Source organism: Apodemus sylvaticus, chromosome 1 (assembly GCF_947179515.1).
Source record: "Apodemus sylvaticus chromosome 1, mApoSyl1.1, whole genome shotgun sequence".
In the NCBI taxonomy this organism is placed as follows: Eukaryota; Metazoa; Chordata; class Mammalia; order Rodentia; family Muridae; genus Apodemus; species Apodemus sylvaticus.
In genome coordinates, this window is record NC_067472.1 from 199798501 (window position 1) to 199867481 (window position 68981).

The 68981-nt window shown below is 49.7% G+C and overlaps 5 protein-coding genes and 3 pseudogenes across 7 annotated transcripts in view; 7 read left to right on the forward strand and 1 right to left on the reverse strand.

The window, feature by feature from the left end:
• The first annotated feature begins 2492 nt into the window (after window positions 1-2492).
• Window positions 2493-3442, forward strand: LOC127683707 (vomeronasal type-1 receptor 2-like; annotated as a pseudogene).
• Window positions 3443-12488: 9046 nt separating this feature from the next.
• Window positions 12489-14922, forward strand: LOC127683717 (four-jointed box protein 1-like; annotated as a pseudogene).
• Window positions 14923-23795: 8873 nt separating this feature from the next.
• On the forward strand, window positions 23796-37268 carry Mzf1 (myeloid zinc finger 1). 2 transcript variants are annotated; one of them, XM_052170984.1, is made up of 6 exons: window positions 23796-23963; window positions 25293-25731; window positions 26102-26285; window positions 26678-26748; window positions 26865-26985; window positions 35747-37268. In XM_052170984.1, exons 2-6 carry the CDS (start codon window positions 25333-25335, stop codon window positions 37171-37173), a joined length of 2202 nt encoding a protein of 733 aa, XP_052026944.1. In that variant the 5' UTR covers window positions 23796-23963; window positions 25293-25332; the 3' UTR covers window positions 37174-37268. The 2 variants fall into 2 exon arrangements, with proteins under 2 accessions (XP_052026944.1, XP_052026936.1); XM_052170976.1 differs by lacking the exon at window positions 23796-23963 and adding an exon at window positions 24032-24520.
• Window positions 37269-42402: 5134 nt separating this feature from the next.
• Window positions 42403-45234, forward strand: Ube2m (ubiquitin conjugating enzyme E2 M). Its single transcript, XM_052171166.1, has 6 exons — window positions 42403-42722; window positions 43680-43774; window positions 43863-43901; window positions 43995-44098; window positions 44572-44635; window positions 44721-45234. Exons 1-6 carry the CDS (start codon window positions 42614-42616, stop codon window positions 44859-44861), a joined length of 552 nt encoding a protein of 183 aa, XP_052027126.1. The 5' UTR covers window positions 42403-42613; the 3' UTR covers window positions 44862-45234.
• A 443-nt stretch (window positions 45235-45677) lies between these two features.
• Window positions 45678-48540, forward strand: Chmp2a (charged multivesicular body protein 2A). 2 transcript variants are annotated; one of them, XM_052171130.1, is made up of 6 exons: window positions 45678-45833; window positions 46427-46636; window positions 47726-47905; window positions 47982-48112; window positions 48197-48258; window positions 48333-48540. In XM_052171130.1, exons 2-6 carry the CDS (start codon window positions 46469-46471, stop codon window positions 48458-48460), a joined length of 669 nt encoding a protein of 222 aa, XP_052027090.1. In that variant the 5' UTR covers window positions 45678-45833; window positions 46427-46468; the 3' UTR covers window positions 48461-48540. The 2 variants fall into 2 exon arrangements, with proteins under 2 accessions (XP_052027090.1, XP_052027100.1); XM_052171140.1 differs by lacking the exon at window positions 45678-45833 and adding an exon at window positions 45848-45969.
• A 581-nt stretch (window positions 48541-49121) lies between these two features.
• Trim28 (tripartite motif containing 28) lies at window positions 49122-55757 on the reverse strand. The gene is made up of 17 exons (XM_052170882.1): window positions 55321-55757; window positions 54946-55058; window positions 54569-54701; window positions 52329-52464; window positions 52131-52247; window positions 51942-52056; window positions 51664-51810; window positions 51446-51560; window positions 51233-51339; window positions 51108-51144; window positions 50981-51026; window positions 50639-50891; window positions 50219-50538; window positions 50007-50130; window positions 49833-49919; window positions 49607-49744; window positions 49122-49520 (listed from the first exon to the last, which is right to left on the reverse strand). Exons 1-17 carry the CDS (start codon window positions 55664-55666, stop codon window positions 49347-49349), a joined length of 2508 nt encoding a protein of 835 aa, XP_052026842.1. The 5' UTR covers window positions 55667-55757; the 3' UTR covers window positions 49122-49346.
• Window positions 55758-60400: 4643 nt separating this feature from the next.
• LOC127676620 (uncharacterized) lies at window positions 60401-60498 on the forward strand (annotated as a pseudogene).
• A 7541-nt stretch (window positions 60499-68039) lies between these two features.
• The window catches only part of Zbtb45 (zinc finger and BTB domain containing 45), a 4249-nt gene continuing 3307 nt past the window's right edge, over window positions 68040-68981 (forward strand). The window contains exon 1 of the mRNA XM_052171061.1: window positions 68040-68315. The gene's annotated coding sequence lies outside the window, so the exon portion shown is untranslated. The remainder of the gene's footprint in view (window positions 68316-68981) is intronic.

Sequence of the window (68981 nt, forward strand, 5' to 3'; positions counted from 1 at the left end):
CTGTATTTCTTTAAGGGAGTTATTCGTGTCTTTCTTAAAGTCCTCTATCATTCTCATTAGAAGGGATGTTAGCTCTGAATCTTGCTCTTCAAATGTGATGGTATATCCAGGACTTGCTGTAGTGGAAGAATGGTTCTGATGATGCCAAGTAACCTTGCTTTCTGTTGCTTGTGTTCTTATGCTTGCCTCCCACCATCTGGTTCTCTCTAGTGCTACCTGCCCTTGCTATATCTGACTGAAGCCTGTCCCTCCTGTTATGCTGGCTGTGTCAAAACTCCTCAGAGTCAAGCTGTCTCTGTGGTCCTGTGATTCTGGGATCCTGTGATCCTGAGATCTTGGGTGTGTCCAAGCTCCTGGGAGTCAAGCTGCCTTTGGGACCCTGAGATCCCGGTGTGACCAAGCTCCTGGAATCTTGTGATCTTGTGAGCCTGGGCATATAAAAGCTCCTGGGAGTTGAGATTCCTCTGGATGTTGGGGGATTGGCTGAAGAGTTTGTGCCCAAAGTCTGCTCAGGGCACCAGCCCAGACAGACCGGATTGAACCCATGCCACTGGTCTGGCTGAGTTCCTGCTTGCCTGGGTCCAGCTCTTCCCAACTACTCCCAGTGTGGGACAGATGATGCATCCTCCTCACCTCTGGTCCTATGATTCTGCTAAATTTACTCTTAAAAAACACTTTATAGACATAATCTTACTTTAGTGAAAATCTCTAAATTTTGATACAAAACTGAATTATGTGTTTTTACATTTATGCAATACTTATATATTGATACAAGTTTAAACCTTGCATTGGTGTAAATCTTTGTATATTGATACAAAATTTACAATTAATTTTATTACTCTTAGGTAGGCATTGTGCCAACACAGCTCATTCTTTAAGTAACTCAGATGTTGGTCCCCTGCATTAAAACATCTTGCATTACTAGGGAATGGTGCTGAAGCAGAGATTCATTGTGTGAAATGAGAATTTCAGACCGGCACACTGGAAAAAGTCTAATAGACCCTGTCACGATAAAAAAAAAAAAAAAAAGACTGTTGAGGAATCCATAGATGTCCTACAAAGAATAAAGGTTTGTATTTCAGGTCACAAAAACAATTATATAAGTAGAGGAATGAATCTAAAGTTAGTATACAGCAACTTCACACACATACACCCAAATCCACAGAACATGGGTTGGGTTTGTATAACAATGCTGTGAGGTTCAAAGTCAAAGTTCATGAATCTTGTGTCATTGTTATTCTCTGTGTAACAGTGGCCCTGAGAACTCTGCCTCTATAACACAAATACCCAAAAGCACCTTCAAGTGGAAATAGCATCCAGATGTTGCAAGAACAAAATATACAAATCTTTGTTAGAGTGGGTTTATCAATCAAAACCAGCCTGATTGATCTGGTCACCAAATACCACAGAAAACACATGTTTGTGAAGATGTGCTCAATACTGTGGGATGTGTAGTCTCACCCTGGCCTTGGTGTTCTGCCTATTGGCTGCTCAGCTCTACGTGGTGAGCAAAATAAATAGGTAAAATTAAATGAAATGCCTCAGAACATTGCTGGTCGGCCTGCAGAGTAGAATGAGAGGCAAAGAGTCCCACATGGAAAGTCTAAGAATTTAGTCATCACTGAGCTAACAGAAATGTGTGTGCAGGCCAAACACTAAAGTCAAGTACACACATTACTACATATGTGATAGAAGCAAATGTTGTGGTAAACATGAAACCATTGATACTTAGGTTAAAGAAATAGTATTGACTGGTGAATAGAAATGCATTGGAGCTGGGGATGTCTCAACAGTTAAAGACCATTAGCTGCTCTTCCAGAGATCCAAGACCTGATTCAGAGGCATGTATATAATGCACAGACATGCAGGCAAAACAGTCATACACATAGAATAAATACTTTTTAAACCCCTTATAACATGCAAATTTGGCTTCCCCATAGGTCGACACATCCTTCTGCCTGACATAACAGAATTCAGGATGTTTGCCTTGATTCAACCCTTTCCTACTCTAAACACTTACTTCTATCCTCTAAGATGCTCAAGAATCCCAGGAATGCAGCTGCTAAAGTGTCATGGACCTAACATTGAAAGGAGTCATACATTTCTCCAGTCAGGGGTGGTGCACACCTTTGACCCCAGCACTTGGGAGGTAGAGGTAGGTGAATCTCTGTGAGTTCGAGGCCAGCCTGGTCTACAGAGCAAGATTCAGACAGGGCTACAAAGAGAATCCCTGATTTGTAAAACCAAAAGAAGAAGCAAAGAAGAGGAGCAGGAAGAGGGGAGGAAGAGAAGGACGAGGAGGTGGAGGAAGAGGAATAGGGGGCAAAGGAGGAAGAGGAAGAGGAAGAGAAGGAGGAAGAAAGGAAATAGTTGAACATTTCTCTCAGCTCCTGAGCTGCTATTCAGTATACTTTTTATAAACACAATTTTTAAAACTGTTCTAAAACACATTCCATTTATTTGTATTTATTTGTTACTCTGTATCTAACACCATGCTTACACATGACACCGTCTTCCAGATCTTTCTCATATTCCAGTTTTGTCTTGGTGTCATAGGGAATTCATTACTGTTAATATTATATATATACAGTTTCTTCTTCAGACCTCATTTCAAAAAGTTGATAGATTCAGTTTTCATGCACCTGACTATAGTTAATATGTCAACGATCATATTCACATTGATTAAAGATATCATGTTATCCTTTGGAGTACCCAATTTTCTGGACGATGTTGGTTGTAAGGCAGTTTTGTTTTCATTCAGAGTCAGCCGGGGTCTGTCCATCTGCACCACCTCTGTTCTAAGCACATTCCAAGTCATCACCATCACTCCCAGCAGTTCTAAGTGGGCCTCCTGGCTGAAGCCTAGACTCTCCACATGGATTTTTTCTTCCTTACTTTGCTCCTGGCTTATTAACCTACTTATCTACGGGTATATGGTTGATGTGGTAATAGCCCAAACCAATAAAACTCATTTTGGCCATGGATATTTGGATGGTTACTGTCAAAGCAAAAACTTTGGGAACCACAACTCAGGGTCATTTTTTAGCATTATCATCATTCACGATCTCTTCTTTGTGGCCATCATGATGTGGGCCAGTCTCTACATGGTGATTTTCCTCTATAGACACCGCAAGAGAGCCCAGCATCTCCACAGCCCAAGCCTTTCCTCCCAGCCATCTCCTGAGCGCAATGCCACTCACAGCATCCTGTCTCTGGTGAGCTGCTTTGTGTTAACTTATTGGTTGAACAACTTCGTCAACCTTTATGGCTTTTACACAAATGAAAAAATTCCAAGATTGGAGTCGATTAATGTGATTTTTACAGCATGCTACCCAACCATCTGCCCTTTTTTACTTATGAAGAATAATAAAGTTATTTTGCAATTTACTTCTTCATTTTCTGTACTGAGAATGACCTGTTTCAAAGTTCACTCCATGGCTGAACTGAAACCCACACTTTCTCAGCATTAAAAGTGTCTTAATGACTTTCATGAAATAAAAAATTTGAATGTGGAGGTTCTTGATCCACTTGGACTTGAACGTTGTACAAGAAGATAAGAATGGATCGATTTCCATTCTTCTACATGCTCACCTCAAGTTTAACCAGCACCATTTATTGAAAATGCTGGGGTTTTTTTCCACTGGATGATTTTAGCTCCTTTGGTCAAAGATCAAGTGACCATAGGTGTGTCGGTTCATTTCCAGTTCTTCAACTCTGTTCCATTGACCTACATACCTGTCTCTGTACCAATACCATAGAGTTTTTATCACTATTGCTCTGTAGTACTGCTTGAGGACAGGGATGGTGATTCCTCCAGAAGTTCTTTTATTATTGAGAATAGTTTTCACCATTTGGTTTTTCATTATTCCAAATGAATTTGGGAATTGCTTTCTCTAACTCTATGAGGAATTGAGTTGGAATTTTGATGGAGATTGCATTGAATCTGTAGATTGCTTTTGACAAGATGGCCATTTTTACTACATTAATCCTGCCAATCCATGAACATGGGAGATCTTTCCATCTTTTGAGATTTTCTTTGATTTCTTTCTTCAGAGTCTTGAACCCCTTGCTTGGTTAGAGTCACACCAAGAAATTTTATATCACTTGTTACTATTATGAAGGGTGTCATTTCCCTAATTTCTTTCTCAGCTTGGTTTTCCTTTGAGTGTAAGAAGGCTACTGGTTTGTTTGGGTTAATTTTATATCTAGCTACTTTGCTGAAGTTATTTATCAGGGTTAGGAGTTCTCTGGTGGAATTTTTGGGGTTGCTTAAGTAGACTATCATATCTGCAAAGAGTGATAATTTGATTTCTTCCTTTCCAATTTGTATCCCTTGGACCTCCTTTTGTTGTCTAATTGCTCTAGCTAGAACTTCAAGTACTATATTGAATAGGTAGGGAGAGAGTGGGCAGCTTTGTCTGGTCCCTGATTTTAGTGGGATTGCTTCAACTTTCTATCCATTTAGTTTGATATTGGCTACCGGTTCGTTGTATATTGCACTTACTATGTTTAGGTATGGGCCTTTAATTCCTGATCTTTCCAAGACTTTTATCATGAAAGGGTGTTGATTTCTTTTCTTCCCCCCCCCCCCCCGAGACAGGGTTTCTCTGTATAGCCCTGGCTGTCCTGGAACTCACTCTGTAGACCAGGCTGACCTTGAACTCAGAGATCCGCCTGCCTCTGCCTCCCAAGTGCTGGGATTTTTTTTTTTTTTTTTTTGGAATTTTTTTCAAATACTTTCTCAGCATCTAATGAAATGATCATGTGTTTTTTTTATTTGAGTTTGTTTATATATTGGGTTACATTGATGGATTTCCATATATTGAACCATCCCTGCATCCCTGGGATGAAGCCTACTTGATCGTGATGGATTATTGTTTTGATGTGGTCTAAGACTCTGTTTGTGAGAATTTTATTATTTTTGCATCAATATTCACAAGGGAAATTGGTCTGGCAATCTTTCTTCATTGGGTCTTTTTTGTAGTTCAGGTATGAACAAAATTGTGGCATCATAGAATGAATTGGGTAGTGTTCTTTCTGTTTCTATTTTGTGGAATAGTTTGATGAGTATTGGTATTAGGTCTTTTTTGAAGGTCTGATAGAATTCTGCACTAAATCCATCTGGTCCTGAGCTTTTTTTTTTCTATTGGGAGACTTTTAATGACTATTTCTGTTTCTTCAGGGGTTACAGGAAGGTTTAGGTGGTTTTTCTGATCCTAATTTAACTTTAGTGCCTGGTATCCAGTTTTGTTCAGTATAGGCTTTTGTAGTAGGATCTGATGATTTTTTGGATTTTCTCATTTTCTGTTATGTCTCCCCTTTCATTTCTAATTTTATTAATTTGGCTAGTGTCTCTGGGCCCTCTAGTTAGTCTGGCTAAGGGTTTATCTATCTTGTTGATTTTCTCAAAGCACCAGCTCCTGGTTTTGTTGATTCTTTGTATGGTTCACTTTGTTTCTACTTGGTTGGTTTCAGCCCTGAGTTTGATGATTTTATTTCCTACCATCTATTCCTCTTGGGTGAATTTGCTTCTGTTTATTCTAAAGTTTTCAGTTGTGATATCAAGCTGCTACTCTATGCTTTCTCCAGTTTCTTTTTGGAGGCACTGAGAGCTATGAGTTTGCCTCTTAGCACTGTTTTCATTGTGTCCCACAAATTTGGGTATGTTGTGCCTTCATTTTCATTGAAGACTCTAAAAAGTCTTTAATTTCTTTGTTTATTTCTTCCTTGACCAGGTTATCATTGAGTAGAGCATTCATTGTTCAGCTTCCATGCGAATTTCGGCTTTCTGTTGTTTTTGTTGTTATTAAAGACCAGTTCAAGTCCAAGGGGATCAAGAACCTCCACATAAAACCAGATACACTGAAACTAATAAAAGAAAAAGTGGGAAAGAGCCTTGAACACTTGGGCACAGGGAAATTTTTCCTGAACAGAACATCAATGGCTTATGCTCTAAGATCAACAATCAACAAATGAAACTTCATAAAATTGCAAAGCTTCTGTAAGGCAAAGAACAGTTTCAATAGGACAAAACGGCAACCAACTGAATGGGAAAAAATCTTTACCAACCCTACATCCAATAGAGAGCTAATATATAATATTTACAAAGAACTCAAGAAGTTAGACTCCAGAGAGTCAAATAACCCTATTTAAAAAATGGGGAACAGAGCTAAGCAAAGAATTTTCAACTGAGGAATACGGATGGCTGAGAAGCACCTAAAAAATGTTCAGGCCTAGAGAGATGGCTCAGAGTTTATAAGCACAGGCTGCTCTTCCAGAGGTCCTGAGTTCAATTCCCAGCAAGCACATGATGTGGCTCACAAACACCTATAATCAGATCTGGTGCCCTCTTCTGTCCTGCTGTATACATAATAAATGAATTTTTTAAGAAAGAAAGGAAGGAGAGAGGAAAGGAGGGAAGAAAGGAAGGAAGGAAGGAAGGAAGGAAGGAAGGAAGAAAGAAAGAAAAAAAGAAAGAAAGAAAGAAAGAAAGAAAGAAAGAAAGAAAGAAAGAAAGAAAGAAAGAAAGAAAGAAAGAAAGAAAGGAAGGAAGGAAGGAAGGAAGGAAGGAAGGAAGGAAGGAAGGAAGGAAGAAAGAAAGAAAGAAAGAAAGAAAGAAAGAAAGAAAGAAAGAAAGAAAGAAAGAAAGAAAGGAAGGAAGGAAGGAAGGAAGGAAGGAAGGAAGGAAGGAAGGAAGGAAGGAAGGAAGGAAGGTTCAACATCGTTAGTCATCAAGGAAATGTAAATCAAAACAACCCTGAGATTCTACTTCACCCCAGACAGAATGGGTAAGATCAAAAACTCAAGTGACAGCAGATACTGGAGAAGATGTGGAGAAAGAGAAACACTCCTCCATTGCTGGTGGGATTGCAAGCTGGTAAAACCACTCTGGAAATCAGTTTGGCAGTTCCTCAGAAAATTGGACATAGCACTACCTGAGGACCCAGCTATACCACTCCTGGGCATATACTCAGAAGATGACCCAACATATAAATAGGACACATGCTCCACTATGCTCATAGCAGCCTTATTTATAATAGCCAGTAGCTGGAAAGAACTCAGATGTCCCTCAATAGGGGAAAGGATACAGAAAATGTGGTACATTTACACAATGGAGTACTACTCAGCTATTAAAAACAGTGAAATCATGAAATTCTTAGGCTAGAAAATATCATCCTGGGTGAAATAACCCAATCACAGAAGAACACACATGCTATTCACTCACTGATAAGTGGTTATTAGCCCAAAAACTCAGAATAAACACCATACAATTCACAGACCACATGAAGCTCAAGAAGAAGGAAAACCAAAGTGCAGATACTTTGGTCCTTCTTTGAAGGGGTACACGTACAAAAACAAAACAAAGTGTGGAGCAAAGGCTGAAGGAAAGACCAGGCAGAAACTGCCCCACCTGAGGATCCATCCTTTATACAGTTACCAAACCCAGACCAACAAGTGCTTGCTGACAGAAGCCTGATACAGCTGTCTCCTGAGAGGCCCTGCCAGTGTCTGACAAATAGAGGCAGATGCTTGCAGCCAACCAATGGACTGAACACAGGGTCTCCAATGGAAGAGTTAGAGAAAGGACTAAAGGAGCTGAAGGAGTTTGCAACCCAGAGGGAGAACAACAATATCAACCAACCAGACCCCCAGAGCTCCCAGGAACTAAACCACCAACCAAAGTGTACACATGGAGGACCCATGGCTCCAGTCACATATATAGCAGAGGACGGTCTTGTCGGACATCAGTGGGATAGAGGCCCTTGTTCCTGGGAAAACTGGATGCCCCAGTGCTAGGGAATGCCACACTGGAGAGGCGGGAGTGGGGGGAAGCAGCCTCCTAGAAGCAGAGGGAGGGAGGATAGGATAGGGGGGTTCTGGAGGGGAATCTGAGAAAGGAGATAACATTTGAAGTGCAACTAAATAAAATATCCAATTTAAAAATGTGTTTGTCATCCATGTGCTGGGGAGAAGGCTCAGTGATTAAAAGCATTCCCAGAAACCACATGGTAGCTTATGACCATCTACAAAGAGAACTGAGGCCCCCTCCTGGCTTGCAGGTATACCTGCAGACAACTCACTCATAATTTAAAAAAGAGATGTTCACCAGCCTTTGTGATCAGAGAAACGCCAATTAAAATTATTCCCAGCCGTTAAAAACCAATGACCTCATTAAATTTGCAGGCAAATGATTGGAACTAGAAAAGATCCTTGGGAGTGAGGTAAACTAGACCTATAAAGACAAAGATGGTGTGCACTTGTAAGCAGATAGGAGACATAAAGCACAGGGTAATCATGCTACAATCCACAGATCCAAAGGTGCTAAGTAGCAGGGAGGGCTCGAGTGGGGGGAGAATATATGGACCTTCCCCGGAAAGGGAAACAGAGTAGGCATCGTGGGTGGATGGGGAAGGAGACAGGGAGTAGAGACAGAGGGGGAATAGGAGCAGGAGGGACAGCTGAGCGGTGTGGCGCACGCCTTTAATCCCAGCACTTGGGAGGCAGAGGCAGGCAGATTTCTGAGTTCAAGGGCAGCCTGGTCTACAGAGTGAGTTCCAGGACAGCCAGGGCTACACAGAGAAACCCTATCTTGGGAAAAAAAAGAAAGAAAGAAAAGAAAAGAGAAGAAAGAAAAAAATAATTCTGAAACCCCAAACATCTAAAAACATAAAAGCCCCTAAATAGTCAAAAAATCCAGATTGAAAAAATAATAATGCTGGAAGTATGACTGTACCTGACTTCAAATCATACTATAGGACCATAGGACAAAAGCATGGTACTGGCACAGAGGCATCCGGGTCAAGAGAACAGATATCCCGAATATAAACCCACAGAGAAACAATCGTCTGACTCACAAAAATACCCAAACTACACATTGGACAAAGAACGGCCCCTTTGGCAAATGGTTAGGTGAAGACTAAAGACCCATCCGTGAGTAGAAAAATAAGGCTGGATCCTTATCTCTCACTCTGAATAAAAATCATCTCCAATTACATTTTAACTCTTGATAGAAACCATTCTGAAACCATTAGTGGAAAAATAAAACAAAGCACTTCAAATGTAGATGCAGGAAAGACTTTCTGAATAGGATTCTCAAGGAGCAGCGTCAGCAGTTGACAAACAAGATTTCATATAATTAAAACGCTTCTTTGCGGCAAAGGAAAATAACTCAAGTGAAGAGGTAGCCCACAGAATGAGACAAAATATTTTCTAGCTATACAACTAATAAATGATATATAGAGATTATAGAAAGTAAAAGGAACTCTCAGAAATAAACAAGAAATCAAGCAAGCCAGCCAATGAATAGGCTACTGAAATGAACAGACAGATCTCAAAATACAAAATGTAAAAGGCCAACAACCATACGTAACAATAATAACTAGAAAAGATGAGGTCATGGATTTGAGCGGGAACTGGGAAAGGGACATAGGAGGTGTTGGAGGGGGAGCTGGAGACGTAGGAATTATGGAAATACAGTACTTGACTTATTAGGCTTTTCTTGCTATGAAGAGACACCATGACCAAGGCAAATTTTATAAAGAAAACACTTCATTGTGGCTGGCTTATAGCTTCAGGGGTTCAGTCCGTTATCACCATGGTGGGAAGCGTGACAGCATCCAGGCAGACGTGGTGCTGGAGAAGGAGCTGAGGGTTCTACAGATTGACCCAGAAGGAAGCCAAGGATGAGACTCTCACTCCACACTAGGCAGAGCCTGAGCTTGGAGCCCGCAAAGCCCACCCCACCATGACACACTTCCTCCAGTCAGGCCACACCTCCTAGTAGTGCCACTTCCCGTAGGCCAAGGATTCTCAAACCACCACATTCCTCGTGTATAAAATTGTGAGCAAAGAGGTGGAGAGGACCTAAGAGGAGTTGAGGGTTGGGGTGGGGGATAGATGATCAAAATATTATATGAAAAAATCTTAAATTAAAATGTCTGGCCGTGCAGTGGTGGACTGCACTTGGGAGGCAGAGGTAGGCAGATTTCTGAGTTCGAGGCCAGCCTGGCCTACAGAGTGAGTTTCAGGACAACCAGGGCTATACAAAGAAACCCTGTCTCAAAAAACAAAAAAAATAAAATTCAGCCTTCATTTATTAAAAAAAGAAAAAGAAAAATGGGGGGAAAAATCTGTACATTGTTGTGAATAGCCCTGGGCTTGTATTTTGATGCTAATTCCACTCCTTAGAGAGGCTGCAGATGAGGAGTTGCCTTGTGAACTTTCTCCCCACCTTAACTTTTCAAATAAAGGCTCAAGCCAAAGATTGGAGGAAGTGGGAGGAGCTGAGAGTCTAGGGGAGGAGTCACGGGCGATCAGAAGTAGAAGAGGAGCTGGGGTGTGGGGGCATCAACAGGGAGGCTGCAGAGAGAGAAGCTCGTGGCCTGGAGAAACCACAAGTTATATGAGATAATATAGATGAGAATAAAGTAGTGTAGTGGGAGATCCACCTAATCTAGGCTTGTAGCTTGTATTGTTACCTGATGGAGTTGAGATTTCTTTTACCTGGGAATTGGGTTGGAACAAAGTAGCAATAGTAAATTGTGTACTTTAGTGCTACTGTGTGTATATCTAGATACACTAGCCATCAAATAAATGCAAATCAGGCTGGAGAGATGGCTCAATGGTTAAGAGCACTCACTCTCCTTCCAGAGGACATATGCAGCTCACAACTATTTATAACTACAGCTCCAGGAATCTGACACCATCACACAGACACCCAGGCAAGTAAGATATCAATGCACATGAAATAAAGATATATCTGATAAATAAATAAATGCAAATCTAGACTACAGTGGCATTCCATCCTACCTCGGTCAGAATGACATCACTCCCCCCCCCACACTTTCTTCCTTCCAGCCACTCCCAGCTGCTCTTCCTGAAACCCCTCCCATGATACCCACTCTCAAGCTGATAGCCTCTTTTTCTCTGATTATTATAATTACATACATACATACATGTGTGAGTACACAAATATGTATTGTATTGTATGCCATCAGAACATTATGTACATATATGTGTATGGGTATATATAACATGCTAAGAGCCCATCCCTAGACAGAAAACTACAGGAAAAAAAAAAATTTTTTTTTTCGAGACAGAGTTTCTCTGTGTAGCCCTGGCTGTCCTGGAACTCACTCTGTAGACCAGGCTGGCCTCAAACTCAGAAATCTGCCTGCCTCTGCCTCCCAAGTGCTGGGATTAAAGGCGTGCGCCACCACTGCCCAGCAGAACTACAGGAAATTAATGACTGCTTGGAGAAGGAGACAGAGCCTTTCCCAGTTTTGAACCCCCAACCCCCATTATGGGTTGTCTGATGCAGAATGGTCAGCCGTGAAACCATATACATACAAATAATAAACAATCCTTTAAATAAATAAATATAAACATGTAAATAGACCAATAAAAGCCCTACTTTGCGACCAGCTCTAGCACTCTTTGTCACGCACTCAAAGGCCTCCGTGAGAACATGGATGATAAAGTGTTCCTGCACCCGCAGGAGAGCCTGAATGTGAGCCCAGCACCCGGGTAAGACCAAGCCACAGGAGCTTGTGTTTGTAGCTGCAGCTATAGGAACGTGACAGCAGGATTTCTGGTTTTACCAGGACAGTCAGCATAGACTAACTGATGACACTCAGGACCCACGGGAGATCTTGTCTCGGGAGGGAACAAGGAAGAGGGCTCATAAAGGATGTAAGGCTGGAAAACAAGGGAGAGCTCTGTGAGCATGAACTACTGGACAGGACATCGCTGTGCAAGCAGAAACTCACGGTACCTATAGTGACCTTCACAAGATCAAGCCACTTAAAAATCCCAGCTTGGCATCCTACGGCTGACGGAAACAGATGCAGAGACCCACAGGCAAACATTAGACTGACTTTAAGAGTCTTGTCAACTGGAGCCCACGGGGCTCACAGGGGCTCACAGGGACTGAACCACCGACCGAAGAGCAGCAAGGGCTGGTCCTAGACCTGTGTCACCTGCGTAGCAGATACAGCCTCAGCAGGAGAGGATGTGCGACTTGATGCTCCAAGGTGCATTGGCATCCATGGAGGATTCTTCTTCTCTGAGAAGGGGAGAGGTAGCTGGGGGAGGCGTCAGTAAGGGTGGGACTGAGAATCTTATATTTAAAAACCCAAGAAGGGATGAGAGAGAGGCTCCTGAAGTCCCAATTTTACACTGGCAGTTGATGGCTACTATGAGAGGAGAGTCATTTTCTTTAGAGGTCTGGCCCCCAGCAGGCTGATGTTAAGAAAGAGATGTGTTGAATCGCACCCGGCGGAGGGTCTCACAGCGAAATACAAAAGCAGCTGGGAAGCCGCGGCGAGCCGAGTTCTCAGCGCCAGGGCAAAGCGCTAGTGCGGCCGCGATGGCGCTCCGACACCCGAAGCCGCAGAGCCAGCTAGCAGCCGGGCCGCCTCGCCGCCCACACCCGGGCGCCCCGGCTTGGCTTGAAGCGGCGGTGGTGACACCGGCGCGCCAGCAGGAGCATGGGGCGGAAGATTCGGGGAACCGCCTCCGCCGCGGGGCTTTGGCTGCTGGCTGTGGGGTCGCTGCGGACGCTGTGGGAGAGCTCCTGCCACCATGGACCGAGCTGCCAGCCTCTCGGCCGCCCGGAGATCAACTCCCTCGGCATCCGATCCTAAGTGGCGGCCGGAACCGCGATTCCCTCTGCCCCGCCCCTAGTGTGGGACGCCCGCGGCGGCTTCCTGAAAACTTTCCCGGCGCTGCTCACCCTGGCGGCCGGCGCCGCTAACCCGCCTGGGAGGCACCCAGACGACCGCGGGCGGCACTTGCCCGCAGGCTGTCCCGGCCCGCAGAGCGCAGGGCGGTGCACTGGGGCGTCTTCTGGAGCCGCGGCCTGGAGAAGCAGGTGCCCCGAGGCTTTTCCGAAGGCCAAGCAGCAGCTTCGCTGGAGGTGGCACAGGGTGCTCGGGGGGGGGGGGGGGGGGGGGCTCTGGATCGCGGGAGCTGCGGACGCAGTTGCAACCGCCTAGCCCGCTTTGCCGACGGCACCCGTGCCTGTGTACGCTGCGGCATCAACCCAGAGCAGATACAGGGCGAGCCCTGTCCTACGACCTTGCGCGCCTGCCGGGCCTCCGGCGCCACGTGCCGCCGCTGGCACTGGCTCGGGTGGAGGCTCGGGGCGCGCAGTGGGTGCAGGGGCAGGAGGAGCTGCGCACCGCGCACTGGACCGAGGGCAGCGTGGTGAGCCTGACGCGCTGGCTGCCTAACCTCACCAACGTGGTGGTGCCCGAGCCCTGGCGATCAGAGGACGGCCGTCTGCGGCCTCTTCGCAACGCCGGGGGCGAGCTGACCAACCTCAGCCAGGCGGAGCTGGTGGACCTGGTACAGCGGACCGATCTGATCCTCTTCCTTTACCTGACAGCCGACTTCGACCGACTTGTGTGCAACCTCTTCAGCTTACAGTGGGACCCACGCGTTATGCACCGCGCTACCAGCAACCTGCACCGAGGACCAGGAGGGGCGTTGGTCTTTCTGGGACAATGAGGCGGCTTGGTGCAAGGTGTGAGTATTCCGAGAGCGGACTGCTAGGCGCGTCTTGGAGCTGCACCGGGGTCAGGACGCCGCGGCCCGGCTGCTGCGCCTCTACGGTCGCGAAACGCGTTTCCCAGAGCTGGCAGAGCTCTAGACCCCCACGCCCAGCTGCTACAGCGCCGCCTTGACTTCCTCGCCAAACACATTTTGCACTGCAAAGCCAAGAGCCCGGGGACTTAATGACACTCCGAGGAAGAGAGGAACTGGGCTATGAATAATGGGAGTTAGGGGTGTCTTCTCTGCCACAGGTTATGACCAATCGGCCAACGCCCACCCAATGGTCTGATCGCCAAGCTGTCTAAAAACTTGTGTGTTACCCACTTGCCCCTTTGTTTTCATGCCAGACTGTTATCCTTTCCAAGTTCTGGTCTTTTGGATTTGGTTTTTTCCAGACGGGGTTTCTCTGTATAGCCCTGGCTGTCCTGGAACTCACTCCTAGACCAGGCTGGCCTCGAACTCAGAAATCCGCCTGCCTCTGCCTCCCAGAGTGCTGGAATTACAGGCGTGAGCCACCACCGCCCGACCCTTTCCAAATTTTGGAAGGGCAAACTCACCGAGGCGAGAAGTGTAACATTCCCTCCACCTAGCTTATAAAAAGAATTCTGTGCTTGTGTGGAGAATGGATCCAAAGAAACTGGCTGCTGGGGTTTGGGCCCGGAATGGCAGTCTCTTTGGGAGATGCAGTCCATTTTTGTCGCTCCCGCCCCCCATCCCCGACCCCTTCCCCAAAAGGAAAACTTCCGGTTGAGCTGATTCTTCTAATTCCTACTGAACACAGCGCTGGTGGCCCCAGAGCAGGCTATGACAGGGCTGGTGGAGCCCCTTCCTGTGTTTGCCCTTTGTTCCAGGGCACGATGGCGAGGTAACTGTTTCAAGATGAGTGGCAGCTCTGGATAGGACAAAGAGCAAGATATCCCCGTCCCTGGGAGCCCTGCAACCCCGACAGTTCGTCTGACCCATTCCTGAACTCCTGTCATTTTGGCCTGAAGGCTATGAATTCGGGACTAGTTGTAAGCAAAGTCAATAATGAGTTTTCTTCCTGCGTCTCCCAACTGACCAAAAATGACAATGATGATGTTCACCGGAAGGAAAAAGAAATCAGTTTCATGCACTTTACTTTTTTTAATTTTAATTTTTTAGTAAGAAAACTTTATTTGACAGAATTTACCTTCTATGTATATATGTGCATAAATTGTGGTGTAAATAGACTAAACAAACTTATAGTTCAATAAAAGGGGGTTTAAAATTTAAAAAAAAGAGAGAGAGATGTGTTAGAAGATGCTGACAGAAGTCGGGCAGAGAGTTGGAATGGGAAGTGGACATGATCAAAACACTGTATGCTGTTTTCCAAAAATAAATAAAAGAGTTTTGACGGGTTGGGTTGGGTTGGTTGGGTTGGGTTGGGTTGGTTGAGTTGGTTGGGTTGGTGGGTTGGGTTGGGTTGGTTAGGTTGGTTGGGTTGGGTTGGGTTGGGTTGATTGGGTTGGGTTGGGTGGGTTGGGTTGGGTTGGGTCGGGTTGGGTTGGTTGGAGTTTTTGTGGTGGTGCTGGTGGTTTGGTTTGTTTGGTTTTGTTTTTATTTTTGGTTGTTTTCATTTGCAAGGTTTGAGACAGGGTTTCACTATGTAGCTTTGGCTGTCCTGGAACTCAGTGTAGACCAGGCTGATCCCAAATTCACAGAAATCCACCTGCCTCTGTGATCTATGTGCTGAGATTAAAGGTGTGGGCTACCACAACCACCATTATAAATGTTATTTTTAAAAATCAATAAATATGAATAATTGAGTGGGACTTTTCATATTAATCACAGGCAAGAGGCTGGAACTAGAAAATGTCATCCTGAGTAAGAACACACATAGTATTACACACTGAGAAGTGGATATTAGCCCAAAAACTAGGAATACCCACGATATCATTCACAGACCATACAAAGCTCAAAAAGAAGGAAGACCAAAGTGTGGATGCTTCAGTCCTTCTTAGAAGGGGAAACAAAATACTCACAGGAGGTAGAGGGTGGGGGGGACTTGAGAAAGAGAGGAGGGGGAGGGGGAGAAGGGGAGGCAGGATTAGGTATGGGAGGAGACAGAGATGATATACAGAGGGTCAGGAATTTGAGCAGAGGTGTGCACAGATGGAGGAACTGGGGTAGCCACCAGCAAGCCCCAGGTGCCAGGAAAGCAAGAGGCCCCCAGAACCAAATATGGATGAGATTAGCTGAAATGCCCAACCAAGGGGAGGGAGAACCTGTGGAGACCATATCCAGAGGTTAGGCACGAGCCCCAGTTAATGGATGGGGCCACCCAATCATCTCCCAGCATTACTCCTGTCTAAAGGAAACGCATGGACAGAGAGTGGATCAGAGACTGAAGGAAAGGCCATCCAGAGACTGCCCCACCTGGGGATCCTTCCCATATACAGACACCAAACACAGACACTATTGCAGATGACAAGTGCTTGCTGGCAGGAGCCTGATAGAGCTGTCTCCTGAGAGGCTCTGTCAGAGCCTGACAAATACAGAGGTGGATGCTTGCAGCCAACCACTGAACTGAGCACGGGGTCCCTAGTGGAAGAGCTGGAGATAGGACCCAAGGAGCTGAATGGGTTTGCGGCCATAGGAACAGCAATATCAACCAACCAGACTCCCCCAGAGCTCCCAGGAACTAAACCACCAACTAAAGAGTACACATGAAGGGACCCATGGCTCCAGCTGCATATATAGCAGAGGATGGCCTTTTTGGGCATCAATGGGAGGAGAGACTTGATCTTGTAAAGGCTCGATGCTTCAGTGTAGGGGAATGCCAGGGCGGGGAGGTGGGAGTGGTAGGGGGGTTTCTGGAGGAGAAACCTGGAAAGGGGTTAACATTTGAAATATAAATAAAATGTCCAATAAAAAAGCAATAATATTAACTTTTTAAAAAATGGGATTATGGCTGGGCAGTGGTGGCGCATACCTGTAATCCCAGCACTTGGGAGGCAGAGGCAGGTGGATTTCTGAGTTCGAGGCCAGCCTGGTCTATAAGGTGAGTTCCAGGACAGCCAGGGCTACACAGAGAAACCCTGTCTCGAATAACAAAAACAAAAAGAAAAGAAAAGAAAAAAACAGGATTATGAGGAAAGATGCCAAAATTGACCTCTGGCTCCCCCATGCCCATGCACGAATGTGCACATGAACACACAGACCCAAAACCAACTCCACTGGTGCTGGCCATGGACATTCTCATGTTTATTGTGAAACCAACAAGCCAGAGTCTCTTTTTTTTAGACTGGTATTCCAGTTTTACCTCTACCACTTGTGTGCTGTGCCTGTAGAGGCCAGAAGAGGGCGCCAGGTCCCCTGCAACTGGAATTACAGATAATTGTGAACCACCTACGTATTGAACCAGGTCCAATGCACAGGCGACAAGTGCTCTTAACCGCTGAGCCACTTGTCCCACCATGAGGATTATCTCTTAAAATACTGATGAGAATGCCGGGCAGTAGTGGCGCACACCTGTAATCCCAGCACTCTGAGAGGCAGAGGCAGGCGGATTTCTGAGTTCGAGGCTAGCCTGGTCTACAGAGTGAGTTCCAGGACAGCCAGGGCTACACAGAGAAACCCTGTCTCAAAAAAAATAAAAAAATAAATACTGATGAGAAGACTCTTTGACCACCATGATGTGGACACAAGAGCCCAACATCTCCACACCTTAAGCCTCGCCTCCAGCCGGCTCCTGGGCATAAGCCACGCCCAGCAGGCTGTGGCTAGGTTCTTTCAACTAACGCTTGAACGACTTTGTCACAAGTTATTGGTTTTGTACATCTGAGAAAGATCCAAGATTGCGGGGTATCGGTTAATGCCATTTTACAATACACTCTATTCACAAAAGCTATGAAATAGAATCTAATTAGTTCTCCACACACGGACGGGTGAATTTTTTTTAAAGATGCAGGTAAATGGATGAACACGAACATTCTCTTTGGAAGGAATTGCAAAGAGTGCTAATGTCACCGGGAACAAGGTGGAGTTGCTGGTGGTGAAGGCTCTCCCAGTGGCCTGGGGAGAGACAGGATAGATGAGGTAGAGACGTGGGTTCATATGACCTTCACGTGCAGCTTTAAGGGCTGCATTTGCAACAGATCGAGTGTTGCTAGTTAAGGTTGCAGCTATCCTGTCCAGATAGCTCCCCTGAGCTCAGCACAAAGCGGAGGACTCCCTTTCCCTGCAGGGCTTCCTCTTCTCTACCTTACAGGGAATCCCAACCCCCACACTCTACCTAAGGAATGTCATATAATCCTTGGCAAAATTACAAGTTCAACCTCCTGGAAAGCCTCTCCATGAAAATGAGGAATCCACAGAACCCTCAACCTCAGCCAATGAAACTCCACCCTAAAAAGGACCCCTTCCCACTTTCCAAGGATTATAAAGTCCTTGTTCACCCACAATAAAGAGCACAAGCTGTTTTGCTGACTATGGTCTAAGAGAGCTGTTTTCTGAAAGCTGTAACATGGACATCCCCAACCCCACACACACAGCCTCCACCTTCCATCCCCCAACCTGACCCCAGCATTTATTCCAGACTTTCACCCTTTCCTTCCTGATGTGTAAAAAAGACTCGGACCCCAGAACTCAGCTCCTCTCCATCTTTCCCCACTTGGTGTGCAGCAGCGAGCACCCGGAAATCCAAGGGGAAGAGGTAAAAATGGAACCACAGTCAAAGGAGTGGAGGATTGTATGGAGCTGTGGTGCACCAGGTTCAAGACATCCTCACCTAGTCCCCAGTGTCCTATACCCACTCCCTAACCCAGAAAAGCATTTCTGTGATCCCTGAACGTCAGCAGAGATCTGTATAAACCGGGATAGAGGTTGGGATCCTGCTGAGAATCAAAGCTGTCCTTGCCATAAAAGCAAAAGACCGTCCTCGATGGGGTGTGGTTACTTGGAGAAGGCACCTAGGTGATCAGTCAAGGGAAAGTGCAGAAGGAAGCACAGAAACAATGATGATATACATGAAGGAAAGAGAAAAGTTAAAAATCCCAGCCGGGCAGTGCTGGCTCACAGCTTTTATCCCAGCACTCAGGAGGCAGAGGCAGGCGGATCTCCGAAACCAGCCTGGTCTGCAGGGTGAGCTCCAGGACTGCCAGGGCTACACAGAGAAACAGACAAAACAAACAAACAACCACAACCCCCAACTCACAAAAGCTTACACGCTTCAGGTGCATCACCCAGACCTCAGCCAACAGCCAACAGCCAACACCCAAAACCCAACACCCAACACCCAACAGCCCTGCCTCTGGGGGAGCCTAACATTTATACACTCTCTCAAAAGCCCCCAGAATTCCAAATGTCACACAAGCTAGAACCAGAGGCAAATCATAGTCAGCTACTGCAGACAATATGAAGCAGCTTCATATGCCAGACCTAGGATTAAAGGGGGGAAAAGCATATTTGGGGGGGGGGTGGAGTTTGGTTTGGTTTGGTTTTTAGAGACAGGGTTTCTCTGTCTCTTACTATATGTAAGTACACTGTAGCTGTCTTCAGACACTCCAGAAGAGGGCATCAGATCTCATTACATATGGTTGTGAGCCACTGTGTGGTTGCTGGGATTTGAACTCAGGACCTCTGGAAAAGCAGTCAGTGCTCTTAACCACTGAGCCATCTCTCCAGCCCCATGAACATAGTTTTTAAAAATGCCTTTTAGACACAAAAAATAGTTTAATCAGGAACCCCACTAAAACCCAGGGCTGCACCCTGATAGCCAGAACCCAGTGACATCACTTACTTAAGATAGCCAGACACAGGCCTAGTGCCTCATGATGCCCACTGGACAATATATAAGCAAAAAACAAAAGCAATGCACTGCTCTGCACATCTGGAGGGAGAGAGATGCTGCCTTCCTTTGCCCTGCAGCTGGGGAGTCTCCCCCAGGGTCCTGACCCTTGAATCATAAACTTCTCTTAGAAACTGGACCTGATTTTTTTAGCTAAGCTATGCCACACAGGTGAACAGCCTTCAGAGTGTGAATTTTGTATGACGACTCTTAGGATAATAAAATGTAACTTTTGTTATATTAACGATGTGCACCTACCTTCTTGCTCGTGACGCAAGGGATTCCATGCCTTCTTAAAAGGATTGGTATCAGTTCAGGGCAAAGGGCTGCCTCTGGATGGAGAGCAGACATGTCCTCAGGCAAATGGCGGTTTATAAAGATATTAAGATGAGGTGCTTAATTCTTTTTAAAGATCTATTCATTTGATGCATATGAGTACACTATAGCTGTCTTCAGACATAGCAGAAGAGATCATCGGATCCCATTAGATATGGCTGTGAGCTACCATGTGGTTATTGGGAATTGAACTCAGGACCTCTGGAAAAGCAGTCAGTGCTCTTAACCTCTGAGCCATCTTTCCAGCCGCCAACGTGCCTAATTTTAATTAGTCATGTTAATTAGGAAAGACAAAGGAGGCTTTTCCTTGGTGGATTTCAATACTTTGATTGCTGGATTTGATAAACACCCTCAGGAGGAGGAAGCAGACAACTAAGAAACAGACCCGACGGCCTGCTTTAGAGTGTAAGTTAACAGTTTTCAGTCTAGGCAGAAGGAAGTGGGGAGAGGGGCAAGGCTCACCAGTGCCAGATTTGCCATTTTGGGGCTAACTAGACTCTCTTCTCTTCTGACCTGTGTGGGAACTGTCACATATGTGGTCCTTATAAACATAACAGGCAGGCTAGACTCGCAGCCAGATTTCCGCAGCTAGCTTGGGAGCCCAGGCCATGTATAGTAGGGTCAGAGTCCCTTCATGCAGCCCTTGAGAGAATTACAGGCTTTTTAATACAAAAAATGGGACCCTGGGGCTGAACAGATGGCTCAGAGGTTAAGCACACTTAATGCTCTCATATGCTCTCGTAGAGGACTGCTATCTGTAACCTCAGTTCCAGGGGATCAATTTCTTTAAAGATTTCTTTATTTTATATATACAAATACACTGTTGCTGTTTTCAGATATGCCAAAACAGGGCATCAGATTCCATTACAGATGGCTGTGAGCCACCATGTGTTTGCTGGGAATTGAACTCAGGACCTTTGGAAGAGCAGCCAGTGCTCTTAACCACTGAGCCATCTCTCCAGCCTTTTTTTTTTTAATTAAGATTTATTTATTTTATATATGTGAATACACTTCTGACTTTTGATGTCCTCTTCTGACCTCTAAAGGACCCAGGCACTCAAGGTTGTATATGTATACTTTCAGGCAAAACTCTCATACACATTAAATAAAATAAATGCATCTAAAAGCAAAAAACAAAACAAAACAAACAAAAACAATTGGGACCATAAATATTGTTATAAAGAAAAGAAGCCAGAACTCAAGGCTTCCTTTAATAGGACTAGTTTGTTGCACTGGCCACCCTTTGTATCCGAAGGCTAGAATCCCAAATGCTACAGGGGCTCATTTTTTTCTCATATATGTCTACATATATTTTGATTGAATGTTTTAAACTACTAGGCAGTAATGGCTAGAAGGAGGAGAGAGGGGGGAGAGGGTCTACAGGAGAGATGCAGTCAGTTTGCATGTCCACAGGAGGGTGTCATTATGCTGCCTCGAAGAAAAGAGACACACTGCAGGATGAATTCCTGCAGCAAGGGAGGGGTGGGGGTGGGGAGCAGCCTCTCTCCAGGACTGGACACTGCTGCACTGCCGGGCCGGCTTCCTAAAAGCTTTTTATTGTCACATTAAAGGCACTTTTAGCAAGTCAATTTCCACATATCAAAACCTCTTCTCTGGAGTAGCGCTTGTCTTGAAAGACCCATCCATCACCTAAGCAACACTCACCCATAAGAGACGTCCTGGTTTGCCGGGCCTGTCTCCAGACGAAGATATGCGAAGGCTCTGAGTACGCTTCAAAGGAACAAGCCCATAAAAATCTCAGATATCAATCGCTGTCAAAAAGCTACTTCAAAGCTTAGGCCCGTCACTTCAGAATTCAGGCCAGATCCAACAGCCCTACTCAGCTTCTGGCGCAGGAGGGCGCTGACCAACCACACCCACCAACACTGGCCAGGCCACAAGGCTGGCTGGGATTTTTCTTCCGCTTAGTCCTTGGGAGGAGACACCTGCTCCTTTCCCACCCGGAAGAGGGCAGTGTGCGATGCCCTAAGGGTGCCGACCCCCAAGATGTTGGAGATGGCAGCACATGATGTGTCTGCTGAGAAAAGACACCGACAAGTGGAGCCAGCAGGAGAATGGAGTCACCTGAGCTGCACACAGTCGGCCCAGGGGCTGCCCGGGATTCACGAAAGCCCAATCAAATCACTGCAGCTTGTGGTGATGCTGCAGATTTGTTGCTTTATGGTGGGGCTCCAGCCTCAGGCTGGTTCACAGCTCCGGTGCTTTCTCTTATCCCTCCCTTTTAGGGTATTGATTTCCACCGCCCAGCAACTGTGGGGTGAAAGCAAGAGGATCAGGTGTTCAAGATCGTCAGCTACACAGGGAGCTAGAGGCTAACCTAGGCTACTCAGGACACTACAGAACACAAAAGACTGGGCACAGTAGCCGTGGCACAAGCCCTCAGGAGGAAGAGCAGGGTGTTCTTTAGGTATGAGGTTACTCTGTATACATGGAGTTCTAGGTCAACATAGTGAAATCTTGTCTAAAATAAATTATTTTTAGAATAGAACCACAACTCTCAAGGATGTGTCAAACATTTATGCATTGCAGGATGTTTGATCACACTGTGAACCCCGAGATTGTGTTATTTGCTGGGGGGGGGGGAATGTTTTTAGTTGTGGTGTGACTCAGCCTTAGCACACACCTTTAATCCAAGCACTTCCTGCTTGAATATTGTAAACAGGATTAAATAAAGTCAACCATAGGTCAAGAAGAGGAACAAGAAGCCAGTGAACAGAAACTGAACATAGATATATTATGGAAAAAAAAAAAACACAAGTGGGGCAGTGGTAGCACACGCCTGTAATCCCAGCACGCTGGGAGGCAGAGGCAGCCGGATTTCTGAGTTCGAGGCCAGCCTGGTCTACAGAGTGAGTTCCAGGACAGCCAGGGCTACACAGAGAAACCCTGTCTCGAAAAAAACAAACAAACAACAACAAAAGCCACAGACAGCAAGAGGGAGTCCAGTGCAGGACAAATATACATTCAGAAAGTAGAAGGGAGGGACATTTAGTTTGAAGGTTTCTTGGGACAGTGAGAGGAGATTTGTGGTGGGACTTCAGCTGAGAAAGAAGGTCCCCGGGTGCTTTTCCTATCTCTCTGAGCTACCAGGTTTTCACCCCAGCATCTGGCTTCTGAGTCTTCATTGGTAACCAAACAATTGTGATATTGTTTAAAAACAACAACAACAAAAACATATATGCCTCAAAGAAAACAGAAAGGTAGCAAAGGTAATTCCAGGAAGATGCAACAAATAAATCTGAAATAAAACAACAGGTTGGGTGTTGGGATACAGAACTATTTAGCTACTTTCCAGGTGCTGTGCTGGGCAGAACTCATTTGTAACATGTGAGCTTCTTCTAAGTCAGTTTCTACCAGAATAGTGTTATGACTTCAATCACATATAAAAAAAAGGGGGGGGGACTGCTATGTTTAAGTAGTCAGGTGTCTCAAAATTGTTTGGTAAATGATGCTAGGAAAGTAGAGGACTCATAGTCCTCTTTCTGGTGTGTTGTCACCCCCACCCCTTCATTCACACCTATACCTCTGTGTGTGTGCTCACTTATATTCGCTGTCTCCCTAGCATCCAGTCTCCCTCCGCCTCACAATTTCCGCGCTCCCTCCTCCTCCCCCGACTCTGTATGCGGGGATCTCCGCCTTCCTGCATAGACACCTCATTGGGTGTTTGTGTCCCCGTCCCTTTCCCTTGGCCTCGCCACTGAGCCTGACCTTTCCTAAACCAAGTAGTCTGGTCGTTACCTAGGATACCACCAGGTTGGTCCCCCGGTTACCATGGAGTCCCGCTCCCTCCTACCCACCGCGCAGAAATACAAGGAGATCCGGTGACGCTGCGTTTGCGGACACAAACACCACCCTCCCAACTACAACTCCCAGAAAGCATTTTGCTAAATCTTTCTTTCAGTGGTTCGGAAGGTAGCCCAGCGGACGCGCCTTCGGAACCCGCGGTTGCCATGGAGACAGGGAGGCTGTTGGCTTCCTAGTGAGAGCGGTGATTGGTGCAGAACCCTGCAAATCCCGGGAAGGCCCCTGGAGAACTGACCAAAAAAAAAAAAAAAAAAAAAAAATGTGGTGGAGGGCATGCGCCGTCTGGAAGGCGGTGCTAGCATCCGTTGCCCCCCGAGAGGATTGTGCACATCGACGGGGCCCTGATGCCTGGATTCGAGACCGGGAGTGTGGGAAGAGACGTCCAGGAGTGCGACCTGATTACTGCCACCAGCGCAATCCTCTAGAGACAGGAAGAAGGGTAGAAACGGAGGCAGGGGTGGGGGAAGGGCAGAAGGGCTTGGAGCTGCGCGCAGAGCAGTCTGGGAAATGTAGTTTGGTCTGGAGAAAGCGAACGGGAGTGCGCATGTTCACAGCCTCCCTCGGCGCACTGAAGGAAGGCTGGGGGTCCCTTCACCCAAGGCCTTGGGAGTCTAGGTAGAGTGGCCTCTGTGATTCCAGCTGTCCAGCTAGACCCAGAGCACCGGCAGGGGTCCAGGAACTCCCTGCAAGGCGGCCCTATACTGACGCGCTAGCGTACTGATCGCCACCGTTGCCACGGCGACCGGACACATTGGCACCCTAAAGCGGTGATGCTCGCTTAGACTTCTGGGAAATGTATTTCCGGAACCTCCTCTATTTGCTTAGTGGCTGTTCCAAGTTTCAGGGTTTGGAGTTGACTTAGCACCCTAAAGAGCAGAGGTGTAACCCACAGAAGTCAAGGTGCCTCTAAACTGGTGCCACTCCAATAATAAATTTAGATTTTCACAAAGTCCCGGTTGCAGAAAGTATCATGAGAGAAGTCAGCCCTATTTACAGGTGAGGAAACTAACTCACACAGACACAGCAAAAGTAGTATCCTTGCAGACCATTGGTGTAATGATTCGGGAGCCTTTAAAGGTACCCAGGAGTCCCCCAGACACCTCCCAACCAACTAAACTAGCTGAAGATTTGTATCGCTGTTGGATGTGATGAGTTAGCTTCTGGAATTGGAGATATATGGAAAAGTGTTTGCGTAAGAGAAGCTAAGATGGGGGATCGGATGGAGTAAAGCTGTCCCCTTGATACCACATTGGGAAGGAAATACTGGGACATGAGAGGGGACCAGTCCAAGACTGGGTGTTAAACATTGAGGGACTGTTATTGTGAGTTTGGGAAGAGGCAGCAGTGGTATTGATGTCCAGATGCAAATAGAGAGGCAGCTATAGAAAAGAATAGGCTGGGGGCTGGAGAGATGGCTCAGCGGTTAAGTGCACTGACTGCTCTTCCAGAGGTTCTGATTTCAATTACCAGCAACCACATGGTGGTTCACAACCATCTGTAATGGGGTCTGGTGACCTCTTCTGGTGTGTCTGAAGAGAGTAATGGTGGTGAATAAAATAAATAAATCTTTTAATCAACTATAGAAAAGAATAGGATGTAGGGAAGAGAAATGTTTCTAAGCTTAAGCAAAAGCCTGTATTTAAAGCAGAGTAAGCTATAGAGTTCCCACGGATCTCTGGGGTGTGACTGGCCTGTGATGGGCACTCAGTAAGCATTCACTGCCCCTGGCGTTCCTTATTACACAAGCCTCGTACCATTCCTTCCCTAGGGACAGACACTGGCCTCAAAGACCTGATCTGGGACTCCTGATGAGACCCACTGTGCCAGGCTCCTCGGGCCGTGCACCCCCAGAAAATGAGCCTGCTGTGGTGAAGCTGGAGGACTCTGACAACGACGATGAGAGAGAAGATACGCTGTGGGACCCAGGCCCTGAGGCTGCACGTCGACGCTTCCGGTGCTTTCAGTATGAGGATGCAATAGGTCCTCAGGAAACCCTGGCCCAGCTCCGAGAACTGTGTTACCAGTGGCTGCGCCCAGAAGTACACTCCAAGGAACAGATGGTGGAGCTCCTGGTGCTGGAGCAGTTCCTGGGTGCACTGCCTCCTGAGATGCAGGCCCATGTGCAAGGGCAGTGGCCAGGCAGCCCTGAAGAGGCAGCGGCCTTGGTTGACAGACTTCGATGGGAGCTTGACGGACCTCGGAAATGGGTGAGTCAGTGGCTGTGTAGACGGTCAGCGGCTGGAACATTGTCATGTTTTGCCTCACTCTGTGCCATGGCCAGCTGGACATGCTCCTTGGTCATACAGAGGTACCCACCTATAACAGATCCTTTGTGAGGCTGCTCAGGACAAGAGCCCATACCTGTATCACCTGTCATCCCCAAAGCTAGATGGGACGGAGGGCACCATGCAATCCCCTGTACCAGCAAATAGTCCATTTGCTTTGCGCTCAAGGTCAAAAGAGGGGAAGGGGGGTTCAGGCCTTTGGCTGACCTAGTCAGTCTGCATCGGAGTTGGTACCCATAGCCCGTGGGTTGTGCCCAGTCCCGCTCTCTCCATGGTCTGTGCGTCTCCATAGGTCACAGTCCAGGTGCAGGGCAAGGAGGTCCTATCAGAGAAGATGGAGCCCTCCAGCTTCCAGCCAAGACCACGCACCAAGCTTCAGACGCCAGAGCCTGGTGCTGAGACCCCCCAAGGAGCCATGCAGGAATTGCCAGTGGACCTACAAACGAAAGAAGAGACAGAGTTGATGGAGAATCCAGGTGAGAGCAGGCAAAGTGGGCAGGGTCTGAAACCTAGCTGGGCAAAGCTACTCCACTCCACTGAGCCACACCCTGCGGGATAAAATCGTTCCAGTGTGCCTCTGGCCTTCCTCTCCCCTCCAGTCCAGCCAGCACAGACACTGTCCCTGGCCACCATGGCCCCATTTCCAGGCATCGTGGGACAGGCTGACCCAGAGATACAGATGCACAAACCAGTGCTTCCGGAAAACCCTGTTTGACACCATTCGCACTGGGCCCTCGGCTGGCCTGCCCTGTCCTTCCCAGCTTGGAGATCGTGCCCTTATCTCCCCTATATCTGGACCCTAGTGCCCAGCACCTCTAAGAAAGGTGGAAACTTTGTTGAGCTGCCTGACCCCACTTTTTGTCCCCAGAGCTCCTGGAGTCTGGGCCTCTTCCTGCTGCTCAAGAGGCTGCAGCCACTCTCCTACCTCGGGAGGCCCAGGTGAGACCTCTACAGCATGTGAGCGACTCTGCACTATGATCCCATAATGGGTGGGTGTCAGACAGGTCCTCTGAAGCCAGCCAGGCACAGTCCAACATTGACCACTGTGGTTTCAGGGCCATGGGACAGCACGGGACCAGACCTCTCCTCACAGCAACACTGAGCTTGATGTACCCCCATGGAGCGAGGACCCTGTGCCCCTGTGGCGTGAGGAAGTAGGGGGCATCTTTTCACCAGGTTAGTGAGATGGACAAGGTGGGGCTGAGTCCTCCTCATGCTCCACTACATCTGTGAGCCCTCTGTCCCTACTCAAGACAGCCCAGTCACTGGCGCCTTCTTCAGCCTTCTCTGCCACTGACCCCTGGGCTCTGTGACTTTGCCTTGAATCATAATTCCTTCCTGAAAACAACCTCTCCAGTCATAGCATTCTAAATGACCTCCACATTCAGGTGTGCATCTTTCCTGTCGGATAAAAGAGTAGGGAAGTTTAGGACCTATCAAAGAGAGCTTAATGTAGACAAGGCAAGAGTAGTCCGGACACAGCACAGGCAACTAACTGAGGACAGACCAGAACCCTGCCGGGCCACCCAGATACATCATCTTGTGAATTATGCTCTGAGAAGTAAAACTCTGAAAGCTTACAGATCCGAAACATGTTTGTCTAGCGCCTGTTAGATAGTTTAGTTTTCCATTATTGAAGCTCAAGGATTGTGCATGCCAGAGAAGCACACGGTCACGCACCGCAGCTTCCCACTGATGGATTATGGACAAGAACTCTACTCTTGAGCCAGGCCTCCATCCTCTCCCTGGTGGGTTCAAGGCCTTTCTCCCACCACTGAGCCATGTGTTAGCACCTCCTAGACTGGAGTTTTACCACTGAGCTAGACCCTCAATCCCAAAACTGTTGGACTCATTCTCAGGATTTTTTTTAATACTGCTGCTGCTAAGTCCTCTCTATTTGGAATTCACGTATCTCACTAGTAGGGAATTGTCTTGAAATGTTTCTTGGGTCATGCATGATGTCATTGACCAAGGTTCTTGGGCTCTCGGATGGTTCTCTACTGTTATCACTCCAGTTTTCCACCCTCTTTGTTGTATGTGAGTTCCAGCATGTGTTGTGTGCCATAGCACGCACACAGAGTTTGATGACAAGCTGCAGGAGTCGGTTTTCTTTCTCCTTCCTGTGGCTCCTCGGGAGCAAACTCAGGGTGCCTTTCCTGCCGTAGCAGATCCATAGCCATCTGGCACCAACACCTGCTGCCTCAGAACCCACCCGTCCTGGCCGGCCCTGCTTGTGCTGCACTGGGACCTGCTTGGGCCCACCTTCTTCCTCCACAGCTCATCTCTCAGCTCTCTTTTTTTTTTTTTTTTTTTTGGTGGTGGGGGGGGTGTTAAGGCAGGGTTTCTCTGTGTAGCCCTGGCTGTCCTGGAACTCACTCTGTAGACCAGGCTGGCCTTGAACTCAGAAATCTGCCTGCCTCTGCCTCCCAAGTGCTGGGATTAAAGGCGTGCGCCACCACCACCCAACCATCTCTTGGATGTCTTGCAGACACACTGGCTGCACTGCTTCAGTCCCCCGACTGCTTCCTCCTCCTCAGGCTGCTCTTGATGCAGACAACCATACCTCTTGCTTTCAAGCATCAGTTCATCTTCGCCTCCATGATTCCTGGCATGTCCCATGGCCGAGTGCCTCACCCTCCACCTGTGCCTTTTGTGACAGACAGAGTTTCAGTTTTTGAGATACGGCCCTGCTTTGTTTTGAGACAGGGTCTACTATATCCTAGGGTTGTTTGGAACTTAGTATGTAGCCGAGAATGACCTTGAACAACTGATGCTCCTGGCTCTACTTACCAAGTGTGGGAATACAGGAGGAGGATGCCTCTCCTGATTTATGCAGTGCTGGGGAGGGAACTAAGGGCTTCATACATGCCACAAGCATTTTACCAACTGAGACAAATCCCCAGCCCTATTAGTGATGTGGTGGTGCTGCTGTGGTGTGTTTGTTTGTTTGTGGGTATATATGTTTATGCACATACATATGTACCAGGGATTGAACCCTAGACTTTTGCACATGCTAACCATGCACTCTACTATTAGAGCTATACTCCCTGAGATCTTGTTAGTACTTCATTATGATGCTATTTTAAATGTTAATATAATGTAAGGCACAGCATTGGTAGGCTAGAGACAACTTCACTAAAGACACAAGGCAGAAATAGTTTTTTGATGCACTGTGATACATCAGTAAGCAAGACAGTAAAGAGAGCCTGTCTTCACTGAGCCATTCTACTAGCTGCTTTGGGTAGCAGTATGCACTCGTGCGTGCAGTCAAGCAACACTCAGTGTCCTAGAGTCCCTGCATGCGATGTACCCTGGCTAGACACAGCCTCGCCTAGAGGCAGTAATGATTTGACTTATCCTGAGTCAGAATCGGTGCAGCAGGACCTCCCCCTCCTAAATCAGCATCAACACTTTGCAGCTAGAGCTTGTCGTGCATAGTTAGCAGGTAGCAGTCCTGCTCATATGAAACCAGCCTGCCAGGAGGGAAAAGCAGTCTAGTTTCACAAAGTTACCGGAGCTCAGAACAGTATCCAGAGTTAATACACTCACATGGTGGAAACTCCAAATGATATACACAGTGCCACAGCACAGTGCCCCAGGTGTCCAGCAGCCAGCATGACAATTTCTGTCTGTGCCTTCCAGAGAGAATCTGTATGCAAAGGAGCAGGCACGGTATAACCATGCACTGCGTAACAGTCTGTTGGTCAGCCCAGACCACAAACAATTACCTTAGCATATTGCCAGAGCTGGACACGGTTCTACACGCCTAGCACTGGGGAGGTGGAGGCAGGAGTTAGGCAGAAGCGAGAGGATCGCCAAGTCTTCAAGGCCAGCGCACACTATACTGTGAGATCCTCTCTCAATAGTCAGGACTGGCAAGATGGCTCCAGAAGAAAGAGCTCTTGCTCCTAAGCTAACAACCTGAGTTCAGTCTCTGGGGCCCGCAGAGAGAAGGAGACGATCACTTCCTGACAACTGAGTTGTCTTCTGACCTCCACACATGCATCACAGGATATACACCTGTGGCCATACACACACAGCAAAAATAAATATTCTAATGTAAAAGCCAAAACCACTTAACAACACCTTTCTGTAGAGTTTCCCCTTTAGTTAACCGACATGCAGTCTACAGCCAGGTGCTCGGTAGCCTTTTATGAACACAGTCTAACAAGTGTAGGGCACACAGGGAAACACTGTTTCAAAAGCACACAGCAAACCAAACATGGCACCCCGACATTATAGGCCCTTAATCCCAGCACTGGGCAAGCAAAGGCAAGCAGGTTTCTGTGGATTTAAAGACAACCTGGTCTACCAAACAAGTTCTAGACCAGCCAGGGTTACATAGACCTGTTGCCTTATACCAAATAAAAAAAATTTTTTTTTGAGACAGGGTTTCTCTGCATAGCCCTGGCTGTCCTGGAACTCACTCTATAGACCAGGATGGCCTCGAACTCAGAAATCCACCTGCCTCTGCCTCCCAGAGTGCTGAGATTACAAGCGTGCGCCACCACCACCACTCGGCCCAAATAAAATAATAATAATAATAATAATAAAAGCAGAAAGATGAAAAGGTTTTTTTGGGTTTTTTTTAATGGAGCTGGAGAGATGGTTCTGTGGTTAAAATGCTCTTCCAGAGGACCTAGGTTTGACTCCCAGTGCCCACATGGTGGCTCAAAACTGTCCCAGAGAATGTGGCTGGCCATTTTAGGCACTGCACACACACAGTACATACAGCATACATACAGGCAAACATCCATACACATATAAAATTTAAAAAAAATTAAAGATGAAGGGATTTTTGTTATTTGGAGTGTGTGTGTGTGTGTGTGTGTGTGCGTGCGTGCGTGTGCGTGTGCGTGTGCGTGTGTGTGTGTGTATACATGCAGTTTTTTAGTTTGGTTTCTTTCTTTGTTGTTGTTTTTCTCTATATATCCAGGGAGTCTTGATCCCACTTGTATTCAAAACTGGTATCACATTTATGTTAGATTTTCTGCCTCAGACACCAAAAGTATCTAGGATTATAGGCATGCACCACTCTGTAATGGCAAGGAAAGTTTAAAAGGAAGAAGATGTCTAAGGGGCCGGGCGGAGAGACTGCTCGGCAGATGAGAGAGAGAGCACACTCTTTGCAGAGGACCAAGATTGGATTCCTAGAACCCAAATCAGGCAAGTCACAGCCCTGTAGACATCCAGCTCCAAGGGCCTGATGCTCTCCTCTGCGCTGCCTTCACCGAATTCACACACACATGTATGAACACATCGTGGTGCACACTGAATTCACACACACATATATGAACACATAGTGGTGCACACTGAATTCACACACACATGTATGAACACATCGTGGTGCACACTGAATTCACACACACACATATATGAACACATAGTGGTGCACACTGAATTCACACACACACACATGTATGAACACATAGTGGTGCACACTGAATTCACACACACATATATGAACACATAGTGGTGCACACTGAATTCACACACACATATATGAACACATAGTGGTGCACACTGAATTCACACACATATGTATGAACACATAGTGGTGCACACTGAATTCACACACATGAACACATAGTGGTGCACACTGAATTCACACACACATATATGAACATATAGTGGTGCACACTGAATTCACACACACATATATGAACACATAGTGGTGCACACTGAATTCACACACACATACATGAACACATAGTGGTGCACACTGAATTGACACACACATATGTATGAACACATAGTGTGCACACTGAATTCACACACACATACATGAACACATAGTGGTGCACACTGAATTCACACACACATATATGAACACATCGTGGTGCACACTGAATTCACACATATATGAACACATAGTCATGCACACTGAATTCAGACACACATATATGAACACATAGTGGTGCACACTGAATTGACACACACATATGTATGAACACATAGTGGTGCACACTGAATTCACACACACATATATGAACACATCGTGGTGCACACTGAATTCACACACATATATGAACACATCGTGGTGCACACTGAATTCACACACACATATATGAACACATCGTGGTGCACACTGAATTCACACACATATATGAACACATCGTGGTGCACACTGAATTCACACACACATATATGAACACATAGTGGTGCACACTGAATTCACACACATATATGAACACATCGTGGTGCACACTGAATTCACACACACATATATGAACACATCGTGGTGCATACTGAATTCACACACACATATATGAACACATAGTGGTGCACACTGAATTCACACACATATGTATGAACACATAGTGGTGCACACTGAATTCACACACATGAACACATAGTGGTGCACACTGAATTCACACACACATATATGAACATATAGTGGTGCACACTGAATTCACACACACATATATGAACACATAGTGGTGCACACTGAATTCACACACACATACATGAACACATAGTGGTGCACACTGAATTGACACACACATATGTATGAACACATAGTGTGCACACTGAATTCACACACACATACATGAACACATAGTGGTGCACACTGAATTCACACACACATATATGAACACATCGTGGTGCACACTGAATTCACACATATATGAACACATAGTCATGCACACTGAATTCAGACACACATATATGAACACATAGTGGTGCACACTGAATTGACACACACATATGTATGAACACATAGTGGTGCACACTGAATTCACACACACATATATGAACACATCGTGGTGCACACTGAATTCACACACATATATGAACACATCGTGGTGCACACTGAATTCACACACACATATATGAACACATCGTGGTGCACACTGAATTCACACACATATATGAACACATCGTGGTGCACACTGAATTCACACACACATATATGAACACATAGTGGTGCACACTGAATTCACACACATATATGAACACATCGTGGTGCACACTTTTAATTCCAGTATATGGAGCCTGAAAAGCTCTATGAAGTTGAGGCCAGCCTCGTGTAAATAATGAGTTTCAGGCAGGCCAGAGCTATACAGACCCTGTCTCAAAATAAAAGCAGTGTATTAAAATAAACAACCCTGGAGCTGGAAAAAATGAATGCCTCACAACCATCTTACTCCAGTGCCAGGGACCAACACCCTGTCTGGCCTCCTCTGGACCCAGGTATGCACATGATATACAGACATACATAAAGACAAAACACCCGTACACATAAAATAAGCCTAAAAATATTTTTTTAATGAAAAATCCAGGCATAGTAACACACACCTTTAGTCCCAGCACTTGAAGGCAGAGGCACTTGGGAGGTTCAAGGCCACTGCATAGTGAATTCCAAGACAGCCAGGGATGCAAATTGAGACTCTGTCTAGAAAACAATAGATAGATAGATAGATAGATAGATAGATAGATAGATAGACAGACAGATAGATCAATCGAACAAACCTTGCTTAGTGAGATGGTTCACCAGAATCCCCATGGTGAAAAGAAAAGACCAAATCTTTCAGGTTGGTTTTTTCTTAAATATATATTATAATAAGAAAATGGGGGCGAGAGGAAGAAAGGTCCTCAGGGGTTAAGAGTGCTCACTGCTTTTCAGACCCCCTTCAGGACGTTCACAATATCCGGTTCCAGGGGCTCTGGTGCCCTCTGGCCTCCTAGGGCATCTGCATACACATGGCTACACAAACTCATGCAGTTCCATGTACATACACATAATATTTACAAAAAAGATTCTCCTGCATGACCAAACCACCTCATTCTGTCCCTGCTGCGTGCCATATGCTTGGCAAACAGCAGGGGTCACCGCAGGGCCTCAGACAGTTCTGTAGACTTCAGGGGTCACCACAGGGCCTCAGACAGCTCTGTAGACTTCAGGGGTCACCACAGGGCCTCAGACAGTTCTGTAGACTTCAGGGGTCACCGCAGGACCTCAGACAACTCTGTAGACTTCAGGGGTCACCACAGGGCCTCAGACAGCTCTGTAGACTTCAGGGGTCACCACAGGGCCTCAGACAGCTCTGTAGACTTCAGGGGTCACCACAGGGCCTCAGACAGCTCTGTAGACTTCAGGGGTCACCACAGGGCCTCAGACAACTCTGTAGACTTCGGGGGTCACCACAGGGCCTCAGACAGCTCTGTAGACTTCAGGGGTCACCACAGGACCTCAGACAGTTCTGTAGACTTCAGGGGTCACCACAGGGCCTCAGACAGCTCTGTAGACTTCAGGGGTCACCACAGGGCCTCAGACAGCTCTGTAGACTTCAGGGGTCACCACAGGGCCTCAGACAGCTCTGTAGACTTCAGGGGTCACCACAGGACCTCAGACAGTTCTGTAGACTTCAGGGGTCACCACAGGGCCTCAGACAGCTCTGTAGACTTCAGGGGTCACCACAGGACCTCAGACAGTTCTGTAGACTTCAGGGGTCGCCACAGGGCCTCAGACAACTCTGTAGACTTCTGGCTCACCATGGTCACTCCTTTGTCAACAGTCCTTTTGGATTGCTTCTCATTAAGTACTAGAAAACCATGTTCATAGGTCATTAACACAAGGAGGAACACAACTATTAGATAGGAATACTTAAAAGTGGAATTCCTGGGACAGCATGGAACGCTGCTGTTTTGATTTTTGTGAGGTTGTTTTTGTTTTTTAAGCTTTGTTTATTTATTAAATGTGAGTACACTGTAGCTGTCCTCAGACACTCAAGAACAGGGGCATCAGACCTTATTATGGATGGTTATGAGCCACCATGTGGTTGCTGGGATTTGAACTCGGGACCTTCGGAAGAGCAGTCAGTGTGCTCTTACCCACCGAGCCATCTCTCCAGCCCTGATTTTTGTTTTTTAAGGTAGTATCTCATATAATCCAGCTGGCTTTGACCTTGATCTGTTGACAACCCCGAACTTGTGTCTCTATCCCTCAGAGTCGGGACTGGAAGTACTTACCACCTATGCCCTGTGCATTTAGTATTTTGATTCCATTTTCCAACCCAACATGTGATGTATCAGCAATGTATACACTTAAGATCATGGAAACAAGGCTAGAGAGACGGCTCGGTAGTTAGGAGCACGCCGGCTTCTCTTGTGTCCCCAGGGTCCACGTATCAGCAGACAACCACCTGTCACTCAAGTGTCACTTGTTTTTCATGCTCATATCCTTCCGCAGCGTGGCTGTCAGGCACTGTTGGTTTGTGGGAGCTCTGTAGAAGTAGCCCCTTCATCTCGGGAGAGTTCTTAGCTTGGCTTTGGATTCTGCTTTCCTTTGGTGCTTCCTGGTTTCTGTCACCCATTTTGCCTCCATCCCCAGGGACCTTGGGGAACACTTCATCCCCCATCATCCTCTCACACAGCTCACCCTGTGCTCCACTGTGCCTGAAGCTGCTGGCCTTGGAAGGCTCACTCTGTAGGAAGGGCATACTTGTACATAGACAGCTCCCATGTTGATCACATGTAGATCGTGTTCAGCTCCCCTCTAACCCCCGAGCCATCATGGAACCTCCTTGTCTGGGTCACCTCAGGCGTGGCAAGTCTGAACCCAAGGCTAGAGAACTACATTACTTTATTGCTGACTGTTAATGTCACCTCTGGCTTTTATTGACTCTACTTTCTTCTCTGCATTTTCCAAGACCCCCATTGGCCACCTAAACTGGGCCCTACTGCCACCCCAGAATTCTTCCAAAAAGAGTCTCCCACCCCGATGACTTAAGTCAAATCAGGAAAGCCTTTCCACACACCTGTGAGTTTCCCCGGGGTTCTGCCCATCGCAGGGACACGTGTACAGATAGAACTGCCACTCTTACTTCCTTTCTGCCTCACCAGCCAGTTCCAAGCCTATAGTTCAGTCTCCCAGAGTTCCATGGGTTATAGCAGAAAGCCAGAGTCTCATAAAAGAACGGCTCCCGTTGTGCAGGGTTTACGCTGCAGATGGACGGCATCACCGCAGAGCCAGATATGATGAGCCCCCACCTCCATGTCCCCTGGGATCTGGACATGGCTAGCCTCTCTGGACAAATCCAGTCCCCTACCAGGGAAGGTGGCTTTGCCCTTGTACTCCCCAGCGACCCTGGAGGTGAGGAGGGCCCTGCCTACGAGGATCCCTGCCCCAGTGAGGGCCCAGCATTGGTGGCGACTCGCTGGCATGCTCCAAGGGGCCGAAGTCAGAGCCATCCTAACACGGGGACTGGAGCGATGCGAGGTGGCCGCTGCGACGTGTGTGGCAAGGTGTTCAGCCAGAGAAGCAATCTGCTGCGGCACCAGAAGATCCACACAGGCGAGAGACCGTTCGTATGTGGTGAGTGTGGCCGAAGCTTCAGCCGCAGCTCTCATCTGCTGCGCCACCAGCTCACGCATACTGAGGAACGGCCTTTTGTGTGCCGCGACTGTGGCCAGGGCTTCGTGCGCAGCGCCCGCCTGGAGGAGCACCGGCGCGTGCACACCGGCGAGCAGCCGTTCCGCTGCGCAGAGTGCGGCCAGAGCTTTCGGCAGCGCTCTAACCTACTGCAGCACCAGCGCATTCACGGCGACCCGCCCGGTCCCGCGCCGCTCATCCTGCCCCTCACTGGAGTCCCCGAGCCCCCGGGCCCCTTCCCATGCAGCGAATGCTGCGAGAGCTTCTCACGACGCGCCGTGCTGCTCGAGCACCAGGCGGTGCACACCGGGGACAAGTCCTTCGGATGCGTGGAGTGCGGCGAGCGCTTCGGCCGCCGTTCCGTGCTGTTGCAGCACCGGCGCATGCATAGCGGCGAGCGGCCCTTCGCCTGTGCCGAGTGCGGCCAAAGCTTCCGGCAGCGCTCCAACCTCACCCAGCACCAGCGCATCCACACTGGCGAGCGGCCCTTCGCCTGCGCCGAATGTGGCAAGGCCTTCCGCCAGCGGCCCACGCTCACGCAGCACCTGCGTGTGCACACGGGTGAGAAGCCCTTCGCGTGCCCCGAGTGCGGCCAGCGCTTCAGCCAGCGACTCAAGCTCACGCGCCACCAAAGGACCCATACGGGCGAGAAGCCCTACCGCTGCGGTGAGTGCGGCCTCGGCTTCACGCAGGTGTCTCGGCTCACCGAGCACCAACGCATCCACACGGGCGAGCGGCCCTTCGCCTGTCCTGAATGTGGCCAGAGCTTCCGGCAGCACGCCAACCTCATCCAGCACCGGCGCATCCACACGGGCGAGCGGCCCTACGCGTGCCCCGAGTGTGGCAAGGCCTTCCGCCAGCGGCCCACACTCACGCAGCACCTGCGCACTCACCGGCGAGAAAAGCGCTTCGCTTGCCAGGACTGTGGCCGCAGCTTCCACCAGAGCACCAAGCTCATCCAGCACCGGCGCGTCCACAGCTCTGAGTAGCTGTACAGCACCAAGCTGTCACAACCCCTCACAGGGTTGTTGTGAGACTGGCATTACCCAGCAGGCCCAAACAGAGCCTGGGGTTCCGTACGTGCTCAATAAATAGATGATGCCCCCCCCCAGCCTGGACAGTTCCTCCGCCCACCTTACCGCTGTTTCCATGCTGGTTTCCATGGTATATTCCATGCTGGTATAAGCTATGCATGCACAGTTTCCACAGTAGCACTACCACGCCTGCTTTCTTGTGGGATATGCTCTGTAGCATACTTCTGGCTTATACAGAGGGGATGCCCAGCCTCAGATGGGGCAGACTAGCCACATTCACAAAGGAAAAAGGGTTCTCTCCATCTGCCATGGGTCTAGTCAAGAAAGAGGTCACTATGTCGCCGGTGGGTGACTGAAAAGGGCAGTCCAGCCGGGTGTGATAGTACACACATGTAACCGGAGCATTCAGGAGCCTTAGGAGGATTGCAGAGAGCTTGAGTTCAGTCTGGACGACACCATAAGCTGTTATTTCAAAAGCACACGTTGAATGTGGTGGCGTACACATGTGACCCCAGCAGTTGGGGGACAGAGAGACAAGGTAACTGCCAAAGGTTCAACAAGTAAGTCTCTGTAGCAAGTTCCTGGACAGCCAGAGCTACATAGTGAGAACCTATCAAACAAACAAAACAGCCTGCCAAAAACATAAAATACAAAGGTGATGGTGTGTGATGGTGCAAGACTTGTAACCATTCCAGCTGTTCAGGAGGCTGAGATACGTGAACCGCTAACTATTTCAGGCCTGCATAGGGGCCAGGGCTCTGCAGGGGGATGGCTCAGTTCAAGCCCCTTGTCACCAAGCCCGATGACCTGAGCTTGACCCCTAGGACCCACACGTTGGAAGGAGACAACCAATTCCTGGAAGTTGTCCTCTGATCTCCACGATCTGTGTTTTCTGGGTTATGTTTGCGCATGCACATACAAGAGTAAATAAATGGGGGAAGGAAAAAGCGGTAAAAGGTGGCCAGGGCTAGGAAGTTTATTGATAGGCTAGTGTTCACCAGGCCCTGGGATCGATGCTTGTGCTCCTCCCACCCCCAATTAGGCTTGAAGGATTATTTTATGAGTTGGAGAGAAAAACAAGGAAAACTAGAGATGAGATCTTTGTTGCTGCTGGGTGGAGAGAGAGAACAGGAAAGAGAGGAAGAGCAAGAAACATGCGGCCTGAGTCAGGGGCCCCGTAAATCAGGCCGGTTCAGCGATGGATGTCAGCAGTCGGCCGGATGGGATCAGAGGGCTGGGCTATCATCAAGGAGAGACTGGCCGTAGTACCAGGGCAAGCACAAAGTTAGGATTTTTGCAGGTATCCAAAGCTTTTTGAGGTAGAACTCAGAAAAGTGACGGGGCTTAGCAGTGCCGATCTGTAAGCAGCTTCCTCGTGCTTTACGTGAAGTGTGAAGGAGGAGGAACCGGGAAGGAGCGTTGATCATTGAGGATCCGGTCCCAAAGTGATGGAGGAAGAACCTTTCGGGCTTTCTCTCCAGGGAGCTCCAAGGCCTGGCTCAGGCCTATTAAAAAGGCCTTAGCTGCCAGGCGAGGTTGCTGTGGCCTGAGAGAATGCCCCCCATGCCCCGTGGCACCTTGTGTCTCAGAACAGCAGGTATGAAGGCCTCTGTGGAGTCTCTGCCTATGGCAAAGCCCAGATAGACAAGTCTAGAGCCCAGAGGCAGGAATTAAAGTGATATCTCAGCCTCTGTCAGGAGACAGGACTTGACGGTGCCTTCCCTGACACGCCCTCATTTCAGAGCCTCGGGAGGGCATGGGCCTCCAAAGGGATCGCCTACCTCTCAAGCTCTCCATCTTGCTCTGAACCAATCCCCATGACATTGTTTCCCCGAGCCCAAATCCACTGTCCTGGCACTGCCGTAAGCAGGCAAAGCTTTCCTCTTCCAGTAGGAGGAGCACTGAGGAGGAGCACCGAGGAGTGGCCATGGGACGGAATGGGAGGCTTAACCTGGAAATTCAAACATGTCAAGCTTTTCCTCCCGGATGGAGTGTGAGTGGAACTCCCACAGTAGAGGGCACGGGCTGCAGGCACAGGACCAGTTCTGCTCTGTCCTGTGGAACTTGTTCCTCATTGGCCACAGGCTCCTTCAACCATGACTCTGTTCATAGCTCCACTAGGCTCTCCTTCCTCCTGGGAGGTCTTCAGGAGTGCATTCAGCAGGAAGTCATAGGAAATACAGTTGACAACAGTTTACATGATCCTGGACACTCCGGGCCTGGTGTCCCCTGGCATTTACCTCCTTTGCGACAGTCTTCCCCCCTTCCACCTCACTGGCTATGGCTTTGGCACAGTTGCTCTCTTCCCAGGGGGTACTGGGCTTCAAGTAGTCAAAGGAGCTCCATGTAACGTCTCAGCTCAGGCCCTAAGCCGAAGGTCAGGCCTTTCTCTGGGTAGCTGTGCCAGATTGGCTCTAGCCTTGGCATCGCCAGGAATACCGTTTTAAGGATGGTGTGTCCAAGCTACGTCTGTGTGGCTAGTTTTACTTGTTCTTACCACTTCATCTTGACACTCCAAACATGGACCTAGCTTCAAGATGAAGTAGACAAGCCAAACCAAGTCACACAGAGGCTGATCCTGTGCAGAACGAGGGGATCCCCAGTCCCTATGACACTCTCTTGTTCCCTCCAACTGTCAGCTGTGAGGGGACAGAGGCACAGTTCCATGAGGCAGCCTCTAGCGGCTTGTGGAATACCCTAATCTTAACAGAGATCTGGACTCGGAACAGACAGGTTCTTGGCTCTAGTGTGGAAAATAATTTCAGCCCTAGCAAGTAAAAAGCAAAGTGTGGATATTTTAAACTCTAAGCCTGAGAGAAGTGCTCAGAAACAGACAACATGACATATAACCAAGTGTGGGTACATGTTTTTAGAGGGAGAATGGGGGAAGGTGGTGTATACAGGACCCTCAAGGGATAGCCTCGATTGCATTCGCATTAGCTATAATACCTTTTTCCATGGCTCTCAAGTTACATTCCAAACGGTTGCTAAGAAACCTTTTTCCTTTCCTCTTTTGCAGAGGTTAGCAGGTGGCTCCAGAGATGCCTTGGATGGGATTATAATTAGGTAAGGTAAAACCAGAAGCTACTAGAATTGTACACATTTAGTACACATCCTTTCCTAGAAATGGAGTTTCTGGTAAAATTCCTAGTTAAGTGTAGTCTACAGCTGAGGGGAGAAATGCCTTGAAGCAGCTAACTGTATCGGCACTCCTACTTCTACAAGGGGAAAATCAGCTTCACCCAGGCTCCAGAATCACAGGCTCTATTCCTTTTTTTCTTTAAGATTTATTTATTTCATTTTTGTGAGTACACTGTAGCTGTCTTCAGACACACCAGAAGAGGGCGTCAGATCCCATTACAGATGGTTGTGAGCCACCATGTGGTTGCTGGGAATTGAACTCAGGATCCCTGGAAAAGCAGTCAATGCTCTTAACCACTGAGCCATCTGTCCAGCCCCTCTATTCCTTTCTTACATCCCCATAATTTTCAGTATTGATCTAACATCCTGAGCCAAGCTAAGCAGAATTTAGAATCCAATCTGAGGAGTAGTCAAAGAACAAATGCTACCCCAGTCAGTAGAACTGTAGGACCAGAAAGATTAGCCAGAGCCCCATTTAGACACAGCCATGGGTCTTTGGAAGAGTCAGAAATGGAGGGATATACCTGTAACCACAGCACTGAGGAAACAGAGACAAGAGGAATGCAGTTACTTCAAGATCAGCCTGGACCTCACGCTGAGTTTGACAACAGGGACAGAGGCTATCTGGAAGAAAGCAAGGCAGAAACGCAGCAGCTGTACAAAAATAGCGTAGAGTAGCGTAGCTGAGAAAAACAGTAACGAACAGTTCTAGAGCGATCTGTCTGGGTCTCAGAATGGGTTAGCCTTAAAACGTCAGGATAAGGGAGGTGCTGCCCGCAAGGGTGTGCCAAGGCCGGAATGTAGAACCGTGGGTCATGCTGGGTGGCACAAACGCTGTCCAAAGATGGCAAAGAGCCTTTATGAGAGCAGAACAGAGTCTGAACCTGTTCTGGTGATGTTTTTCAAGCTGTGACCAGACAAGCAGCAGAAGCATTTAATATTGACTCTGGCTTCTGCTGGTTTCCTAGATTACCAGCCAGAAGTCACTGACCCTTCCCGAGCTATTTCCTTCTGCCTCCCAAGCACCCTCAACTGCGATTGGATGCAAGCCCACTCAACATAGGTCAGTTGAGGCACAATGCCACTTGCTGGTCTCTAGGCCGCAGTCATGAGCCCCTATACCACTTCCACCTTGGACCCTACAACTACAGGTCGCTCATCGTCTGTTGCACAATATAAATCTATTTTAAGGAACAAGAGTTTCAATGTGTTGCCTAGGTGTCCCTGAACCCCTGGACTCAAGCCAACTAGATGCCTCAAGCCTCCAAAACAATTCGAATTTTAAAATAATTTACATCAATACGAATTTGGGATTGCGGTGAAATTAAGGGAGCTTGCCTCTGCACCCTTGGGCAACATCCCTTATAACGTCCAGGCCCTGCCTTTGCTGAGCCCTCAGAGAGCAAGGATCCAGTCTAGCCCGGTCCCGCTGCGCTCCCCACAAGTGCAAGATTGAATGCAACCACCGAGAGCCAAACGGCTACTACCCGCCTCGCTCAAAAATGGTCGCAAGCACTGCTTCCTACTCTGCCGGGTGCGCATCCGAGGTACCCGCTAGACCGCCAAATAGTCACCTCCACAAACGGAAATACCCGATCTTAACCGAAAAAGACCGAACCTCAAGCTACAACGAGGAGCAACCGGGGGTGGGGTGAGGAGCGGCAAGGGCTGCGCAGGCGCAGAGCGCAGCCGAGGCAGGAAAAATCGAAGCGGGCAGGCGACGGAAAGAGCCGAAGCGGCGGGGCGCCCGAGGCCGTTGCCGACCTCCGCATCGAAGCCGCGCCTGCCGCGGAAGCTGAGCCTCCACCGGTACCCTGCGGTACCTTGCCGCCGCAAGCGCGGCTACCGCCGCCTCCTTCCACCTCTCCCAGCCTCCTAGCACAGGGAGCAAGCGGGCGGGAGAGCGGCGGACCGGTAAAGGCCGGCGTCCGCAGCCGCAGCGGGGCCTCACAAGACCCGAGTGGAAGAGGGGGAGGAGAGCGCGGGGCCGGAGCAGGGGCGGGGCCGAGAACCGCCGAGTCCTCCCGAGCACCTCCGAACACGCCCGAGGTGCTAAGCCAGGCCAGAGCCGGACTACGGGAGCCGAGGCGGGCCGTGCGGTGGGCGCGGAGCAGCGCGGCAGGCCGGGCGGGCGGCAGCGGAGGAGGCCGCGGTAGCGGGTCCGAGGAGCGGAAGCGGCGCAGGCGGCGGCGGGGGGCCGGGTGGCCTGGGTCCCGGGCCCCGCGGCGGCTGCGGCGGCGGCGGCGACGGCAGGATGATCAAGCTGTTCTCGCTGAAGCAGCAGAAGAAGGAGGAGGAGTCGGCCGGCGGCACCAAGGGCAGCAGCAAGAAGGCGTCGGCGGCGCAGCTCCGGATTCAGAAGGGTAGGGGTCGGGACCCTGCGTTCGGGGTCAGCGACCGTGGCGTGAAAATGCGGTCTCTGATATTTGGTATCGGGGGTCAGGGTTCGAGGGTTGTGATGCGGGACGGGGGTGCGGTCACTAGGGGGGTCAGAGATTGGGGCCGAGGACGGGGCGTTGGGATATCGGGCCTGGAGAGTTAGGGACCCGGAATCTGTTAGGGGAGGGGTGTAGTTCTGAGAGTCAGACGGGAACTTTGCTCTGGGGTGTCGGGCTGTGAAGATTGTGAAGTTTACGAACTGGGGAGAAGTAGGAGATGGTTTAGTGTTTCATACTGGGGACCGGTGGCCCGGGACTCAGGTCTAGGGGGTCAGGCAGACAGTTTTGAGTTTGAGGTGAAGTGGAGGGAGAGAAGAAGGAGACAGGAACTAAGAAATGGGAGTGTGGGTCAGTTTAAGCTACCATGATGGAAATCTCCAGGATCAGGTGGGAAGTTGGACTTGAAATAATATGGAGGACGGTGGAGGCTGGATAGTTGATGTGAGTGGGTAACTCAGTGTTGGGGTGGGGGGTGTGCCATGGTCCTTGAATTGCGGTGGACAGATAAGCAGTAGTGAGTGGAGATGATGAGTAGAGATAGAGCACCTCAGGTTTAAGGTGCTCAAGGGTTCTTGGAAGCAAGGGTTATGAGCATAGAGGTTCTTGGGGACTGTGCTATGGGAACTTGTGGAGGACTCAGCCCTGTCCCAAGAGATGGGCACTCAGTTACACTGGAAGATGCTTGTATATGGGATACTGTGTATCCAGAAGAGTCCATGAGGAGACTGAAAAGGGGAAAGAGTGTGTAGTAATACAGACTAAGTACACCACACAAAGAGCTGCTCTCTTCAGGTCCAGAACTTGTGGATTCTGCTGACACATGCCCAGACCTACCTTCCTTCTTTTACCTGTTTCTCCCCCCTCCCTGCTGTCCAAACCTAGACATTAACGAGCTGAACCTGCCCAAGACGTGTGACATCAGCTTCTCAGACCCAGACGACCTCCTCAACTTCAAGCTGGTTATCTGTCCTGATGAAGTAAGAGTAAAGCATAGGGGATTCCCAAGAACAGACCAGGGGTCTTCATACGAGCAGGGTCTTCATGCACTCTCCCTTCCTCTTCCAGGGCTTCTACAAAAGTGGCAAGTTTGTATTCAGCTTTAAGGTGAGTCTCAGGTGTGCAAAGGTAACTCTGTGGAGAAGACTCCCTGCACAGCCAAAACACTTCCCCATCTCATTTCTCTTTTCCTGGAGCCAGGTGGGACAGGGTTACCCACATGACCCTCCCAAGGTGAAGTGTGAAACAATGGTTTATCATCCCAACATTGACCTCGAGGGCAACGTCTGCCTCAACATCCTCAGGTGCGAGCCCTGCCTTCCTTCCCCTCCCAAAGCCTGCCTTCTGTGGACCCTGCACCCATCTCTGTCCTCCCCCATCCCCCTTATGGTCAATCTGTTTCTGTCTTCAAATTGGTTTTTTTGGTTTTTTTTTTTTTGGTTTTGGTTTTTCCGAGACAGGGTTTCTCTGTATAGCCCTGGCTGTCCTGGAGCTCACTCTGTAGACCAGGCTGGCCTCGAACTCAGAAATCCACCTGCCTCTGCCTCCCAGAGTGCTGGGATTACTGGCGTGCACCACCACGGCCCTGCTTCAAATTGTTTTTCTAATGACCTGACCTTGGCTTTCTCCGAGCCCTGTCCCGTATCTTCCCTCTTTCTTAGCTCTCACTCTTCAGTGTTAAAGGGCCTTCTGTGGGCCTGACTGGTTGGTATTAGCAGGGCCGGTGGCAGCCTCCCACTCACCAGCCCCTGATAACCTTGATGCTCTCTGCCCACAGAGAGGACTGGAAGCCAGTCCTTACGATAAACTCCATAATTTATGGCCTGCAGTATCTCTTCTTGGTAAGTACGGATAGGCATTTGAGGCTGAGGGTTTGTTGGCCACCTGCCTCTCTTGCCTGTTGACTTCCACTTGTACTGGCCACAGGAGCCCAACCCCGAGGACCCACTGAACAAGGAGGCTGCCGAGGTCCTGCAGAACAACCGGCGGCTGTTTGAACAAAACGTGCAGCGCTCCATGAGAGGTGGTTACATCGGGTCCACCTACTTCGAGCGCTGCCTGAAATAGGGTTAGCGATTACCCATCCCTGCCAGGGTTACCCGCCCTGCATCCCCTGCAAATATTTATTGGGGGCCCAGGTAGGGTGTGTGGGGTAGCCTCGGCCCCAGCCGTGGCCTTGCCTCTCCTCCCTGTCACCTGCCCCTGGTTATTTTTTTTTTTTGACCACCACGTGATTCGGTCGGTGCTGCCTTCCCTCCGACCTGCTCAGCAATGGGAAATGAATTGGCTTGTTTAGCGCCCCGCCTCCCGCCGGGTGCTGTCCAACCCCCACTCTTGACTGTGGAGTAAGTGGGCAATGGGCCTGGGTCGCTAGGCCCAAGCAACCCACCCCACCACCACTGGAGGTCCCACCAGGCTATTAAAGGGGAATGTTACTGCATGGCCTCTGCCTCTTCCTTCTGTGGGGTGGGAGGTACAAGTGAGGTCCACCAGCGTCTATAATGAAGATAGTGTGTGGCCTTGGGTGGGGTGGGACCACTCACTGGGATGAGGCGCAAGCAGTGGAAGAATCGGCTAATTTCAGCTCCTGGCCCTTACACCCACAAAAGGGAGCCTACAAGTCATTTCCAGGCTTGCCCCTTTATGCCATGTGTGGGCCCGCCAATTTGGTTCGTGCCAAGATGCCATAAATGAACTGCCCCAAAGTGGGTGGAGTATGGGCCTTCCAGAACGAGTAGCCAGCCCTGCTGTGCTCCCGCCATGGGCCTGCGAGGCTGGCTTGGGTGGAACCTGTACCTTCTACTGAGGCGCGGGGTCCTTTGCGCATGCGCTTCTGTGGCTGGCTATGCGCGTGCGTCCTAGTACTTCCCAGCATTCCCGGAGAGGGTGGGTTGTGTGACGTCAGGTCGTTTAATCCGGAAACGGCGACCGCCGCCGCAGAGGCTACCGAATCGAGGGGTTGTCGTTGGTGGAGTTCCCAGGCTTCGGAGGGATAGGGGCGTGACCCGGAAGCGGAAGCCCATCGTTCTCTCGGCTCCGGTGAGTGGTCTCTGCTGAGCCGCAGGTCCCGTTTAGGCGGCCGAGTAGGAGGGCCTTTAGGCTGGGGTGATCGGAAGCCGCGCGGCCCGCCTGCCCCTCCCCACACCGAGCGAGGTCTTCACCTCCGCCTCCCTCGGTACGCAGGCTCAACACCCCCAAGACCTGATGTGTGTCTGCCACATCCTGAGCGCAGACTCTGCCACCCCGGCGAGCCTGGATTCCTCCACTTTCATGTCCACTTCCCCACCTTACGGCCCAACTTCCAACTTAGATTTCAGAACCTACTCCATTCAATCCTCCCTTGTCGAGGGACCTCACAACTACCCGCTCCTCAGTACTCAATCACCTTGGCGTCCCTACTCGGGTCTGGGTCCCTGGAACATTTCAGAACCACACCCTTAAGTCAAACTGGCTTGCCCGTCGCCTGTGGAAGCCGAGCAGAGAGTAGAGTAGGTGTGCATGAGTCAGAGATGTATAACTAGTTCTCACTGGTTAATCCTTTTTGACTACTTAAGCGTGCCTCCCGTTTCTACACTGTCTACTTATATGACCGTTTCTCTTTTGCTACCCTGGGCCCTGCACCCTACGGCTAGGTCTGACGGCTGTCCCAGACGTGCTGGTGGACTCTCACCACCATGGACCTGTTGTTTGGGCGCCGGAAGACGCCAGAGGAACTACTTCGGCAAAACCAGAGGGCCCTGAACCGAGCCATGAGAGAGCTGGACAGGGAACGACAGAAACTAGAAACCCAGGAAAAGAAAATCATTGCAGACATCAAAAAGATGGCAAAGCAAGGCCAGATGGTAAGTGTCAAGTGGCCAGGGGATGGGACATGAAGCAAGGTGCCATCCCAGCCACTGTTGTAAGGAAAACAGTGACAGTGCTTTGAGCAAAGTACCCTGGAGTGTTGACTAATTTCCCAGTTTGAGGTGTCAGGGAGGACCTCTTCACAGCTAGTACAAGTGAGCTTCCAGAAAAGCTGGCCATCACGCAGACCACAGCCCAGTTGCCAAGCCGAGTAGCAAACTGGGAAACCAAGAGAACTAAGGAGTGGGCATAGACCAGACAAGGAACCGCAGGCTGCAGTGTGAGGTGTGATAAATAGGCAAGAGCTAGTCAGCCTTGGGCCAGTAAGGATGGGAGATGGACAAGAACAGTTGTTCAGAGATGGTTATTTCCTAGGGGTGTGTCAGCAACCTTTCGGTAGGGAGTAGAAGCTGGACCTTGGATGCGTTTGTATGTGATTCTAGACACAGCCTGGGGTGAATGCATATCCTTGGCCCAAGACAGATTCTTGATATAGTCTAGGAGTCAAAATTGAGTAAAAAAGCCAGGCAGTGGTGGCGCATGCCTTTAATCCCAGCAATTAGGAGGCAGTGGCAGGCGGATTTCTGAGTTTTGAGGCTAGCCTGGTCTACAGAGTGAGTTCCAGGACCACCAGGGCTACACAGAGAAACCCTGTCTGCTGTGGGGGTGGGGGGTGGTGTAAAAAGATTGTGGCTATCCTGGAGGTGACTCTGCATCAAAGGAAATAGGTACTGAGCCTAGGCCTTTTAGGATTTGGTTTTTTTGCTTTGTTTTTAAAAAAGACAGGGTTTCTCTTTCCTGGAACTCACTCTGTAGACCAGGCTGACCTCGAACTCAGAGATCCACCTGCCTGTGCCTCCCATAGTGCTGGGATCACAGGTGTGCGTCACCACCACCCAGTGAGCCTAGGCCTTTATACAATTCTACATTTACAGTAGCTGGTGCCTATAGTCCCCTCATTAAGGCAGAATTGTCAGGAGGCTACTCTGTTCTATATATGGGCTGAGGAATCCCTGAGACAAGGGTGAGATTTTATATCTTATGTATAACCTCACAGCCTCATCCTTCTCCTGCCCACTCTGCAGGATGCTGTTCGAATCATGGCAAAAGACCTGGTGCGCACTCGGAGATATGTACGCAAGTTTGTATTGATGCGGGCCAACATCCAGGCTGTGTCCCTCAAGATACAGACTCTAAAATCCAACAATTCAATGGCACAGGCCATGAAGGGTGTTACTAAGGCCATGGGCACCATGAACAGACAGGTTTGTCCCTCCCAATCCACTTTCCCACCCCCACTGACCTTCAGGCAGGTCACTCATCCCCCCTGCCTTCTTCCAGCTAAAATTACCCCAGATCCAGAAGATCATGATGGAGTTTGAACGGCAGGCAGAGATCATGGACATGAAGGAAGAAATGATGAACGATGCCATCGATGATGCCATGGGTGATGAGGAAGATGAAGAGGAGAGGTTGGAGAGCTTAACAGGAAGGCAGGGATATTTACCAGGCCCTGTACAAATTCATAGTCCTGACAAGTTGTTCTTCTTTCCTAGTGACGCTGTTGTGTCCCAGGTCCTGGATGAGCTGGGACTGAGCCTCACAGATGAGCTGTCAAGTGAGTGTCCCAAATCCACCCATTTACCCACTCAAAGCTCAGCCACAGCTCTTGACCCCCAACTCTCTCTGCAGACCTTCCCTCCACCGGAGGCTCACTCAGCGTGGCTGCTGGTGGAAAGAAAGCAGAGGCCACAGCCTCAGCCCTGGCTGATGCCGATGCAGACTTGGAAGAGAGGCTCAAGAACCTCCGTAGGGACTGAAAGCACTCCACTGGCCTCAGTGCATACACCCTGCCCACCCCACCCTACCCCCATAATAAAGAAATTTGAACACAAACTTACCAAGGCTGTGGGCTTATTACTAGTGACAACAGGACCCAAATTCCAGGTTGGAGTAGGGGAGGATGACTACTTATTACAAAGGGCTCTTAGAGCTACCAGCTGCAGGCCCCACGTTAGAAGTTAAGCCAGTGACCCAAGTGGGCACAGCACCCACATGCCCGACCTAACACATTCATGGAGATGTTTAGTACCAACCTAACAATCCAGACCAACAGACAAGGTGGTAACTGTCCACCCAATTTGAGATGTGGAACTCAGGGGTCAAAGCCAGGATAAAACTTGAGCGCTAACGCACAGCACTGCTTTAATAATACTGGCACTCTAGAGGTAGAAAGATCTGAGTTAAGGCCAGCCTGAATAGATTTCCAGAATAGCAAGACCATGTCTATAAAAGCAACCCCTTGACAATGTGCACACAACCCAATTTGATTGAGTGTAAGCTGGTAAATAGCTTTACCTGAGTGAGGCCTCCCCATCCAAGTCTTGACCAGGGACAGCGTACACATTTTTCACCCTGCTAAAGTGATGTAAGGTACCCTGCAGAACTTTCTATCATGTCCCCAAACAGCTGAAGCATGAGTGACTGACTCGAAGTTTTTATTAAATCCACAGAAGTAAAAACCATTTTGTGAAGAGGACTGAGGGGCGGGGCCAGCAAGAACAGGAGTCAGGCCACCAGAGGAAGGGCAGGGTATGGGGTGAAAATTCAGAGACCAGAACTGGACTGGGCTGACCACAAGAACCCCAGCTTCAGGGGCCATCACCAGGGCCAGAGTGGACTGGGCTGACCACAAGAACCCCAGCTTCAGGGGCCATCACCAGGGCCAGACAGCTCCTGAGCACTTAGGCCAGCACTGGGAAGGTTCAATGGTGGTGGTTCTACCAGAACAGCAGAAAACTTGGTGTCACCAAAGGCATCGTTCATACGTGTCTCAAAGAAGCGCTGCAGGCCGATGATGGACTGAACATCCGCCTTGTCCTGGTCCAATTAAGAGTACACTGGTGAGTGGGTCCTGGTTTTTCTTCCCCTTGCTGCCCCCTCCCCACTTCATCCCACAGGCTCACCTCAGTCAGTTTGTTGAACTGTTTGAACATACGGCCCACATCTTGGGCAAACTCCTGGGGGGAGCTATAAGGAGGTGATAGCTTCTCTTGGAGTCGAGCACGAATCAGGGTCAGATCTAAGGTACCACCAGGCTGCTCCTGCAGGGAAAGACACACACACAACATAGACATTAAGGGGAGCCACCAACCTCCTGGCACCTGCAACCTCTCCTGTTCTGGGACTCACCATGGAGAATGTAGAGTCCGTAGCCAGCTGATGCAAGGGGCGGCACGGTTCATGGCAGAACAGGGCAAGTAGAACACGCTCACATTTCTAGAGGGTACAAGAGATATATATCAAGTTGTAGCATGGAAACCTTCAACTACTGGGCCACCCAACACATATGCACTGGGCCCTCACCCGCTGGTTGGCTGGTGAGAGTTTAGCTACCACACCAGTGCTATCTGCTCCATCCAGGCTAAGGCTTCCATCTTCCTCCTTTAGGTCAGGGAGCACGTGGCAGAGTGAGCAACTCCATTCCTCCCTAGGATGAGAAAAATTAGGAAACGTAATTGATGACACAACCAGCTTTCCACAATCTATCTGATCCTGCCCAGGCACCTCACACATACCCTGGAACATCCTGCAGAGCAGGGAGGTGGCAATCCAGGTGGAAGCAAAACTCGCACTGGTTACACATGACCAGGTCACCAGGTTTCTGGCAGACACGGCAGATAGTGGCACTGTCATCCAGGATACCTGGCCCACTTACTGGGGCTGAGGTAACCTCAGGAGCCACCACCTCCAAGCCTGAGCTGGTACTGCCACTAGGTGAAGCTAGACGAGGTCCCTCAGCACCAGGACCTTCAGTCAGAGCCATCAACACAGGCTTGGTTTCAGGACCCTCAGGGGCAGCAGGGGGGGCTCCAATAGCAGCTTCTGTCTCTTCTTCCTGTAAGACAGTTTATTATTAATATCAAAAATCTTAGGGTGACAGGTTTCACTCTATAAGCATCATCCTGTACTCCTGTATGTAATTAAGACAGGCTTACCTTGACAATGGCCATGCCAGGAAGGGGTGGGGCACCAGGGGCTCCTGGTGGCACAGTCCCAGCCTGACCAGCAGCTGCTGCAGCAGCACCACGTTCAATAACAATCAGATTGTAGTCCTCAGTAGTGCTTCCAGGAAAGACCTTGAAGACTGGTGGCTGGCTATCAGAGGTGAGATCCAGATCCAGGCGTTCAAGGCTCACGCGTGGCACCTTCCTCATGAGGCCACTTACCTCTCCCTCACCAGAGCGGGACCTGTTAGTGTATCTTGCCATGAGCTCACATGCATTCCTACCACACTAACACTGTACCCACCTACTACTTCAATGGGTTGCCACACTTACCGCTTCATGCCTGATACATGTGGCTCTGCACTTGAGTAGGGATCATCTGCTCAGAAGACAAAAATGTTGGCAGAAAAGACAGAGATGGGGTACTCACCAAGCCCAATTTAAAGGAAAAACTACTTACCTGACCCAAAGCCATAGCCCTCTTGTACCTCCATGGGCTAGAGACAGAACAGAACATGTGCCATCAGCAGGGACTAGGAACCCCGAGGCCCGCATTCCCTCTCCTTTGTTCCTTCCCCAGCTCACCTGACTACTGCCAGAACCTTGCTTGCTAAGAGGGCCTGGGGCTCTTGGAGGAGCCATGGGCCCAGGACCTGTGGAGTTCGTACCAGGACGCTCAGCCACAATCTTACCTGAAGAAAAGAGGAACGAGGATTCAGAGGATTACCATTAGGCACAATACTGTCTCAAATGCTCCCATGGCCCAGCAAAAAAAAATAATAAGACCACGCAACCTACCAAAGGCTTCAGCACTCTTGGTCCAGGCATTGAGATCCCACTGAAACTTCATCTCACCATGAGGCTCCACAGGGTCCACAATCATTTTGAGGGCCCGATGCAGCTGGAAATAGATCTAATGGGGCAAAAATATGGTACACATGAGCATGCTTGGCAACTTAAGAGGGTCTCAAGGTGCTGAGGGGCCACCCAGCTGAATGAGGCCCACCACTACACACCAGCTTCTTAGAAAGCAAGAGAGCTGTATTGTTATCACTCTCCAAAGCCCAAGAGGCAAAGCGCAAAATGTGCTCCTGGTGCTTCTGAATTTTGGTCATGGTCCAGTGCTGGCGCTCCAGACGTTCTTGCTGACCCTCAGTCACTTTCTGCAAGTTAAGGAAAACAGCCTCATTGTGGAAAGCAGAGCACACTAGGATCCTTCTCCAACCTGATAGTGTCATGTCAGCTGCCAACATGAGCAGAGGCCGATCAATACCCGTCCAACAGGAAGTTTTACCTGGGCATCGTTGACCAGAACTCGGCCCCGCTTATTCAGCTCCTTCATGATCTGCAGAATGGCCATCTTGACATCAACCTGTACTCGCTTCTGCACATCAGACACCTGGCGGATCCTAATGGACAAGACAAGTCAAGCCACCAGGAAACCTTGCCCTGGGATCCCAACAGCCCTGGCACCGGAACTTACGAGCTTCGAACCTCCTTGGTGTTTTTCTGCAGTGTGGCATGTTTGTCCCCAAGGCGTTTCACCAGTGAAGCCAAGAGTTTACGTTGGTTCCTCACTGCATCTTCCAAGAACTGGTACCTGAGACCACAAAAAAAAAGTGAGCCTGCATGCTAAACTTAAGATAGTGTATCCAACTACCCACTATGCCTTTAGACTCACTGATGGTCCTTGTGAGCATTAAGCTGGCAGTCCCGGCATGTCAGAGTGTCACAGCTCTCACAAAACAGCACAAGGGGTTCATGCTTGTGCACATTACAATAGACTGTTCGTTCTCCATCTCGGGTCTTAGCGGGCCCTAAGAAATAGGAATTATGCTCTTAACATCTCCAACTCAAGCAACAAACAAAACAAACCCCTTATGACCCCATTCCAGCTTGTTCTACAACCTTGACTCATCCATCTACTGACATGACCTAGATCTGGAAGCTTTTTACTCAGAAATGAACGCACCAGTTCACATAAGGAGTAAAGACAAGCTTGTGAAGAAACAATCTCTTTACTACTTCCTAGGAATCTTCCCACCAGCCAATGAGCCATTGCTGAACAAACAAGGCCTTGATGGCTCAGAGTTAACACCAGCACTCGCTGTTAAAAATACCAATCACAAGCTGGGCGTGGCAGCACACACCTGTAATCCTAGCACTTGGGAGGCAGAGGCAGGGGAATTTCTGAGTTCGAGGCCAGTCTGGGCTATAGAGTGAGCTACAGAACAGCCTGAATACAGAGAAACAAATACTCGGAAAACAAAACAAAACAAAAAAATAAAATACTAACCATATCAGCACCTAGGAAACAGAATGATCGTAAGCTCAAGCTAAGCTTGAACTGCATATACCAAATTCAAACAGACTTGTTTGTACAGTGAGATGTCTTCAAAAGTCCTGAGTCCCAGAACTAGGGAGACAAAGCAGACCTGAGTTTGAGACCAACCTGACTTGCACAGTGAGTCCAGGCCAGGTGGGCTAGCTGGAATATATGCTGAGTTATCACAAGAAAGGCCTGGTGGGTCACAACTTCAAAACCAGTACTTGGGAAGCAAAGGTAGATATAAAATCTGTGAAGACCATCCTGGTTCCTGGTTTAAAAAGTTGAGTTAAAGGACAAGATTATACACAGACCTTGCCTCAAAAAAGCTGGGCATGGTACTCAGTAGCAAAGGCAGATAGGTATCTGTGAGTTGAAGACAGCAAATTCTACAAAGTTCTAAGATAGCTAGAGCTACAGAGAAACCCAAGTCTTTTTTTTTTCCTGAGACAGGGTTTTTCTGTGTAGCCCTGGCTGTACTGGAACTCACTCTGTAGACCAGGCTGGCCTCAAACTCAGAAATCCGCCTGCCTCTGCTTCCCAAGTGCTGGGATTAAAGGCGTGTGCCACCACCAGCTGGCTTGAAATCCAAGTCTTGAAAAGCAAAATACAAACAAAAGGAGCAGGGGACAGCACACTCCAAATGCCTATTTTAATCCTAGCACTTTAGAGCTATGGGAAAAGCATAAAAAGTCCAAGGCAAAGCTTTTAATCCCAGGAAGGCACAATCTGTGAGTTAAGAGGCCAATCTGGCCTACAAAGTTCCAGGACAGCCAGGGTTACAGAGAGAAAACCCTGTTTAGGAGGGGTGGAAGAGTCCAAGGCCAGCCCAAGCTGTCTCACCAAAATACAAAGTAATACTAGACTGACACATCAGTCCCTTTCCTCCCCAATGCTAATCCAATCCAGGCTCTATTAACCAAGCGCAAACTATGTACCGCTAGAGAGCAGATGCACCCCTGATCTGTCCTGGAAGTGTAGCTCTCTTGCTATCCTTCCTTACTCCTCATACCACCTCAGCAGCATCCTTCCCACTACCATCTTAACAATGTCCTCCTAGGTGGGAAGAAAACTCACCATCACATCAAAACGTGGCTCCTAAAAAATCTGGACCAAACCCAGAAAACAATTATCAACCTGACCGTAAACCTTAATCAGAGAAGATGCAGACTCACCCCCACCGATGGCCTAAGAGACTTAACCCAACTTGTCAAGAAACTCTCCCTGTTCCAGAGCCCTTGTTTTTCCAGGGGTCTAAAAAGCCAGGTGCCAGAGAACACCCAAATCCAAAAATGGAAGTCACTTCCGTTTTGCCAGCTGCTTATGCTAAGTGATCCAACACCAGAACCTACATACAATCCTCCTAGAGACTTCCTAGTACTGACTGTAGCAGATGTTAAAAGACCCTACCTACACACCCCCTGCCTGAGTGAGGCCTTTTCCTTTCCACCTAGGCCTCCAAAGTCTGCTCCTGAACACAAGCATTTTTTGAGTTCTGTGTCAGGTTCCTGAAAATCCACTTCGTCCCATCCATCAGTATGCATTTTAGTCAAGCAAGACAAACAGTTCAAACGGCCTTCAATTCTTCAACATACCAGTGGAGCGCACGGTGTGGTCCTTGGTGTATTTCACCCGCTGGTGAGCCTCCACACAGGTCTCACAAAGTGGTTCAGAGCACTCCACACAATAGCTAGTGGCTGGGGCATTATCTTCACAGCTAGTGCAGCACTGTGAAAGAAAGGAGGGGATTAGAGCAGGCAGAACTATTCAGCAGACCTGTATTTACTTCCCAGAAAACACAAGCTAAAGTTCATATTATGCAGTCAAATCTGTGCTGCCCTGCCAGAGACTGGGGACTGTACTGGGACTGACTGTACGAGGATACAATCCACCAAATTAGGGAAGCTGATGGATGAGAGGCTCTGGAAAAGATCATACTTCCCTCTTCCCCAAGATATCCCACAACACATACCTGGTTAGCATCCTGGGAGTCAGAAGAGGCCTTACTGCCACTACCACGCATAAAATAATTCTCCACGATGTCTTTGGAGTAGCACTGCTGCTTGCACACTGGACAATCCACCGCTGCAAAGATAGGAGTGTGAATGCATGCACACCTAAGCTAGGCCTCCCACTCCCACAAGCAGTCGAGCCAGGACACTGCTTCCTTGACGTCTCCCATCACATTTTGCATCTCGGTGTTCAGGCATTCAGAGGCCCGTTCCCCGCCCCCTCTTAAACCAACAGGCCTACTTAACCCTGCCCGGGCCCCCAAACCCTCGCACAGGCGCAGTCACGAGCACGGGCTACGGGGAGGGGGAGGGGCGCCCGGCCACCCAGTACTCACTAGCGCCTTCGCCCGCCGAGCCGCCATCCCCCGAATTATTCGCTGCGGCGGGTGTAGCGGGGCCCAGGCAGGCACTACAGGCCGAATGCAGGCAGGGCAGCAGCCGAGGGTCCCGCTCAGGTCGCAGGCGCTCGCGACACACGCCGCAGTGCTCCAGAAGCTCCTGCGCCTCGCCACCGCCCCCCGCAGGGGACGACGCGGCCGCAGAGGCCGTCGCGGCCGAAGAGGCGGCCGGACGCTTCTCACCGCCCGCCGAGCCCTCGCCCGACCCTGGGCTACCAGAGGCCGCTGAGGCGGCCGTCGCGGCCGAGGCCGCCGCAGTCGCCGCCGCCGCCGAGGCCGCCATTCACACGCCGCCGGGGGTGGGGGGGCCGCCCAGGGGAGGAGGGGCGCGGAGCCCGCTGCGCAGGCGCAAGTGCGCTCGCCGCCAACGGCCAGGCAGCCGCCGAAGCCGCGAGGCCGAGCGCCGCCACGCGTCTCCTGGGCCGACGCCCGCCGCGCCCCAGGCGCCGCCGAGATGCGGCCAAGCCGCTGGCTGCCGGCCTCTGTACACTCGACGGCGCCGCCACCCGCGCCGCCTCCTTCCTTGCTGCTGAGACTCGCGCCGCAAGACTTGAGAACAACCGCCCGACCGCGCGCCACACGCAGAAAGAGCCGCGGCCTGGAGGCGGGACAGAAATATCTGGCGCCGACGCCGCCGCGCACGCGCGCTGGGCACCGCAGCCTGGGGGCGGGGCGCAAACAGATTACGCACGAGCCAGGGCCCTCCCTTTCCTCGCAGCCGTCCCTCTAGGTCCAGACTGGCAAGGCCGCGGGTGCGGAATTCACCGGCAGAGAACGTGCTCGACGTCTTCCATGCCCGCCGCACGGTGCCCCGAGGCTGGTAACCCGCGTGCTCGTGCGCGCGGGCCCGGCAGAGCGGTCCCCAGGCCCCGCCCCCTCGGCAGGCGTGGCGACGTCTGCAGCCGCAGCCTGGCCTATAGGCGGGGAAGAGGGGCCGGACAATACGGAGTGGGCGGGACCGTGGCCGGGCTGAGCGACGCAGCCCAGGTGGAGGGGTGAGGGGGTCTTTGGCAGGAAGTTCCCGCCGAACGTGGAGGCGGTCTTTACCCAAACTTTCTTATTGTTAAACTCGGCAAGCAGAAAGTTGTCCAAGTCTAACCGCAGATCACAGAGAGATACTGAGAAACCACTCTGTAAAACTCTGCCCAGTCCTTCGGAAGCCCCTTTTCTGTCCTCTGCTATACTGATTTTAGTGGGATTTTTTTTGGAGGTGGGAGGACTGAACATTTAACGCGAAGGAATAAAAGTTGGATCTGAGTGGTGAATCCTGTCTGAGGGAGCAATAAGGCCTGGGAAGGAGTCTTGCCTGAGGAGCGGGACCTAGGTTGAAGAATCTGATCTAAGGCAGAGGACAGCAGGACCGAGTGCGGTGAAGCGTTTCATCTGAGATGGGTCGGTGTGGGACAGGGCAACCTGTCCGCTCCGGCTGCACTGCCGCGCTGGGAGGGGGCGGACGCTTCTGCAGCCTCGCAGTGCACTGGGGGCCGCCGTGCTCCAGGCTGGGCCTGGGACCTACCGCAAGCAGGTCCCAGGTCCGTCCGCCCACGTGGCAGCGGAGGGGCGAGGAGAGTCCCGCCACTGTCCCGGGTGTGGCCTTTGTTCCCAATCAGGCTGGGGGCCCACGGCTTTGCCCCGCCCCAGCCTTTGTTCCTTCCTCGGCAATTCTGCGTTCACCCTTCGGCGGACCACGCCCCCACCAGACCCAGCCTCTGGACTCTCACTTCCTACCTCAGGAAAGAAGGATATAAGCTGGAAGCTGGCATAGCAGCCCGGGGGAGGGGCCGGGAGTGCGGGCTCCCCCGAGAGACATTTGTGGAGTATTTCCACGGCCCCACGGACTGCTAGGGCCAGAGGTACCTGGGTGGGGTGCCTGTGAGCCAAGCCTACCTAAACCCGGAGAGCAGACATTAGGATACCAGAGACACAAGGTCAAAGTAAATAAGTGACAGGGACTGGGGATTTGAATGAGAACGCTTGCTTGCCTAGCCTGTGCGAAGCTCTAAACTGTATCCCCAGCACATCAGAACCACAGCAGGAGTGGACAGAGCGGTGATGGCGGCCAAAGAGATACGGCATGATCACCTGCCCCCAGGCCTGACCACATGAGTCTAATCACCAAGACCCACAAAGTGGAACGGGAGAACCAATTCCCCAAAACCGTCCTGGCTTCATGCTCAATCTGAAGCACACGAGTGCTCATTCACCAAACATCTAACAAATGTAATTTGGGTCGGGCAGTGGTGTTGCACACCTTTAATCCCAGCACTTGGGAGGGAGGCGGAGACAGGCAGACTTCTGAGTTTGTAGGCCAGCCTGGTCTACAGAGTGAGTTCCAGGACAGAGAGAAAAACCCTGTCTCAAAAACCAAACGCAATTTAATTCTTTGGGTTTTTTTTTTTTTCTCTCCGTTTTTCAAGACGGTTTCTTTGTGTAACACCGTAGCTGTCCGGGAATTCTTTCTGTACACTTCAGATAGCCAACTCACAGAGATCTACGTACCTCTGCTGGATGCATGGTGAAATTTAAAAAAATAAATTAATTTTTTTATTGGTAAAAGTAACTATCCAGACACTGTCTCCCACCCAGGAAAGAGAACATAGACAGAGACAGGTGCTAAGACCCTGAGGCAGGACCGACAGATGCAGTACAATGCAGGTGCTTGTAGAAGGGTAGGAGTCAAGCTTAGCCTGTGCTACATGGTGAAGGCAAATTGGAAACATACTCTGCCACATCAACCAATACAGACACACCAGAAGAGAGCGTCAGATCTCATTACAGATGGTTGTGAGCCACCATGTGGTTGCTGGGATTTGAACTCAGGACCTTCAGAAGAGCAGTCTGTGCTCTTAACCACTGAGCCATCTCTCCATCCCTAAACATTACTAACTTACTCCTAGCAGCAAGGGGTTGGAAAGATGGCTTAGAGTTTAAGAGCATTTGCTGCTCTTGCAGAGAGCAAGGTTTGGGCCCAGCATTTACCTGGTAGCAAACAACCAACCCTAACTCCGCAGTTCCAGGAGATCTGACATCTTTTGACCTATGTGCACCAAGCACAAATGTTGATATTCATTCTAGGCTCTGCCCCACAGTTACCTGGCAACAGCCAGGTGTGCCTGGCTTACTGTAAAAGGGGCTGCTCCCCCTCCTCAGTCTCGTATCCCCTTCTTCCCTCTGACTCCCTCTTCCCTTCCCCATGGCCCCCTTTCTCTATGTGTTCCTGGCCAGCCTCTACTCTGCTTCCTCTCTCTCCCTCTTCCCCTCTCCCTCTCCCTCTCCCTCTTCCTCTCCCTTCCCAAGCCCTAAGTAAACTCTACTCCATGCTATACCCATTGTATGGCTGGTACCTCAGGGAGAAGGGACGCCTCCGCATGGGCCTGCTGAGGCACACAGTCCCACCTCACCATCCCACGATCCATCGAACAGACCCCTGGTTCTCTCTCTCTCTCTCTCTCTCTCTCTCTCTCTCTCTCTCTCTTATAAAATACAACATATGTGGTACCCATACACATACAGACAGGCAAAACACATAAAATAAACATTTTTTTAAATCTTTAAAAAATAGGTCAGGTGTGGTGGCACAGCTGTATGCCTTTAATCCCAGCTCTCTGGTGGCAGGGGCAGGGAGATCAAAGTGTGAGTTCAAGGCCAGCCCAGTCTGCAATGCAAGTTCCCAAACAGCCAGAACTACATAATAGAGAAACCCTGTCTCAAAACAAAACAAAAATGTACAAGCTGCATAGTGATGACGTTAAGTCTACTCCTCGATGTCCATCGCCTCCACTAAGAAAGATTTGGGTATCTTGGGGCTGGAGAGACGGTTCAAATGTTAAATGTGCTTACTGTTCTTCCAGAGGACCAGAAGTCAATTCCCAGCACCCATGTGGTGGCACCAGAGTTCCAGAGCAGCCAACGCTCTTCTAGCCTACACTCATGTGGTACACATAAGTTCATTCATGATCACAAACATGATTCAATCAATCTTTCAACAACAAAAAAATTGAATATCTTTTAAAAAATTTATCCAGGTAGTGGTGACACACATCTCTAATCCCAGCACTAGGGAGGCAGAGGCAGGCAGATCTCCGACTTTGAGGCCAGCCTGGCCTACAGAGTGAGTTCCAGGACAGCCAGGGGTATATAGAAAAACCCTGTCTCAAGGGGGAAAAAAGAAAGAAAAGAAAAAGAATCTATAGATGCTGGACTGGTGAGACGGTGCAGAGGGTCAAAGTCCTTTCTTCAGCAAGCTTCATTAAAGCCCACTCCAAAAGGAGAGGGAGAAAGCGCCACCAGGCGCCCTCCGGCCCCCGTGGACACCGCAGTGCACGCGTACACTCATGCAGTCCACTGATGCATCCAAAGAGATGGGACCGCTATCTTAGTGAAGCTTTCTACACTCTGACAAAACACCATGACCAAAATTAACTTAGGAATGGGTTTATATCATTTTACGGCTTGCTGTCCACCAGCCAGGGACCTCGGGCCAGGAGCTGAAGCAGAGCCTTGTGGGAGAACGCCGCCCACAGGCTCCCCGCTTCTCTCAACTTCTTTTTTTTTCGTTTGTTTATTAGTTTTTCAAGACAGAGACAGGGTTTCTTTGTGCACCCTGACTGTCCTAGAATTCTCTCCGTACACGAGGCTACCTTCCAGCTAAGAGATCTGCCTGCTTCTGCCTCTGTAATGCTGGGATTAAAGGCATCGGACACCACATCTGGCTCAGCTTGCTGTCTAGGCCATCCCAAAGCCACGTGCCCTAGGGCAGCCCCGCCCATCTCCAGGCTCCCGAGTCAATTCCTAATCCCTAATTTTAAAAATCTCCACAGGTGCTCGCTTCGGCAGCACATATACTAAAAATAAAATAAAATAAATTTGCCCTGGGCGGTGGTGGCGCACACCTGTAATCCAGCACTCTGGGAGGCAAAGGCGGGTGGATCTCTGAGTTGGAGGCCAGCCTGGTCTACAGAGTGAGTTCCAGGACAGCCAGGGCTCTACAGAGAAACCCTGTCTTGAAAAAAACCAAATCCAAAAAATAAATAAATAAAAGGAACAATACAGAGAGGATTAGCATGGCCCCTGCGCAAGGAGGACACGCAAATTCGTGAAGCTTTCCATATTTTAAAAAAATCTCCCACAGGCAGTGCTCACCTTTAATTTCTACACTCACCAAACAAAAGCTGGCAGATCTCCGTGAGTTCAAAGCCAGCCTGGTCTACACAGCAGGCTGGGCTGCATAATGGAAACAGCCAGTCTCAAAAAACCAAACAAGGTTTTCCTCCAGGCTACTCTGATGAGGGTATTTTCTCAACTGAGGTTTTTCTCTTCCCAAATGGCTCTAGCCTGTGTGAAGTTGGCAGAACACTGCCTAATAAGGTGAAAAACAGCATCTTTCAATTAATTGCAATGAATCCCAGAGCAACACAGGATTATCGGCTTATGTTTCCTTACAGAGGGGCCTGGGGTGTGTGCCTCAGGGCCTGGGGATATGCAATAGAGTAGAGGAAGGTCCAGCTAGCGCAGGCCTACGATAGGGCACAGCTCAGATGCAGTGGGTGTTAGTTAGCCTGTGTCTGGTGAAGGACTGTAGGCCTAGAGCGCATAGCCTGAAGCTCGGCAGTTTTTTTATTAAGTTTACATTTATGTGTTTATCTTGTGTGGGGAGGTGGGGGTGCAGAGGTCAGAGGACCACTCACTGGTCCAGGAATCCAGCTCCGGTGATCTGGCTTGTCTACTGAGCCTACCTACTGAGCCATCTCACCAGCCCACCAGTTTTTAAATATATAACTTTTTAAAAGAGATTTATTTACTGTTACATCTAAGTACACTGTAGCTGTTTTCAGACACACCAGAAGAGGGCATCAGATCTCATTACAGATGGCTGTGAGCCACCATATGGTTGGTGGGATTTGAACTCAGGACCTTCAGAAGAGCAGTCAGTGCTCTTAACTGCTGAAGAAGGCACTGTTCTAAAGTTGGACTGTGTTGTTGACTGCACTGTACTGAGTATGGATTCACTAGAAATCTCTGAAAGAGTGCCTTAAATGGTGGCACACACCCACATCTTGAATCCCAGAGGCAGGCATATCTCTGTGAATTCAAGACCAATCTAAATATTACCTACAGCCAGAACTACACAGAGAAATCTCCAAAACAAGCAAGAGAGGAAACAAAGAACTAGACTATGCAGGCTGCTATGGGGCCGGCTGCTAAGGATCTGTAATCCCAGTGCTTGGGGGAAGGGGAAGGGAAGGTAGAAGAATTAGGAGTTCAAGGCCAACTTCCCCTACCTTAGCCACCTGGAGGCCAGCCTGGCTTACAAACCTGTTGTGGCGAAGCACTTCTGGAATCCTAACCCTGGGAAGGCAGAGGCTGGCGGATCTCTCTGGAAGAGAGAAGCCATCCCATGCACCTGAGTTCCTTGTCTTTGTGTTGGTTTTGATTTTTGAGATAGAGGTCCTTTATGTGGAGCCCTGGCTGTCCCATTGTCCCAGAACTCACTCTGTAGAAAAAGCAAAAACTAAAACAAAAACAAACAAAAAACCCAGCTGTCTAGATGCTGAACTTGATGACCTAAATTGAGTCCCTGAGAGAAAACCAATGGCCCAAAAATGACCTCTGACCTCCAGAAGCACTCAATGGCATGTGTAGCCTATCACAACAAATAAATGTGATTTTATACACACACACATATGCTTGCATGGGGCCTTGGGTTTAACACTCAGCGGCACATGAAACTGCCACGCCTTGGTTTCAGGAGAGGTGGCTCAGTGGGTAAGACACGGACTTTTCTTCCATTCCGAGCACCTCCACGATGGTTTGCCATACGTGTGACTCCAGTCCCAGGAGATTCTGTGCACTCTTCGGGCCTCCAAGCTTGCACAGACACCGATGCAGGCAAGCACTCAGAGATTACTCATGGACTTTTCCCCCATCTTTTTTATTTACTTATTTTGGGGTTTTTTGGTTTTTGTTTTTGAGACAGGGGTTCTCTGAGTAGCCCTGGCTGTCCTGGAACTCATTCTGTAGACCTGGCCTCGAACTCAGAGCTTTGCCTACAGCCCAGTCCAAATGCTGACACTAAACATTTGAGTCAACACCTTACCCCCCAACCCTCCTCTTCCCCGAACCTCGGACAATATAAATTTTTTCTAATTAAAAAGAACTTTTCAGCTGGGCAGTGGTGGTGCAGAGGAAGGCGGAATTCTGAGTTCAAGACCAGCCTGGTCTACAGAGTGAGTTCCAGGACAGCCAGAGCTACAGAAAAACCCTGTCTCGGAAAAAAACAAAACAAAACAAAGAACTTTTCATGTTTTAGAGGATCAGGAGCCCAAGAGAAGGTGACAGGGACTAAGAGAGTAGGTACCAAGCCCTTATATTGTCTAACTCCACTTCTATTCTAGGGACTGCCCAAAACCATTACTTCAATGGTGACTTTTTTTTTTTTTTGGTCTTGTTTTATTTTTGTTTTTTGAGACAGGGTTTCTTTACTTTTAAAAGAAAGATTTAAGATTTGTTTATTTTATTTATGAGTACATTGTAGCTGTCTACAAACACCAGAAAAGGGCATCAGTTACCATTACAACCACCTGGTTGTGAGCCACCATGTGGTTGCTGGGAATTGAACTCAGGACCTCTGGAAGAGCAGTCAGCGCTCTTATCCTCTGAGCCATCTCTCCAGCTCCCAGGCTGTCCTGGAACTCACTCTGTAGACCAGGCTGGCCTCAAACTCGGAAATCCACCTGCCTCTGCCTCCCAAGGGCTGGGATCAAAGGCGTGAGCCACCAATGCCTGGCTTCAAGGTGACTTTAGATGAGGGAGAATCCGTGTAGAGATTGAGACTCTCGGGATGCCGAGGATGGTTTAAACAGCAGGGGTTAAGGTCACATTCCAGTAAGTGGGGAAACCTGCCAAGCTTTCCCTGCGTGGTGCCAAGGCTAGACCAGTATCCACAATGGGTGAGAATACCAAGCCCCTACCCCAGTCTCTGAGGTGGTGTGGTGGTGTGGAAGCCTAAGGAGGTAAGTACGGAAGGAAGGGCCCTTCCTTAAGCCGCAGCCCCTGCCCGGAGCTACAGAATGTGTTTACATATGAAAGCTGCTCTTGAAACCCTTCCTCCGGCAGCTCCCGTTCCGTGGCTCCACCCGCCTTTGTTGGCTTTACTTTCCGCCTGGATGCTGTTATTTCTTCTGGTAAATCTTGGAGAGAGTGGGACCAGACCTGTCTCCGGTTTCTGCTACTTCCGTTGCAGTCCCTGGGTCTCCTCTGCTCCCACCTCCTCTGCAGTTCTAGAGGCTCTTCTGGGGGCTGTAAACTGCCCTCCCCAGGAGCTCCCGTTTCTGTCCTTCCTAAATTGTCCTGCTTGTTTCCACTACTTTATCTTGCCAGGGACTGTTCTGTGGGGTATTTTAAGTGTCAGTTCCCTGGGTGAAATGGAAAATACATACATACACGAATGAATGAATGAATGAATGAATGAATGAATGAATGAGGTGTCTATTTTGGGTGGAGCCTGGTTTGTAGACCTAGGACCTGCGTTTTGGACTTTGCCCGGGTGGATGACCTTAGAGGAAATTAGCTTCATAATACAACAGGAGGTTAAGATGTTAACTAACAGTGCCCACTTCGAGGGCTGATTTCCCCGACGGAGGAAGATCTGAGTGCTGTCCGCTTCCACTACTTTAATCGTTTGTTTTTTTTCTTTACCAAATATTTTTGCAGGACTGGTCACTGTGACCTCATAAATTTCTCCCTCTAAAAACTGATCCATGCTGTCTGCCTCTTCCCCTCCAGGGCCGAGAATTTTTAAAAATATTTGCAGGCCATGTAGTCTGATAAAACATTATGTTCAGGGCCAGAGAGATAGCTCACCTTGTAAGGGCACCCGCCCACAACGCTCCTCGGCGAAGAGAAACAACTGCTCCCAGCTAGCTGTCCTGCCGCAGGGAAATACATTCTCAGGCACACACACTCTAAATAAGTGTAATTAAAATTTTTTTAAATGTCTTCAAATAGATGTAAATTTTTTTTCTTTTCAAAATGCCTCCATAACCGCTGTGATAAGGTCAAAGCAACCTGGGTGTTTTCTCAAGGCTATGACACCGCGCTGAGGCTGGGTCGGCTTCCTGTGCTCATCCTAGCCTTCCTGCCGGTCAGCTCCACCGGGTTCAGGTTTGTGCCCTCAGGACTCAGACCTTTTCAGGTTTTTCAGATTGATTTGTGCTATGGGCTGTTTGCTGTCTGTTTCTTGGGTCTGTTTGGTTATTTTGTTTTGAAATTTATCTTTATTTATTTATTCATGTATTTATTTATGGATTTTGGTTTTTTTGAGACAGGGTTTCTCTGTGTAGCCCTAGCTGTCCTGGAACTCACCCTGTAGACCAGGCTGGCCTCGAACTCAGAAATCCGCCTGCCTCTGCCTCCCAAGTGCTGGGATTACAGGCGTGCGCCACCACCGCCCGGCACTGATTTATTTATTTTTAAGACAGGGTCTCGCTATGTGGTCCTTGCTGCCCTGGAGGTTGCTGTGTAGGACGGGCTGACCTCCAATTCAGAGATCCGTGTGCTTTTCCTGATCTCATGCAGTGCAGGAGACCCCACATCGGGATCTTCTCCAGCGCACAGGTGCTTCCGTTACCTTTGGCTCCGTCAGCGAGAGACTGAATACCTAAACCGGACACCCTTGCGCCGCACAGTGGCCGGCAGGCTTTGTGTGGGAGCTGCAGAGAGAGGCCCACTTCACGTGGCATCAGGTCGCAGGCAAAGCCAGCTCCGTGCAGCTATGCGCCCGAGGCCGGTTTTCCTGCTTGGTGTCTGTCTTAGTCGGGGTTTCTATTCCTGCACAAACACCACGACCAAGAAGCAAGTTGGGGAGGAAAGGGTTTATTCAGCTTACACTTCCATGTTGCAGTTCATCAATAAACGAAGTCAGGACTGGAACTCAAGCAGGTCAGGAAGCAGGAGCTGATGCAGAGGCCATGGAGGGATGTTTCTTACTGGCTTGCTTCCCCGGCTTGCTCAGCCTGCTCTCTTATAGAACCCAAGAGCACCAGCCCAGGGATGGCACCACCCACAAGGGGGCCTCCCCACTTGATCACTAATTGAGAAAATGCCTTACAGCTGGATCTCATGGAGGCACTTCCCCAACTGAAGCTCCTTTCTCTGTGATAACTCCAGCCTGTGTCAAGTTGACACACAAAACCAGCCAGTACAGTGCCTAAGAAACACGCCATGTCTCTGCCCCTTTCCAAGGTTCTGGAACCTTCTACTTGAAGTGCATCTGCCTCTAAGAACTCTTTTCATTACTTTGGAGTTATCAAACAATCCAGGATCATCTATCAAAAACAAAACAAAACCCAAGAAACGTGGTGGCTCCCTTGCATGTCTGTTTGTACCACACAAGTGGTAGGAAGACAGAAGAGGACATCAGGTCCCCTGGAACTGCAGTGGTGGGTGGTTTTGAGCCACCAGTGAGCACTAGGACTCGAACCTGCGTCCTCTGTGTCTCAGACGTGGTACAAATGGCTGAGATGTGTATCTATCACATCAGACCTGAGCCCCTCAGTCCCTGCCTGTTACAGGGCCCTACTGGGCACCATACGCAGCCCAGCACCCGAAACTTCCCAGGCCCAGGGGTGGGGACACCCTTTCCCTACTCATCGCTCCCCGGAATCTAACCATTTGGTCGCCTCATCCTTTTCAGGTACTTCTTGTGAGCCTCCTGGCTGGTGCACCTGCTTCTCCCTTCTCTCCTCCCCCGCCCACTCTGCTCTCCTTCCCCCCCCCACTCTGCTCTCCTCTCCTCTCCCCGCCCACTCTGCTCTCCTTTCCCTCCCCCACCCCCCCCACTCTGCTCTCCTTCCCTCCCCACCCCCGCCCACTCTGCTCTCCTCCCCCCCACCCACTCTGCTCTCCTCTCCTCTCCCCGCCCACTCTGCTCTCCTTCCCTGCCCACTCTAATTACTTGCATGGGGTCGTTATTCTCTGGACTCTGCCAGATGCGTCTGCCTCTGGCACTGATCTCCCTTTTATCTACTGGAAATTTCACCTTCACCATACCTGGGCACACTCATCTTTTCCCTCTTTTTTCTTCTCTTTCTTTTCACTCTGGAAGAGCAACAAGACTTAATGATCCCCCATTTTAAGAATATTTCATCAGATGCAAAAACTTTTTTTTTTCAAGACAGGGTTTGTCTGTGTAGCCCTGGCTGTCCTGTAACTCACTCTGTAGACCAGGCTGGCCTCGAACTCAGAAATCCACCTGCCTCTGCCTCCCAAGTGCTGGGATTACAGGCGTGCGCCACCACTGCCAGGCCTGCAAAACCTTTTGCATTAGAGTATTCAGTTATCATGATTCGGGTTCTGGGGATTTGATCCCCGAATCTTGTTGTCGTTGTTGTTGTGTTGCAGTTCTGCCTCACCTGGTTCTCACTCTGTCGTCCACAGTGATGCTCCTGCTTTAGCCTCCTGAATGACGGTGGCGCATTCAGTAAATACCCAGACACGGGGACCTAACATTACTCAAGACACAAGAGTTAATCCAGAAGGGCTGGTCAGTCACCTGGCCAAGGGACAGCCCTTCAGAAAGGCAGGACCACAGCTGGTGTGATCCTAGAGGAGGGGTGGGATGACTACACCTTTAATGGCGGACGGTATTTTCCCTTTCCCCAAATTCCCACAAGCTTCCGTGAGTGTCCGTTGGGTCGGCTCATCTTGCTGAGGTGCGACATTTTTTTGTTTGTTTCTTCCAACACTGGCCCAGTACACTTTCTTCTGGTTCTCTGGGTTTCCCTATTCTTTCTCCAAAGCTCCTATCCTGCCGCGTGCTGGTTTGTCCACGGTGCGGCTGACTTCCACGCTGGCTTAACTCAAACAGTGCGGCTGCTTTGTTTTCTTCCTTGCCTCTATTGTCTTCTTCGGGTTTTTAGGCTATGCCTGCCCTGGTTCTGTCACTACTATTTTTAACTCCACTCGACCAGTCTTCCTTAAATAAACTTTTCTTGCCTTATGAATTTTTTAAAGATTTATTTATTTTCTATTGATATGAGTACACTGCAACTGTCTTCAGACACACACTAAAACAGAGCATTAGATCCCACCCAAGACGGGGCCGTGCCCGGGTGTCGCCGTGGGGGCCTCCGAGATGGAGGGTGCAGTGTACGTGGCAGGAGAGGAGGAAGCCTGGAGTTAAGGAAGGCCCGGGTGGGGGGCAAAGTCTCTTTCTTGGGCTAAGAATCTTAAGAGGTAAAGATACCAGACCTTTGGTCATTTTACTGTTAATTCTTTTCTTTCTTTCTTTCCTTTGCTTAAGATTTAGTTAATGTATATATGAGTACACAGTAGCTGTCTTCAGACACAGCAGAAGCGGGCATGAGATCCTGGGTTAGAAACAACTAACAGCAGGTGGAGAGATGGCTCAGCGGTTAGGAGCACAGACTGCTCTGCCACAGGTCCTGAGTTCAAATCCCAGCACCCACGTGGTGGCTCACAGCCATCTGTAACGGGATCCGATGCCCGCTTCTGGAGTGTCTGACATACACTGCACTCACATAAAGTAAATAAGTCTTCGGAAAAAAGCAAGAAAGCAAACAGAACTTCTCCCGCGTAGGAGAAAAGCCACGGGCATGGGCGGCCTCCAGCGCGCTCTCCCGACCGCGCGCACTGAGGGCGTGGCCGAGGACTGATTGACAGCTCACCCGGATCTTCCCGGAGCCGCCGGGATCCGGCTCCAGCCTCCGGATCCCCGGCTTCTGCGGCTACCGGAAGTCCCGCTCAGCGACTGCCTCTTCCCAAGAGGAACACCGGAAACGTGCTCCCGACTACCGTTCCGCCCGCGCCGCGCCGCGGCTCTCTGTTCCGTTTCGGCGCCCGGAAGTGCGGCGGCCTTCAAGTTGACAAGCAGGCGGCAGCCACTACAGGGCCTGGTGCTTGAGGAGTCGGAGGTGGGGTCGAGCGGGCATCCCCCTGCCTCGGAGTCACGGAGAGGGCTGGGGCGTGCCCGGAGCGGGACGCCTGCGTGGGGATCGGTGTGCCCGTGGCGAACACAAGAGGGCGCTGCAGGATCGGGGCGGGGTGTGAAGGCGGGAAACCCGGGGCAGACGGGGAGGGCCGGGGGGCGCCGGCCGCCATGGGGTGGGGAAGACACAGGTTGATGGAGCGCGGTGCACGGCACGGGGAGGGAGACCGTGCTTTGTTCTGCTGCGTCCGCGGAGTCCGGCGTCGGGGAAGCAGGGTGGGGCGGGGTTGAGGAGGAGTTGTGGGTTGGCACGGAATTTGAAAAGGAGGCCGCTTGGCGGAGGCAGGTTCCAAGCCTTGGTCCGATTGAAGAATTAAGAATTTGTCGTCATCGTGCCAGATAAACGCGGCTCGCGGGCTCCCTCTGGCGGCCGCGGCTGGGGTGTGCACGGCCCCGGCCTGGAGCCTGCCTGCAGTGCAGGCCAGTGGTTAGCGGCACCGCGTGCATGCACTGAGAGAAAGGGAGGAGTCTGCCGAGCCGGAGGGACGGTCCGAAGGATCCAGAATCGCTGTCTGAGATCTCAGCAGCCCCTTGAAAAGGGCAGGGTTCAATGGGCCGTGGCGGAGGGGGACAGGCGGGTGGACCGTGCACA

Bases quoted from the DNA above. Each gene is read 5' to 3' on its own strand.
- Ube2m (XM_052171166.1), top strand. From the start codon at position 42,614: ATGATCAAGCTGTTCTCGCTGAAGCAGCAGAAGAAGGAGGAGGAGTCG. The intron at 43,902-43,994 runs GTGAGTCTCAGG...TCCTGGAGCCAG, and splicing joins AGTTTGTATTCAGCTTTAAG to GTGGGACAGGGTTACCCACA. The intron at 44,636-44,720 runs GTAAGTACGGAT...TACTGGCCACAG, and splicing joins GCCTGCAGTATCTCTTCTTG to GAGCCCAACCCCGAGGACCC.
- Trim28 (XM_052170882.1), bottom strand. From the start codon at position 55,666: ATGGCGGCCTCGGCGGCGGCGGCGACTGCGGCGGCCTCGGCCGCGACG. The intron at 52,465-54,568 runs GTATGTTGAAGA...CCTATTTCTTAG, and splicing joins CCACACCGTGCGCTCCACTG to GGCCCGCTAAGACCCGAGAT. The intron at 51,340-51,445 runs GTAGGTTGCGTG...TCTTTTCTTCAG, and splicing joins CAAGAGTGCTGAAGCCTTTG to GTAAGATTGTGGCTGAGCGT.
- Chmp2a (XM_052171130.1), top strand. From the start codon at position 46,469: ATGGACCTGTTGTTTGGGCGCCGGAAGACGCCAGAGGAACTACTTCGG. The intron at 46,637-47,725 runs GTAAGTGTCAAG...CCCACTCTGCAG, and splicing joins TGGCAAAGCAAGGCCAGATG to GATGCTGTTCGAATCATGGC. The intron at 48,113-48,196 runs GTTGGAGAGCTT...CTTCTTTCCTAG, and splicing joins GAGGAAGATGAAGAGGAGAG to TGACGCTGTTGTGTCCCAGG.
- Mzf1 (XM_052170976.1), top strand. From the start codon at position 24,495: ATGAGAGAAGTCAGCCCTATTTACAG. The intron at 26,749-26,864 runs GTGAGACCTCTA...CTGTGGTTTCAG, and splicing joins TCCTACCTCGGGAGGCCCAG to GGCCATGGGACAGCACGGGA. The intron at 26,986-35,746 runs GTTAGTGAGATG...CCCGTTGTGCAG, and splicing joins AGGGGGCATCTTTTCACCAG to GGTTTACGCTGCAGATGGAC.